Below are 71,782 nucleotides of genomic sequence, written 5' to 3'. Positions count from 1 at the left end.
TAAATATTTCAGTATGTTTCATCATGAATTATTTTTCTTACATCCAGTATTTTGTGAAATTTATTCCTTAAAAATGTATTGTGCTATTTATTTGGGATTTTTTTCGGGGGGGGGGGACATCACACTGAAGATGTAGAGGTTTTAAAAACTCACAAAAACTCATCAATCAAACGTCATAAATTCCTTCCCCTAATCTACTAATAATGCAAGCACATTTTGTTACTCATAATCTGAAAAAAATAAGAGTATGAGCACATTTTGGACATGTGTCTCTCTCTGGAAACCGCAGTTTAAACCAGGGTTAGTCAGAGAGACCCACAAACAAGTGACAACATAAGAAACATATAGTGGCAGTCATTGACTACAAAAGATTTTCATCCATCTGTTAAAGATGGTCCTTAGGTTTAAAATTATGTTAGTTTTTCAAATTATTTTTGAGCCTGATATATATGTATTAAAAATGTCTCTGTAAATCTATTTCAAGAAAAGAACAATGAAATAATCTTCCAGATAAATGCGGTATAGTAAATGCTGTGCTCTACTTTAGACTGTCCCTTCATGCTACCGAGAGACAGAACGGGTGCTGTCAGCCTGCAGTACACTTAAGCAGTATTTCAAATTTGAAGATTGAACTAAACAAGCAGCTCTTCTGCGTACAGACAGCTCTTACTGGGAGTTTTTTTATTCAGTTGCTCTGTTGCTGCGGTGATGGGCAGAAGCAGGGTAGGTGGATAGAAACTAAGAGACTTTTATTGACATTGACACGTTTTTTTATTAAAGAATTTTGTTGTAATTTTAATGTGAAAATATTGGCTGGGTCTTACAGACAGAAAGTTTGAAGAGCAGATGGGTGTTGCTCCTGTGCACACAGTCAGTGCTGTGTGTCTGAGACGACCAGGTCAAGATAAAAAAGACTCTTCTGAAGCTGAGCTAACGTCGTTATTTGAAATAGTTCAAATACTTCAGGGTCTGTTAACTATGAGAGCAAATGTGGATTTAGTTTTGGTCATTGTCTTTTGACTAAAACGTCAATTAAATTTTAGTCACGATTTAGGAAAAGTTCTTTTAGTTTTACTTGACTAAATGTAAGATTATCGATGACTAAATCTGAAGTTGGTTTGACTAAAATATAAAGTGTAAAAGTCTGTCGTGTTTTTACGGTCAAAGTTGCTCCACGTGGTTTACAGTGTCTTGTTTTCCTTCACTTAAAATGTCAAGTGTGTCCATCTGTTTGCTCTCGTCTTCCTCCTAAGCATTGACATTTTGCAACAGGAAGTGTGGGAGCCATTTAAGGAAGTAACATAATGACGAAGAGAAGCAATGTATGACTTTGTTGTTGCAGAGCCATTCACACGCTAATAAAAGCAGACATAAACAACACATAAACTACAGTACTTGTAAAATCTATCCTTCAAGTTTATATTTTGGTGATTCTAAAAGCATCAAATTCAGCATCCACTCTCTAATAATTATGGTCATTAACTCTGTAGCCTGTTTTATGACTCTAATGTAGCATCAATGCAAGGGTAAAAAACTGTAGATCATAAACAGGGTTGTTATACTTTCTGGAATAGGTCTGGAATTCATCTAAGGAAAGCTAAGGAATGTAATGCTAGACACGTTTCCCATTCCCTTTCATGCAGAGCTTAAATCATGATTTTACAAATAGATAGTAAACATGTTATTCAAGTCCTGAGAAAATAACAAATATAGGTGCGATGGCACAAAGGTTTAAAACCAAACTTTACCCATAGTCCTTCAAATTGTATACGGCTTATCCAATTACTTTAAACAAAATCCAAATTAGTGCTTCTCATGAGCAACTAAAAACAAACACCACCCCCCCCCAAAAAAAACTAAACCAAACACAAAGCCATCAGAGAGCAGTATATTGCAGTAAAAATGAAAGAGATTTAGGCAATAAGAATTGGGAAGACCAACTGACTGGTGACTGATTCTCTTGGTCAGATTGGTTTCACTGGCCAAGATAAAAATGTATTTTCCTCTACTGGATTCCCAGGCCAGTAGATCAGACTGGACCCTTACATAACTGTACTGGCCACAAAGAAATGACTTGTTTCAAATATTTTAGTTGTTTAACGTTTACGTTTTGCTTTTATTACTTGTGGCTTGACGCTTGACGATCAAAATCAGGTTCGGATAACAAAGACAGCATTTTGCCTCACAAGAGCTGGAATATTTGCTTGCAATTTTGAAAAATAATCCCTCATCCAGCTAATCTGAGGTTTAGAAAACAGAATCTCTAGTATTTTATTGGCATTTTGAGAATGATCATGATTTCTCATCATGGTCTTGAATTTCTCCATCAGAAGGTTCATGTCCTGCTGATAAATCCCTGCCGCATGCATGGCTCTGGATCCATCAGGTTCTCCTGCCCTTTTTAGACGAGCCTGATGGATCAGCATCTGTGTGTGGAAGGCAGCTCCATTCACCCACTGCCTCAGAAACAGTGTCCGTATGTTCATCTATCAGCATGGAGTTCTTAGAAATGAAATTGGAGTACACAGCATCATAGGGTTAATTACGAATATTTCTATACATTAATACTTCTGTAAAATCCCCTATTATGGGATGATTTGTTACAAAGGAAAGCTGGCAGCTTTGTACCTTTAGCTGGGCACTAAGAGCAATCTCAATTTGACGGGTGTCAGAGAGTTGAAGCTGTGGGTTTCTGAGGTTGATCTGCATACGCTTCAAATACTCCTGCATCAGATCTCGCACCTCCACAGTTAAGGAGAGGAATGTTAACGTTCATTAAGGCAAATTTTGTATGTTGATCAGCAGGACTTTTCTTACAGGAAAAAAAGTGAATTAGTTAGTAAGCTACATTAAAAAAAAAAAAAAAAAAAAAGCTGAGTTGAGCCCAGAGAATCTCTGCAGGGAACTGAGAGGACGTTTCTTTCCGTTAGTTTAGCACCCTACAAGAAACTCTTACTGAGTGGGACATAAAAAAATGTTTACTTTAAAGCTAACTTAGCTCATATTTTTATTACATTTTAATTAACTATTAATTAGCTGTTTCTGCCAATTTTATTTCAGTTTTCAAAAGTTTTAGTTTGCTCCTGTGATCACTAACTTTGCAAATGTTTAATATTGAACACAAACTGCTCGGTATTAAAACCAAGCAGTTTGTATTCACATTGACATCATTTATTTCTCTGCTTTTTTGGGGGGGTTGATTTAGAAATCTTATAGAAATGTCATCATGCAGAAGGGAACGTCATCGTATACAATGGAACTTTAGAATGTAACCTCATACACTGGTATGGAATGGCATAATACAGAACTGAATACCAGCATGCTGAATGGAATGTAATATTATAGAATGTCATCATGTAGCATGTCGGGTAGGATGGGATGTCACTGTGTAGAACGGAACGTCCTATTTAAGAATGGAACCCCGTCTTGAATGGAATGTTATCATGTAGAATGGAACTTCATCGTGCTGAACAGAATGCAGTCGTTTAAAATGAAACGTAATCGTGTCGAATGGAACGCTAAAAGACACTAGCTGTCTTTTGGTTGTAATATTGCTCACCTGTCAATTTTAAATTCATCCAGCTGTAATGCTTTGATTAACATCTCAGCCAAACCTTTTAAGGCCATCTCCTCCTTCTCTGGAGATAGTGTTTGACCCATTTCCTGTTTAGTTGCTATCATGAGAGTAATAAAGAAAAAAAGCTTTATCTTTTTTTTTTAACATTATCCAAGACAGTGTCTTTAACAATTTTTGAAATTATAAATATGTGTTTTAAACTTTTTTAAATGGTCTTTCTGCCATGTTTTTTCAATGGTTTAACCAGAAGATTTCTGTCTTTCTTTCTTGTGGCACAACAACCTGCAAATGGATTACCAAGTTTAGCGCTGACTTTCATCGTGCCCAGCAACTGAATATGACGAATCCACTCACTTTTCCCACAGCTACTTACATCTACATATCTATATCTCTAGATGGTTGTGACCACATCTTGTTCAGATATTGATTTACACAGAAGATAAATCCTAACTTCAGTGAGATCTGACTTTAGTCAGGCTCCACTGACTATTACCTAATCTGAATTTCCATGTGTTGATTATGATTGTGTAGGATTTGAGAAGCAATTTCCCCAAGTATAAAATCTTGTAATGTATTCTAGAAAAAATGTATTTTCATGTTCACTGGTCAGTTATCATCTGAACATTTCGGGGAATTCTTCGACTGTCTCGACGACTCTTTCTGGTTGAGAAACAGAGCCCATGCAAAACCCCCAATAAAAGTGTTTTAAGTGTTTTTGCTACTGATCTGCGGTTCTGATCTGACACATCCCTCCTGCACCCTTCCTAAAATTGGAAACGGGGTACTATTAAAAAATATTTTCGTAAAATGTGCCAGCCTAAGACACCAGGATTACAAACTGGAACTGTTAGGTATTAACTCACCTAAAGGTTAGAAGTTAGAATCAGCAGCAGTGTCAGTTATTTACTTCAATTTTTGAAGGTTCAGGTTTAAATGGTTGAACGGAGAAGGTAAAAGGTCACAAAACACCAATGAAACATATGTCAACATACTGAATAGATAAGAGACAGGACGTTAACCGGGAAAAATAACTAAATAACTTCTCTGATTTTAGCAAGCTTCACATCATTCTTCTTCTTGTGTCCATTTTTATTCATATGTCAGTATCTCCCCTCTCATTTAGTATTTGTGAATGATGGATGGAAGTAGTTTGAATACCTTAAGGCTTAAGGTATCCAAACCATGTAAGGTATTCAAACTATATACCTAAAGTTTAAATACCTTAAGGTTTTGTGTTTTTTCCATTTATATAATAACTTATAATAACCCAACTTTTTTGAGAAGTGCTGATTCCATTGAATTTAAAATGAGCTCACACTTATTACTGTTATCCGAATGTCATGAAGAATACCAACTTTTTGCGGAATTGGGTTTGTACACATTTACTAAGATCAGTCTGTGTGATGGTACTCTGAGAGATGAGACTGCACGATCCTGAGGTAGACACCAGATCCTCCATCAGGTCTCCACACTCCATAACTCACCAGATGAGCGTAAAGCAAAATTTGCGTGTCGGTCCGGAAATATTGTTCTGACTATAATCGTTAAGGAGAAGAATGTGACCGCACTGGGAACTCCAGTGCAAACAGCCTTTGTAAAAGTTCATTTGACACTGGGCACACCTTGGACAGGTAAAGTGTAAGAACTACAATTCCACAACAATAATCCACCTTTATTCTTTAGCTGAAGAACCAGTCTTAAGAACAAGAACAATGCACACTCACACAGAAGCCATTTTAAAAAGAGGACAAAGGGGCTCAAGGTCCTGCAAATAAAAGCTTAAGCTAAAATAAAAAAGAGACAAAACACAGGTCCTAAAATAATTTAACCTTCACTATCTACAGAACAGTGACTGGGGCTGCTTTGTGTTGCAAGAAGTTGATGAGACTTGTGGGCATTTCCAGCTGGTCGATGCAGTTGATCTTGTTGATCTTTCTGAGGTGTCTTCGCACAACAAGTCGGCACTGTGAGGTCAAAGCTTTTGGATTTCCTGTAGACAAAACAGAACAAAGTTATACCCACAATATATCATGGATGATAATATTATTATTTATATTTCAAGTTTACAGCAACTATTATTATTAAACAAGACATCCAACATATATTTAACAATCCCCCAATTGGTTGTGGCAGATGGCTGCCACTCCCTGAGCCTGGTTCTGGCAGAGGACTCTTCCTGTTAAATGGGAGTTTTTCCTTCCCACTGTCACCAAGTGCTCACTCAAAAGTGGTTGTTTGATTGTAGGGTCTCTAACTTACAATGTAAAGTAAATGTGTGTAAAGACTTTATTCAACACTTTGAGAGTTCGATTGAGTAGAAAGGTGCTAAATAAGTACAACTGCTGCTAATCCCATTACAGATTATGCTTAAACATTTGATTCTTTATCGATTTCTTTATTGAGTCCTGATCAGCTTTTACTGCACACCTACAAAGGGTGTTAATGTTAAATACAAATGCTAGTCAAACATATAGTATGTAAAGCAATAGTGAGGAGAGATGCCTGGAGGATAAATGCTAGAAGGCATCTGTAAAGTCAAATTCTAAATGTATTTATTTCAAAGGTAAAACTTTAGCACTCTTTTATTTGCATCGTCATCAATAGTGTTAAAGATCTGAGGTGAAAAAGCGCTGAAGAATCTGTCCGACACCTCTTTCTCGCAGCAGCAGCTCCACAGCCTCGTTCTGCTTCGTCGACTTCTCGATGATCAGCGTGGGGAGGTAGACGTTTGCGCCGAAGTCGATCAGAAGCTGGATGTACTCCACGCCACAGCCGTGCCTGAGGCACATCTCCAGCACAGTTTTGGGCTGCTTGTCAGAGCTCAGCAGCTTGGCATCAGTGCAGTTGTGGTCTGGGTCTGCCCCGTAGAGGAGCAGCAGTTTGAAGCACTCCATGTGTCCGTAAACAGCAGCCAAATAAAGCGGCCCGCTGGACACTCTGGCACTCGAGGTCCACAGTAAGACTTTGGAGCGGGAGTTCACCTCAGCGCCGTGTTTTAGTAGCTGCTTTAGAATCTCCGCGTCGCCCTCCCGTGCAGCAGTGAGGACCGGCGAGCAATTGTTAGACGAGCTTCCGTTGGGGTTGGCGCCAGCTTTGAGGAGAGTTAAGACACAGTCTAGGTATTTCCCTCGAACAGCTGCGAACAGAGGCGTCTGGGCCTTGACGTCCACACAGTCTATGATGGCACCGTGAGCTAGAAGGACCTGCAGACAGCTGAGGTGGCCTTTAGACACTGCAGCATGCAGGGGTGTGCCTGCAATGCCCCAGCCACCTCTGCAGTTGATGACTTTCTTGTAGATTTCTTGGCAGAGCATCTCATCAAGGAGTCTGTCATTGTTTTGTAACACAGCCTGCCTCAGCTGGGAAATTTCACAACTCCTTTTCTCTTCTTCAGCGGTCCTTAGCTGGAGCATAGAACCTGCTGCAAATGCAAAGATAAATAACACACCAAATATATAAGGTCCTCATACAAACACTGCAGTGCCCTTCTATTTGTCATTGTCATCTGTTCTCAAATCAAGCCCTAAGGACACCAAATCAGCAACCACTGTTTTGTATCAACAAACATAGAATCCAAAGTTCATGTGAAATAAAAATAAGGGTTCAGCTTTCTGACTGGGATAAAACTGAGTGGCAAGATAAAGTTATTATTCTATTCCCGAAAAAAGTAGTATATATAGGCGTTAAAGTTTAAGCTCGCCATAAAGGTTTTACACCAAACTTCATTCAAAATAGTTACAATTTTATGTCGCAAAACTAATCGTCCGAAGTATGCATCCAACTAATCAATCTCTCCTTGCTTATGAATAAATAAAACCTTCTGGAAAATTCGGCATAAAGGCTCTTATAATTAAACACACCATTTATTAGAAGTACTGCAATCTTCCCCCGTGATGCTGTAATGTAGGAAGAAATAGGACATATTTAGTTTAACTTTGGTACACTGTGTACATGCCGACTCATGCCTCTTATATTAAGGAAGGTACCCATCGCATCTTTAAACGACATACAACATATGCACATGTATAACGTTTCTTATCAGGACTAATAAGCGGATGATAAATAGCTTCGCTAATATTCACCCTAAAACCCCCGTGTAAAAACCCCCAACTAGATATTAAATTCCAAATATCCCGTTAGTAGGCAAACGTCTCCATCATTTAACAGTGCCTGTTTCAAAGAAACGAAGCTAAACCCTTATGTTTTCTTCGTTTAACATTACCTAAGATATGTCACCATCAACAGCCTCCTTCTTTGCTTCCTGTTTCCTGTTCTTCTTCGGTGAGTTTGTGTGAAGTACCGCTGCTGCCCCCTAGTGACTTTTATTTGCAATGGCAAACTGAAGCATAGACTGCGCTTTTGGACTGTTTACAAAAACTAAATTAACAAATACTAGATAGTATAGTAGATAACAGATGTAATGGCAAAATATATAAATAGTCTATTAAGTTGTAAAAAAAAAACCCCAAAAAACCCCAAACAGTATTATTAACGGACTTAATAATTTTCTGAAAATCTGCTTTTTAATGTGGATAGTTATTTTGGGGAACACTTATGAGCTGCAGTCCCCAGTTTGAGAAACTTTAATTTTATTTTGAGTTATATTTTTATTTAGTGCTGTAACTGTTTAACTGTTTTAGTTTAGTGTCAGGATTCATTTCACTGTATGTTATACTTGTATAACTATGCATGTGACAAATAAAGAACCTTGAACCTTGAACCTAGTTCACAGTTACCTATAGGTCAGTTTGGTGTAACTGGTAAAGCATAGGCACTTTTTAATGGACCATTTTCAGTCACAAGGTAAAATTTAATTATTGTCATTGCTGAGTTAATAGAAGAAAAATAAACCCATGGTGAAAATGACATTGTGAAATGAAATGAAATAAAATTCCATATTTGCCATGCTTCCTGGCTCTTTCTGGGCTTTGTAACAGCTTGTTGTTTGACATTCAAGCTTCTGACTCCTGTGTCCTGCTTTTTAGTGTGAACTCTGTTTGAACAGTTATTTATAGAATGTGAACTTAAATGCTTACCAGGACATAAACCCCCCCACATGTGCAGCAATGTTCCCTCTAATTTTTCATGTGTCTGAGCGAACACACAAACTCCCTGAGCGATCCCTTGGACCACTGTGAGCGACATCAGACGTGTGCACTGTGGTCACGCCAGCATCTAATCCATCCAAGTTACATGGTTTATTAAAATCAAATCAAATTACAGCATTTACATTTATGTTAGACTACTTTTAATTAACTGTTTTAGCCCATTTACAATGAAAATGTAAAAAAAATCTAGTCATTGACCTGTGTAGTATGTTAACACTATTGGAAGTAAAAATAACTTGAACTCCAATTTCGAAAACACAACTTTCTTTCTTTTTCTTTTTTTTTCTTTTTTTTAATAAAGCTCTGACTTGTATTATGAGTATGAGTCTGTGGTTTGGGAGAGAGTCTGTAACTCTCTGTCTGCAAAATACAGTATATAATGACCGATGCTGGGCAATTAATTATATAGTTGCTTCTTCAAAAAAGTAACTCAGTTTGGCAAACAACAAAGTTTTTTGCAGCTTTTTTTTTAAATGCAGCCAATACATTTTTAAAGAAAAATTTCAAACTACTTACAGAACAATCAGCTGTTCTGCATCAAATCTGATGCCACACAAATTATTTTTGCCACTCCAAAAAATAATTTCTGTCCACTATGAGATAAAGGAGAACAACAGCCTGATACCTGCAGGCCTGACAACAGGAGATGTATCACTGCTGTAACACCTGTAACATTCATTGTTCTGACACACACAACAAAACTATTGACTACACTACACACTAACTACACAAGATTTGCGCTAAACGTCGCAAATCTCTCACATCTCGAAACACCGTCACTCCTAACAATTCCCCCCGTTTCTTAACAATAGATGCCACGTTGCCATACCATTTTCTGATTGGTCGACATGGTACTTTTTTGGACGAATAGGAAAGGGGGAGCAGGGGTGGCGGTGGGGGTTTGTCTTTGCTCACAGGCGGAGAGCGCTTTCGAGGGTTTCCTTATAAAACGCCGTGTTTACCGTTTCTTCCCGCAGTAAATATAAACAACGATAGTATTCAGGAAGAAAACCAAACATTGCAGATATTTTTATCATAACTTTGGTTTTACGTGGCCTATCAACACAATTTAAAAACTGGTATAAAGTCCACACTTTTTCCTTCAATTGTTCTGTCTGTCCTGCTCACATCTCCAATGGTTGTACACGTTGTCATTAATGTGGCTTCACTCCACATCAGCCACGCTGCTTTGCTAGCTAAAACTCCGGTGTCGGCACAGAAGGACGCTGTCATAGCCTGTCAACGACGTTGATGGGCTGCGTATATACGAATGTGAATCGCATTATTGGCTGGACTATAGGATAAGGTGGCATCGTTCTAATCCCATACGGAAGCAGCCAGTCACTTACTGACTAACACTGCAAAACAGAATTGTTAAAGTTTTAATTCTAATTTCAATTCAGGTTAGTTTTTTTTTGTGCGCAACGCAGATTTTCTGTGCGCAGAGACCATGCCAGCAGTGCGCAATTGCGCACGTGCGCAGCTTAGAGGGAACATTGATGTACAGTAACTTTATGTGTTTGACCTGCCCCCTGACACAACACCAATGAGGTTTGGATTTAACCAGCAACCTACTTGTTAGGCAAATGTGCACAACCTCCACACTGGAGAAAATGATGTTGATTTTCATTTAGTCTCCGCACTGGTTTATGCTAGCTGCACACCTACTGACATAAAGTTTAACTCTGTGTTAATGAGCTAGTTTTAGACCAATAACATAAAACAAAAGTCACAGACGGACTCCAACTGGGCCTGCAAACCTGTCTGAGGATCCATTAAAAATGATTCAGTGATGTTTTTCTCTCCAAAAAAAAAAAAGTTTTGTTACTAGTTTCACTCTTCATGACAGGTTACATCACCCAGGGGTCACCACAGCAGATGGATCCACATTTGATTTGGCACAACATTCCTTTCCCTTTTATTTAGGCTGGGCATGCGTCCTACTGCTCGTGAACCTGGAGTATTTTACATATAAGATGAATAGGTTACCGCTGCACCACACAGCCCTAGTTTAGCTTGGATGCAACATTATTAATATCTAGCGCAAATGAATTCAAATCATATATTCTTAACATAACTTAACTAAACATAACATAATAAAATAAAATAAAATATAACAACCAAAAAGGGAGGGCCCATTGGAAGTTAATACAAATAGAAGTGGGAACATATGTAGAAGGAAATGTGCCTGAACTGAAAAGAACACAAACATCATGCCATGTTGGTCAGCCTGCAGAGCTGTTAGCACGTTGGCAAAATTTTAATCTTAAAATTTTGTATGTATAAGTTTGTTTTTTTTAAATTGACTTAAAAGTTCATTTTTCCTCTGCTGTGTGGTGGAAGACCATTTGAATCCATAAATATTGAACTATTATATACTTCACAAAAAGCAGTGACTTTGGGTCCCCGTGCAGAATTTTAAGTTCTTGGGAGAAAAAAGAAAGAAAGAAAAAGACAAATACAGAAAATTCTAAGTTAACGCGACGTTATTTCCACCCTCTACATCAAGGTTGGGGGAACTCCAGGCTTGAATGGCCGGTGCCCTGCAGGTTTTAGATCTCACCCTGGGTCAACACACCTGAATCAAATGATTAGTTCATTACCAGGCCTCTGGAGAACTTCAAGACATGTTGAGGAGCTAATTTAGCCATTTAAATCAGCTGTGTTGGATCAAGGACACATCTAAAACCTGCAGGACACCGGCCCTTGAGGCCTGGAGTTCCCCACCCCTGCTCTACATGATTTGTTCACTCTCCAGGCAACCTGGATGGCATCCTCTCTTTAAATCTAGTCTTTGCGTGTGCGTCACAGAGCCTTTGTTGGGTAGGTGGTGAGGTCTTGCTGAGACAACAGTGTGTGGACACAATGCAGGAGAGTGACCTTTCTAGCTCTAACAGAAAAGAAAAAAACTTTTGGCCACACTGTGCTGTGAAGCTAAAACAACTACTGCAGTGACTCTTTGGGCTGTGAGGCTCATTTCTGTCAGGACCCTTAGTTGCATCCAGCCTGAGGGAGTCTGCTTCTTTCCTTTGAGTGCCAGGAGGTTTTACAACATGGTAATGAGCAGCTCCGGCCTCCTCTGTCCACTCTGCTTCTATGGCTGTTGCTGAGAGACAAAGTAAAAGTCACCCAGGCGCTCATGGAGAACAGAGAAGAGGCCTTTAAAAGAACAGTACCACCATAACTCATAGTGTCTCTGCAGGAGGAGGGAAGGAGGGCTCAGTGGAGATGTGTGTGTGAGTGTGCAGAAGGCACAGAAGCTGATGGAAAGGAAGATTAGACACTAAATTTAAGATGTGGAGAATCCTCAAATCTAGTGTAATACAAGAAGAGAAGTAATTTCTACAATGCTCTGTTTCCATGCGTGATTTGCTTGGCAAGATGAGAGCCACGCTTGTGCCGCAGAAACACTCTCTACCATGGATTATTTGTATGGTTTTGATCACAACTGCTGGAGGTGAGAATCCTAAGTTTGTACCAGGTTACTAAATAGAAAAGAAATGATGTGTTCTGGAAAAACTGCAGTATCAGCTTCAACATTTCAAAATAATTTCAAAATTCAGCAAGCGCATGGTTACATTTGAAGATGAAATCACAGAATACGACAGCATTGTTGTAGCACTGTTCATCCACGTTACATGTGTCATCAGTATACAGAAAGGACTGTGCATTAGGGCTTTTATTGTATATGTTGCTTTTTGTTTACTGTTAAAGAGAATGTGACTACTATTTTCACCTTGTGTGTGCAGCAGAAACATAGTCTTGTAAATGCATACTTTAGTGAGGACTTTGCCTGTTTGTGGACAGATTTTATCAGCACATTAACAAAAGTGCAGAAAGCTGCAATACACTTAAATGTAATAGAAAATAAATTAAACATATATATTTTTGAAGAAGACAGATGATATTGTGTTTAGTTTTTTCCCAGCCAATCAAAAAGCATTATTTAAACTAACCTTTTTTTCAAAATATAGAATATTATTGAACATGCTTATAAACCATGCTTTTTTTTTTTTCAAAATAAAACTCCCTAGTTCATCTAATGAAGGTGCTCCATTTTTTAGGAGTTTATGAGCATGTGTTAAAATGCCAGACTTTCCAATTAAATCCTGCTATTATCATGTAAGTATTGACTGTTGTCACCTGTCAGTTAAAAAAATTATAATTATTATTATTTTAATTTATTTTAAGTTTTTAAACCAACTTTATAGCAGCATCAAGTCTGGTAATAGCAACAGTTTCACTGATGTATCTCAAGAAAGTCTCATTGATAATGATACATTTTTTAATCACTGAAGGTTTGAATCACAATATATCGTATTTACCAACTTTTACCATAAACTGTTGATTTTATATATTTCAGCTGCATTTTATTTCAAATTAACACTTCATGGTAAAAAGGCCTAAGAAATTTTTTTTGAGTGTAAAGAAGAGCTGAGTACAATTATGAGGTAAAAATGGCTTTTTATTTGATTTTTTAAGTCAATTCCAACAGTCCAGAGAAACGTCTTACATTTTTATGGTTTGTATGCTAATTTGACAGTTGCACTTAACTTTCACATTAAGAATTATTATGTGTGTCAGCACAGTAAAAAGGAGTTAGAATTATAATGACCAAGAGACTAATGGATACTTCAATTTTTCATAATATAAAGAAATGTTTCTGAAAATCTTTTTACAGTTTGAATGTGTGCATTTTACTTGTAGCAGAGAACTTTTAAAGAGGAACATTTTTCCCACTAAAATGACTGTATTTCATACAGAACATTACACATGGAGCATGTAGTGCCTCTCTCCTAAAACCGGTGCTGTAGCTCAAATTTCCTGATAAAAGCAGCAGGTGGTTTGAAGTCTCACAAACACAATGTCAAGGTTAAACATAACAGCTGAAATGTGATTATGTCAAATGTGTCTTTGTTCACCTGGATTTAACGCTAATCACTGATATGATTCACGAGTTATTTAAGAAAGTACTCCTTGCATGTGGTTTGCTAAGTTTTGCTGTTGCCTTGCAGAGAACATCCCCTGCCCTCAAGGCAGTCAGGTTCACCTGACCAGCCTACGATGCTATTGGCTGTCAGAGATGGCAGTGTCATGGTTTGAAGCACAGGCTTCATGCAGAACGACCCTGGGAGGGGACTTAGCATCTGCTGACAGCCTAGAACTTCAAAGTTTCTTTCTCCATGCCTTTCCAGTGTGAGTCTGACGAACAATATACACAATCATTCATATCATATCCTCCTGAGAAGTTCCAGTTTTTTGTGATTTGTGTGTCTACTGCAGAGGACAAACGATTACCCTGGTTATCTCAGGAGGATATGCTTCTTCAGACTGTTTTTAATCTTTAACACAGAACGTGTAACATTTTTTATTTTAGGAAAACCACTGTGTGGGTATGGCTGCAGGACTCTGACCAGAAAGGGGTTGTACAGCCACAAAGTCCAATATGGTGGGACAAAGATGATGATAGTCCAGGGGAGTGCACTCAGATGGCACTGGGAACACTGGGAAGGTGGAGGAAGGCCCAGTGTGCAGGAGAATACCTTTTCATCTGTGAAATGGAAGTAAATGGTGAGATTTTTGTTTCACTAAAGAACACCAGAAACTCGTATGAATGTGAAAGCAGGAAGGAGAACTGAAATGCAGGCAGTATGGCAGGTTTTCAGGTGGCAGGCAAGCTGGCAAACAAACAAAAGCAGAGTGCAAGCAAAGCTCAAGCTCTGGAAACAAAATAAGACAGCTCGACTGAACATGCTGATAATTTGACAAAGCCAAATATATACACTGACCAAGCATGACATTATGACACTGATTATTCTCTTCATCTTGACATTGTTAGTGGGTGGGATATATTAGGGATCAATGTGTTCATCGCTTACCTGGGGAACTCCTGGCACCAGGATGCACTATGGGTAGAAGGCAAGCTGACAAAGGCAGCGTGAATCTTTGGGTAATGTTTTGTTGGAAATCCTTGTGGATCCATGTGGATGTTATTTTGACATGTACCACCTACCTAAGCATTATTGCCAGCCATGCACACCATTTCATGGACATAGTATTTCTTGACTGCTTCGGCCTCTTGTAGCAGGATAATACACCCTGCCACAAAGCAAAAATGGTTCAGGAATGGTTTGAGTACGACAGCAAAATTGAGGTGTTGACTTGGCCTCCAAGTTCTCCAAATCTCAGTGTAATTGTGCATCTGTGGGATATGCTGCACAAGTCCATACCGTGGAGGTCCCCTGCTCTCAATTTACAGGACTTGAAGGATCTGTTGCCAGTGCAGTCCATGCCTCAATGGGTCAGGTCTAATATGCAAAAAATGTCATTTGAAATGGCCTGAAGGGATTTTGCTTTATTCATCTTTCTGTAGCGCCTTTACCATCTGTAGACTGTTACCTCATTGGATTGGCTCTCATGACCGGCATATATGCAGAAACCAACGTACAGCTTCTTCCCAGTGTTCCAGACATCGGACGGCACACAGTAGAGGTTAGTAAAGTACTGTGCTTAATCACTGACTCCTGACTCAAGGAATCATAGGATATTATAAAATAAACGGTTGCTATGTGATTCCAAACTAGGGAAAGGAGAGGATGAAACACTCACAACTCCTTTTTTTTGTATATAAGTATCCTCCCATGTCTCCCACAGATGCAGCTTTTCCCGGGCTTGTGGTTCAGTCATGCAGGCCAGTTGTTATCAGTGGAACTGGTGGTCCAGCCCAGTCCTGTGTCCTCTCTGGCTCGTGTCCAGATACTTCGGCCCTACTGCAACCCTAACTACCACTTGGTACCTCCAGGTACTTAAAAAGCAGTGACTAAAGCCTAATTTTTCATAGCACCTACTTGGCTCAACTCTACTCAACTCAACTCAGTTTGGGATATTTTTCAATACAATTGAGTACCAACTCAATGTGGGTGGGATAGTTATAGGAAGGCCCAGTGTGCAGTTTGTGTCATTTGTATGCGACACAAACACAACACAAACTGGAGGACATTGAGGTGATGTATACCTGTTGGTCACTCCATGGCCTTTCGTAAGACTTGGTGTAAAAGAAGAGAGCCAGAAAAGGATGCAGGCTCTTGGGTTATCCAGTGACATCACTCTCAGGCCTGTAAATGGCATGCAGTCTATTGACATCACATTTTCAGCTTGCCTCAGCTTGCTGGGAACCCAGGCCAACTAGGTACTACTAGGAACTACTAACCAAGTTACTACCTAATAGAAAACGCTAAAAACTGAGTCAAGTCAAGTCGAGCTGAGTAGGTGCCAATGGGAAAGATTTGTAGGATGTATTTGTCAGATACTGTAAGTAATAATCTATTTTTTAATTTGTCAGGCTGCAGCTCTCTCCTTAATCCATTCAGCTGCTGCTCAGCAGTACCGCTGTGTAACACTACAGGGGGCTGCAGCATTGGGCAGTACTGGTGCCATCTACTGGAAGCCTGCGTGCTCACCACCAGTCCATGCAGTACCTATGACTCTGCCATCGGAAATCGGGGCTTTGCTTTACTGCCAAGATACTCCGACCAACCACCGTTCTACCACGTGGTGGCAGACGTGCCTCTGAAAATTAACCCTACCTTCGAGCTGAACACCATAAGGGTTTGTTGATCCTGTTGCAACCTTTTTGGACAATGCACCTTTTAAAACGTAAGCCACAATAATTCTTTACACATTATCATGTTTGTTTTTTCAATAGCTGCCCCTCTTAGAGCGAGCCATCGTGGTTTACCCTGATGATATTGTGGCCATACAGCACACTCTTGACTCTGGAACATTTCTACATTGCCTAAACAGCGAAGCCTCCCGAAACTCTCCCTGGCGCCAAAGTTACCTGTCCTTTAGGGGGATGGAGTGGGGAGGCTGGTTGGAAGGAGTTACTTTACTGCCCCAAGGAAGCAAGTGGGTGGATGGGGTTGTGTGTAATCTAAGGATGCTTTATGTGGACACGCTTCACAGAGCTACGGAGCATGAGGACATCTTTGACTATACTCAGACAGAGACAGCCACCGTCAGTGGTAATAGGCCCTTTACTACAGGTCCCAATCCCAGTCTTAGGTCTAAATTCCAACTTGAGGTCATTCACCCACTCCCAGATGATAAAAACCAGATTCATGTCCAAATCAATATCCCAACTGTCATTATTCTCAAGGCCCTGTTTGGAGAAAAAGCCAGCAGCTCATGGTCAGCCCCGGTGCTCCAGACTGGAGTTCTGTTTCTTCCATCCTGTCCTGAAAATATGTTTCAGTCTTCACTTGGCTGTAGGAAGCAATCCCAGGATTCCTGGTTTTCATCTGTGACTCTGGTCTTATCATCACCTGGAATTCAGATCCTGAACATCAGTGTGATGGATGTACAAAGCTTTCAGAGTTTGAGTGTGAAGGTTTGTGGCTACGAGCCTGTGATGGGGCTTGGTGTTGAGCCACATGGATGCCTGAGGATGCTTGTAGATACATCGCAGGTGAGACCACCAAAAAGGAAACTGTGACAAAGATGCTAAGTATTTTTTAACAATATATTTTAAGGAAATAGCTTCTGTGAGTCTCAAAATAGCAGTTTATGTTAATTGTTATGCCAGTTTGAATGTAACCAAAAGAAATAAATAATAACTAGATGAATTGTTGTCCAAGTTCTGGAGGAGCCACATGGTCGATAATTGATAATGATTCAATAGGTGCCCGCCCATCCATCCATCCATCCATCCATCCATCCATCCATCCATCCATCCATCCATCCAGTATTTTAACCGTCTATCCAAATCAGGGTTGCATATGTGTGTGTGTGTGTGATGACTGCCATTCCAACACAGGAAACAGCTATTATACTACATAATTTTACATTAGATTACATTTACATTTTAGGTTTAGATTTCTGTTTTTTTCTTACCACAGAGAAGTCAAATTGCCAACTTAAAAACTTTTCCAGAGTCTTTTTTGTTTGATTTTGTATTTTGTATTTTGTATTTTTAGCAAAAATTGTTAAATTTGCAAGAATAACTGGAAGAATACATTGCAGGAATACCTAAAGGATGTTTCCAATCTATTAACATAAAGTTGATAAATATAGAACTTCTCTTATCTACATTCATTTACAATTTAAGTGGATCATTGGTGTAATATTTCATCAAATGTGTCAAAGATTCAGATTTGAATCCATACTTCATCAGCTGCTGAAAGCTCTCTGCAACAGATGAAAGACTGGTTTTGCACTGGTCACATTGCTTTGTTCATCACCACAGTGTTTCAGGCTGACACATCACTGACTGACTTGATTCCCTTGCTTAATCTTAGCCTAGTTAATGGGGTTTCTTGGTGTGTCTGTGAGTGTGCTTCTGTACCTGGAGTACAGTGTGTCAGTGCATCTTCTTTATACCTTGCATACCAGTTGTACTGCAGTGGCTGGGCAATTGCAAGGTCTGTCTTACAGCTGAAATTTGATATCAGCCATAAACTAAGGAGACCTCCATCAAATATTTGTGGTTGACTGGGCCATTTGTGGTTGAGCCGTCTTAAGTGCTTAAATTGAAGGCCACTGACTATTTTGTATTAGATTTAGTTAGTGTTTCAGTAAGAGTTGCTATCACAGTGAAACATGGATATGAAAGTAATGTTAGTTACCTTAGTTTAATGTAGTGACATTTTTTTATGTTTTATTTTGTAGTCATTTACAGCCACAGTGGAGAGCGGCTCTTCAGTAAAATTCTCATGGGTGATTGACGACCTGAAAGAGTTTGCCTATGAAGGGGAATCTTACAGCGTAATGTTCAAGAAACCTGCTGAGTATAAGCTGCTGGTAAAAAATAAAAAAGAAGAAGCTTTGTTCCTCTTTGTGATGTACACTATGCTCGGATATTAGTTGTTTTATATTATTTGGCAAATATATTATACCAAATAGAAATGTCATGATTACAGTTAATTGAAAAAGTGAACTATCTATAGGTGACAGCATCCAACCCGGTGAGCTCGCAGAGCCAGCAAATCCTCCTGACTGCAGATGAAATCATGCTGCTAGCTGACCCAGAGTTCCTGTCAGTCAGTGAGGTTGTGGCTATGGATGTTACTCACCTCTACACTGTGAGGGTCAGAGTTGATATCTCCCTTCCAGTTACCTTTAGGTGAGGACTTCTGTAGCCATCTCTCATGTATTAATTAATATGTATTAATTTTTCATTGACAAACCTCAGAAATTCTCAAAGAAGATGTGAATGACATATATTCTTGACTTTACAACAAATTCTTACACTGAAAGTGCACTCATAAAGCTGTTTTTGTATGCTTTTCATGCAACTTGTCACCTAGATGGGATTTTGGAGATGGCAGTAGCAGTGTTATCCACACGCAGTCTGCTCCATGTCAGTCCATGGAAGCACATGTGGCAAGAAGAGAGAAGCAAGTGTACATCCAGGACTCGGTAAACTACACCTATCAGATCCCAGGTAAACACACACAGAAGACTTAAATTATTAACACTGCTGATTATTGTAATATTTTAACTTTACATCCCATGTCTTTAATGTTTTGGCTCACCACCACTTTTAATCAGGCAGCGGATTTTGGCAACTAATTCCACTAAACCCACTGGATTCTACCTAACAAGCATCAACACTGTTAGAAAGTTTGGTGGACAAATTGGAGCATTTGGGAGGTTAAGTGCTGCACATTTTGGTGAAAACCAAACCAGATGCTAAATACTAATGTTCCTATATGTCTGCTTGATGTTTAATGAGGCAAATGATTGCAAACTCCTTCAGCATATTGACTTTATGTGTTCGCAGTAGAGCAGTGTTGTGTTTACAATTAGCTTCTCCAACACACACTGACCAAAAAGGTAATTAATATGAGTTTAATGATGCTTTAAACAGCCAGTTAAGCAAACATTAAATGAACCTTTAGTTAATTTAATTTAACTTTTAAATTTTCTCTTTGTTGCCTGTTTGGCAGGGACCCCAGAATCATATGTGGATATTTTAAACCATTCGTTTCTCTTTTAATGGAGATTCATAGTTTTTTAACCACTTTAGAAAGGATAATATTTTTGAAATTTTCTTAAATCTTTGGTAACATCTGGTGGAAGTACCACAAATGACACTGTGGTTGACTGTTGTGCACTTATAGTATTCAATACATTGAAGCAAAATTCCTTTTTCTGTGTTCAATCCAGAGGACTACACACTTCATGTTCAAATCTCCAATCAATATGACAACACTGAAACATCCATGAAGATAAATGTCTGCCCTCAGTTAATCAGCCTCCTCATTTCCCCTTCCACTTTGGTGCCCATTGTCAACCAGACTTTCCATCTGGAAGCTTCCACCAAACCCTCCGCTTTTGTTGTCTTCTACACGTGGGACTTTGGAGATGGTTCTAAAGCTGCCCAAAGCATCTACTCTAGAATTGGCCATAGGTTTGGATCTGCAGGAGTATACAACATCACAGTACTGGCTAATAACACAGTTTCATCCATTAGTGCCTGGCATTTGGTGGTAGTTATGGAAAAAATCTCTGGATTAACTGTCTCCAGCAGCAGATCAAGTGAAGTTGGCTCTGCTACAGATTTCAAAGCTGAGGTTTCCACTGGTACTGACCTCCTCTGGGATTTTGACTTTGGTGATGGGTCCCGGCAGGAGAATCTTACAGATGGTTCCATCTCACACATCTATAAGTTTCCAGGGAACTATACAGTAGAAGTGACTGTCTGTAATTCTGTCAGCAAAGCTGTTCAGTCTATCATTGTTGAGGTCTATGCTTTGACTATTAGAGGGGTTCTCCCGACAGAATGCATCATGAGTGGAAAAGACACACAGTTTACAGCTCTGGTGAATGGAAACATATCCAGTCTGACTTTCCATTGGCTGTTTAAAGACTCAAATGTAGATGTAGTGACAGGACAGGCCACAGCCATGCATATATTTCCAAGCCATGGTATTTTTCATGTTAACCTGACTGTGTTTAGTTCTTTCACACGTACCTCATTTAATACGAGTATCTGTGTTCAAAGTCCAATAACGAATGTTGTGATGCAATCCTCACAGAATGTGGTGGCAGTTGGCGAACAAATATGCATTAGTGTGTTAGTGTCCCCTGAACAGATGATGGGTTATCAGTTCAAATGGTTTAGTAACTCCTATGATTTTGCTGCTGTAACAGAAAACTCTGAGAGGTGTTTTGTCTTTAAAGATGAAGGTGTTGAAGAGGTGACAGTAACAGCAAGTAACAAAGTCAGCAACAAAACAGCCAAAGTTAACATTACCATTCAAAAACCAGTGAGCAGACTCTCTATTAGGCATAATGGCCAAAGTGATGCACTGATTGTCAATACAGTAGCATCATTTTGGATTGCCAGTTGTGCTGGCACCAATGTGTCAGTGCTGTGGAACTTTGGAGATGGGTCACCAGCGGAGCAGAAACATAATGTCTCACATGTCTTTACCTTGTTGGGTCAGTTCACAGTCACTGCAATAGCATTTAACGCTGTTAGCCAGGACTCTACAACCCTCACAGTGAATGTATTACTCCCTGTTTCAGACCTTTCACTTCACACCAGCCAGCCTTATTCTGTGGTAGGAGAGGAAACTGTCATCACAGCAGTTAGCAGTGCTGGAATTAGCAGTGCCAGCTACTTTTGGACAGTAGAAGGCATATTTTTAACCAGTCAGGGAACTCATGAGTTTAGATTTGCTTTCCCGAGACCAGGAGTGTATCGAGTAAGCGTTATAGCAGAGAATCTATTGAATAAAAGAGTGGCAGATATTTTAATTGAGGCATTTGAAAGAATAGAGGGACTTCAGATTGAATGTCAAAGCCTGATAAATGAGAAATATATACCAACTCATGAGGAAGTGTTGTTTACTACTTCAGTCACCAAAGGCTCCAGCATTACTTTCCATTGGCTTTCCAGACAGAGTGAAACAACCCAACAAATTGCAGGTGAAGGAGAACTTTTTCATTTGTTACCTGGAACCCCTGGTAATCTTTCAGTTCAGCTTAGAGCCTCCAATGTGTTGGGTGAGGTTACCAAGAGTGTTTCTTTAGTAGTAGTTGAACGTGTAAAAAATGCAGTCATAACAGTACAGTCAAATTTTGTGGCATGGAAGAAAGTAGTGAATATCTCTGTTTTTGTGGATACCGGATCAGACTTACAATACCTTTGGCATATGAATACTAACCTTTTATCCCTTCAGACACAAGAACCTTTTCTGCTTTACACTTTTCCAAGTCTGGGTTCTTTTCTTGTCACAGTTGTAGTTTGGAACGCTGTTAGCCAAAGTAACAACACCAAACAGTTTTTGGTTCAGGAAGAAGTCCAAGATGTAGGCTTTCAAATTGACAACAACACACATCCATTTTATGTTAATGCAAGTGCTACTCTTTCCTTTTATGGGTTTATTCACAAGGGTAATGATCTGCATTGGGACTGGAAAGCTAGAACTGCAAAACAGAACATTTTTACCTCAACCAGTCAAACATTTAGCTACAGATTTCCACATGCAGGCACCTACCAGGTGTATCTGAATGTTTCCAATGAGATAAGTTGGCAGATGGTTTCACACGATGTCACAGTCCAGGATGCAATCAAAGGTCTCGTGCTGGGCAATAGCAAGTCCTCCTTCTGTAGTAACGAACAAGTAACATTTATTCCAACAATCTCCAGAGGAAGTAATGTAAGCTTTCTTATAACTTTCCAAAACAAACATTGGACTCAAAGTCATGATATTTTTGAAGGCCAATACACCACATCAAGTCTTCCAGTCGGGAGACACATAGTTACAGTTCAAGCTTTCAACCAGGTCAGTAGTGCAGAGGCGTCCTCTGGCATTCTAATCACTGAGCAAGTTCAAGGTTTGCAACTTGTAAACTGTTGTTCTAGTACTCTAGAAGCTCAGAAAGGAACCCAATTCAAAGCAGAGGTTCAAAGTGGATTTCCAGTCAACTACACCTGGATGTTTCACTTGGAAAGGTCAAGGCCCACTTGGCTCATGGGAAAAGATGTCATCTTTACTCCCTTGGATAATGGTTCATTATTTGTTAGTGTGTCAGCCAGCAATGGACAATGCTCTCAGACAGTAAACCTGACTGCTACAGTTGAGTGGCCTGTTAGGAAAGTAAAGCTTGTCTGTCGTTCAAAGAAAATATTTGTTGAACATGCTGTCCGATTTTCTGCAACAGTGGGCAAAGGAAGCAATATTAAATATGTGTGGGACTTTGGAGAGTCCAGGGAATTATTAGTGACAGAGTCAAGTGCTGTTAACCACACTTATTATAACACCGGCAAATACAAAGTTATGGTCACAGTTTTCAACAGTGTCAGCAATGTGTCCTCACAGCTACACATAGAGGTGGAGGATCTTCAATGTTCCAGCCCTCAGGCCTCCCTGGTTCAAAGCCAGTCTACTATATTCAGGTCTAGAACAAGTTTCTTTGAAGCAAGTGTGAATATTAATTGCTCTTCTTACAAGACTCTCTATTTGTGGGAGGTATTCACCGAGTCAGACTGTACCTATGGCAACACTGATATTTCCGGAAACAAAGTCATTCTCCAAAATCTGGAGGATGCAACGCTTTTTCTCTCAATCCCAAAGCATGCGCTTAATGTAGGGAGCTACTGCCTGGTATTCACACTTTCATTCCAGGAAACTCCCATCCTCCTCAAACTGAAGACTAACATCACAGTGGTCCACTCACCATTAGTAGCTTTCATCAAGGGAGGCTCCCACAGATTGTGGTCCAGCCTAAACAACCTTGTCCTTGATGGGTCCAACTCTTATGACCCTGATATTGAGCCAGGAGTAGAAGATGCCCTTCAGTATCACTGGACCTGCATGACAGAGGTAGGCAGCTTTGGATGTTTAAGATTTCTATTGTGTTGCATTCATTCTGTGTCTAACTAAAATAACAATTTGCAGAACTCCAAAGAGTCCTCTTTTGTAAAGCAGCCCATCGGGGGGACCAGCAGTAGGATGACTATACCAAGCAATCATTTACACCCTGGCACAATCTACATTTTCACCCTTACTGTGCACAAGGAAGGGAGGAGACCTTCCTCTGTCAACCAAACGGTATGGAGTTATGTTGAATATTGCTTGCAATCAGATGATTTCTGTAGATTTAAGCAGGTATGGATGAACATGTCACTGAGGGAAGAAGCTACTGGGCTGAAACCATCAAACCTTAGATTTGCTTGCATTACAATATAGTCTTCCACCAGCAGCACCTACAGATGTCTTATTTCTTTCAGGTAACTGTCAGTGAAGCTCACTTACTTCCTGTGACTATAGAATGTGTATCCTGTTCTGTTCACTCATCTGCTAACCACATCAGTTACAACACCCCTGTTGTCCTTTCTGGACATTGTGGACAATGTGATGACCAGGCACAGGTAACTATTGTGAAATTAAATGCAAAAGAAATATTGCATGAGGTTGTATTTAGTAGATAAATTAAGGCAATGACAGGCTGATTATTGTTACATTGGGAGATATGTAAATATCCACATATAGTGAGATTTTTGTTATTACTGTGATTCTACAGTACAAATGGAGAGCTCACGACCAAAGTGGTCTGTCCCTTGTCCTTGATGAGGTCACCACTAAAGGGAAATATTCTCGCAGCTTGGTGGTGCGATCAGGTATCCTTCAGCCGGGACAGAGTTATTACTTTGCCCTAGATGTAGCCCAGCCTCACAGTGGGGAGCGGGGCAGTGCCATCTTGATGATACAAACAAACAATCCACCACATGGCGGCCTGTGTGATCTGAGTCCAGAGTCAGACATACAACTACTGGAGACAAAGGTCACCTACAACTGTTCAGGTATCACTAAGTTATAAAACCACAGGGCTACACAATCTAATTTGCATTGACGTTTTCATCTGACGGGTCAAAAGTGTAAATGTCTGGTTTTTTTCCTACTTTTTAACCCAACTGACAAATTTAATAAAACAAGTTCAAATCACACAGCTGGACTTTAATGTACGTTGTTGTTTATGGCTGTGTCTAACATCTGCTCTCTCTGGGACAGGATGGCAAGATGATGAAAGCAGAGTCTCTCAGTTGATCTATACCTTCCAGGTGGCATTATGTCAACTCATTAGCACTGTGTGCCCTGTGCTCACACTCTATAGGTAAATGGCCTCAGCTTGCAGTTATTAATAGACAAGGTACATCCAAGTGCATGCAGGCTTAGTTATTCCTTTAAAATTAAGCCTTTCATAACACAAAGTTGTAGTTTGAATTGTCTGAATTTTTCTCCCAAGGGGCACACAGTCAACATTCAGCACACTGGTCCCTGTGGGAAGTCCTGGACAACGAGAAACCGTGTCAGTTATCAGAGTTATTCTGCTTGTAGAGAACCATCAAGGGGCAAAAGCTGTGGCTTTAAACAGGTAGAGTGTTAGTTAAAATTTAAGAGAATTCTTTATGAATAATACACCTCAGGCCCAGTATCTGTAAAGTCTAATGCACTGAACTGCATTTCTGCATTCCCAAGAACACTGACAGTGGAAAATCCTGCAGTCAATGAAGCTGCCAGTCAGTGGCTGAAAAACAAGAGCCAGACTGAACTGTGGGCTTTGGTCCAACATGGTAACCCTCAAGAAATCATCCCATATTCCATTGCCCTCACCAGCAAGCTCAATCAGGTAGCGTGTCAATGTCATATTTTCATATTCCAGTGCATGTGTCATGGTCTGTGGATTTTCTCATGTATTTTTTATTTTTGCCATTTCTATTGGTTTTCTCTGTTTCTATTATCATTCACAGCCTGTGTTTTCATTTCTTGTGAATGATGCTATATTTAAGATCTATTTAGTTCTGTGGACTTTGGTATTAGAGATTTTTTCTTCAGCTTTACATCCTGTTTTTTTTGTTTTGTTTTAGTTTAGATTATAAGATTAACATTCTATTAGTGTCCTATGTGTTTCCCTATGGGTTTTCCCTCTGTCAAGTTAATGTTTCAATGATCATTCATTTCCTTTTTTTCTTTGGCAATCATGTGACTCTGGGGCTTTCAGCTCTCCTGGGTGAATGGTCTTATACCGTGTCTTGATAACTTCTTGTACCCAACATCCTGATTGCCCTGCCACTCATTATGTATTTTGATGTTCTTTAAAATTAAGTCTCTTTATCGCTGTGTCATATTGGTTCCCTTTTGGAAAACGATTTTACTTGGATTACCTCTTATTGATTTCCTTTTCTGGCTTGTAGCTACTAGTTTTGTAATAAAGCTTGACTATTATTTGTTACTTTGAGTCCTGACTCTGCACTTGGCTCCTTTAACTAATCCACGAGAGCCCGAAAAGAATCTTCAACCTGTTAAAATGTAGCACTTCAGGTGTCAAGGTATGCATTTATGACACTTCATCAGGACGCAAACACTAGTTTATTTAATTTCTGAAAGCTTAGCATACGGCTAAAACACAACCTAATCCTGTCCTAAAAGTATGGCAAGTGACCTGGTGAAAGAGGTTAAACTAAAGATTATTATCTCCATGATCTCCGCCACAAGATGACTGAAGACTACAAGCATCATGGGTGTGACTTTTGCACTTGTTAAAGATATTACATTACTGGTATCACTCCTTTCACCAGATGGACTTTGAATGGACCACCGAGGAACTCATGGATAGGAGGGAAATCCGCGAAAATGTAACAGAAGCTCTCGCCTCTCTCCCAGTGTCCACCTTACTAGATGTTGATCAGATCAGCGCGACACTGTCACAGTCTGTGGTAAGGAACCCACAGACAATGTCCAGACAATAAAACTGTGAGCTTGAGGGGAAGAAGCAACAGTTTGACATTTTGGAAAAATGTACTTGGCTTTCTGGTAGAGAATTGAAGGAAAAGGTCAGTACCACTCGCCCACTGCGAGCTTAATTTAGCTCACAGACGTGAAATGGAACAACTTTGGGCTTCGGTATCTTGCTGTGTGGGGTTCATGAGAAAAGTAGCAATACTACAATGTAAAAAAACTTACGTATCTACTTACTTATTATGCAGAAATTCAGCCTTTTACATTATATTACTGGATCATAATTATAGATTTAGTAACAAGAGCGTGACTTTTATGTTGCGGCTCAAGCTAATTATAATTACATTATGTTCTGTGTGAAGCGTAGTCTTCTTCTTTTTCTTTTTGCTTGTGTTGACATTGCATGTTTTCTTTATTCCAGTCTGTTCCCAGTGAGCTGGTACGTGAAACCTCTCAGAAGAAAGTTTTGGAAACTGTAGGGAAGATGATCCATGTAATAGAGAAAGAGACGGATCCTGCCGTTTTGTCAGCTGCAGATACAGGAAGAAACATCCTTAATGTTATAGGTGCTGGCCAACCACCATCTCCTGCATGAAATAGTCATGTACTGACATGAAATTTACCTTTTTTTATGTGTTTCCAGGTGGTACTCTGGCAGCTGCGTCTGAATCAGCCAGTGGTTTTTACCCAGCCTACTCGGGAACACTGCAGGGAGCATCAGTAATCTCCCTGTCAGCACTGAGCTATGCTGGAGCTCTAATGCGCACACTGATGCGTTCATATGTTTCTGGCGAGGTGCCTTTTTTGCTCTCCACCAACTATATCACCTCAGTGGGTTTCCAAGGAGACCCTTCTGATCTCCTCTGCCAGTCAAACCAGATAACAAGACAGTCGTCATTTCCTGACAAATCTAAGGCTTCTCATCATTGTCAGTTTACTATGCCCTCGTCCCTGATAGCTCGTCTGGAGAATACAGAGTCTGAGGTGGTGCAGGTGTTGTTCGGTTTGGAAAAAATACTGGATGCCAACGCTTTACTGGAAGGAGCCAATCCTCCAATTTCCACCACTCTTGTGGCCATGGAGCTCAACACTCCTCAGGGTCAGCCCATACCCATTGTGGGTTTGGACCCTGAACAAGCCATTCAGGTCTCCCTGCCAAATAAGTACTCCTTGGATCATGGAAATGAGAGAGTACGTGAAGATGGGAATGGGACATGTCTTACTGTAACACTACCGACTAAAGGACAGCTGAACTTCACAGTAAAAGTTCCAGATAGCCTGGATGAAAATGCAGGTTTATATATCTCCTTCAAGTTCACCTTGGCTCCAGGTACAGTTGCTTTTTTTTTTCTTACTCTGGGTCTATCCTGCTCCAGATTTGTTTCCTGTTTCTGTTTTCATGAGTGTAGAATTTGGCTCTTATTTTTAGCTAAATGCCCATTACAAATATGAACACAAAAGCTACTATTTATTAGTTTAAAGCCTCTTATTAAGTCAATACACAGTTCCTAAACTCTATGGGGTCCTTTAGCATGTCACAGCTCATTGCTTTTATAGCCTGATACTTAATGGAGCTCTGTGGGGTTTTCTTGCAAACACAGTTACAAAAGTTCATATTGAGTTTAGAACATTGTTTGTGTTTTTTAGGTCTGACATAGATTTTAAAGACATTAACCTCTTCTCTTCATAAAATATTCACAAGGCTGGTATAACTGTTTAACATCCTGGACTGTTGTTTATAAATAAATACATTTTCTAGGTAAAGAAGAGTGAGCTGGGGAGCTATCAGCTAATGCTTGCGCTAACTAGCTATCTTGATTACCAGGATGCATTTATGTTTTCTGTGATGTTTATGCTCTAGTCTGAAGCCTTGAGATGAGCACTGTCATCATCACTATTCTTGTGTTTTGAAACCAGATGTGGATCTCAGTGCAAAAATCATACACTTATTAAATATTATTAAAATTATTAAATAGATCCTTAGGGTTAGGGGTTAGGGTTAGGGTGGGCCAGCACAGCACCACCAGTGTGTCTGCAACTGGCCTTGTGCTGGCCCATGTGTGGACCACCTCTGGCAAACCAGATCTGAGCCACCAAATGGCCGTCATTCTTTGCGTTATGTGGGCCATGTGTAAGCACATTGTGTGGGCCAGATCGGGGCCATACCAATTTTGCTATGTGGGAATTAGCCTAGCCAGGATAGTCATTCTTTCTGGCACTATGACTTAAATTTATAAAATGGATTAAATGTTTTATTCATATAACCCAAAATGAATGCAACGGCCAAGGGAATTTTCTTATATACTTCAAAAAGACCAAACATTTTTTGCAGCCTCCTGGTGGCTGCTAAATAATATACAGGTTTAGAGCTTTTCAGACCCAAAGCTACTGTTCTATAAAAATATATATTTGCCCCCTCTCTTACATAATATTTTTTACACATTACACATTTTATCAAACCTGTACATTTCATATAAGAAACCAAATTTTAATACTAGACAAAGATTTAAATTATGTCTTTACTTTAGTAAATGACGATATCATTTATTAAGGGAAAGAAGTTATCCAAACCTACCTGGTTCTGGTTATAATTGCACTCTAAAACTAATAATTTAATAACTGATTGCTCTATCCTTGGCAGCAAGTGCAATCAAGTATTTGAAATAACTGGCAGTGAGTCTTTTACATCCATGTGGAGCGATTTTGACCCACTCTTCCTTGAGGAATTGTTTTAATTCAGCAAGATTTGTGACTTTTTGCGTGGGTTTTTTTTAGACATTCAGAAGTCGACTTGCTGGTGTGTTTTTATCGTCCTACTGCATACACAAGTAAATTTAAGATTCAGGATATGAACTGGTGGCTGGACATCTCCTTCAGGATTTTATGGAAGAGAGGAGAATCCATCACTACCACCACCATGTTTGACTGTTGGTATGGTCTTCTTTTATGAAATGTTGTGTTCATTTGACAACAGATGCAACAGGAGTCAAACCTTCCAAAAAGTTCAACTTTTGTCTTATCAATCTTTTTTGAGGGGAAAAGTATTTTCCCCAAAAGTCTTGGGGATCATCAGGATGTTTTCCATGGTTTTTGCCATGGAGCTCTCCCATGGGTGCCATTTTTGCCCAGTCTCTTTCATATTATTAAATCTTGAACTCTGACCATAACTGAGACAGGTGAGGCCTGCAGCTGTTAGATGTTGGTCTGGGTTCTTTTGTGACTCCTGGATGAGTCAGTGATCTGCTCTAGAACTAATATTAGTAGATCGGCCACTCCCAGGAAAGTTCACCACTATTCCAAATTTTTTCCATTTGTGAATAATGGCTCACATCATATCACTTTTTCAAATAGGGCAAGGTAGATTTACAAAGCTTTAAAAAAAACAGCTATTTTGTATTTTTACAGGTTATCTTTGTCTAATGCTAAAATTTGTTAGAAACATTGAAGTGTGACAACTATGCAAAACAAAAAAAGAAAGAATAGCACTGTACGTCTGTTGTGCATGATTCTAGTTCTTAGTTAGTTTATCATAGTCCATAGTGACTACCTCAGGGGGCAAACATCACAGTCAGGGAATAGCTTTTTATCTTTTTAGATAAATAAAATAATACTGTTTAAAAATAATCAGTGTGTTGCTGTGACTTATGTCAGTCCTAAACAATGTAACGATTGCCATACTTACAAAGTATGAATGCATTTTCATTAATAAATGTACTCATAACATGAGTGTACACATTTTAGGATAGGAGGTACCTTTCAGGACCAACCATGTAGTGCTTCTTGTACATAATTATTTATTAAACCTGCAATATCTGTTTGTGTTATTATTAATAAAATAACTGCTTTTAAACTACATTATACATCACTAGGAGCAACTCCACTGCCTGTAGGACATGTCAAGATTGAAGCGAGCTCTGCAGTGCCGAGGACTAATGCATCCCAGGATTCCCTGGTGAGAGAGTGGGCTCTTACACTCTCTCATCTGGCCAGCTCCTCGGAAGAAACCATTTTTCTGTCTCCCCTGTGAGTCATGGCTCTCTTCTGCAACTCACTGCTCTAATTGCTCATTTTGATGAATAAAGATGACCTTCACATGAATTAATTTTCCTCTACAACAGTCTAAATGGGACAGATACGCCTCTTTCTGTCAACCTGAGTTCATCTCTTGTCGACGGCGGTCCAGTCAATGTGTCGGTGTGCGTGTTCAGCTCTCTGTGCCAGTACTACAATGTGAAGGAGAGGCGTTGGAGCAGGGAAGGTCTTCGACCACTAGAGGGCAGCACACTCCACACAGCGCTCTGTCTCACCCAGCACCTCACCATGTTTGGGGCCAGTTTGTTTGTTCATCCAGGGGCTGTTGTTTTGCTATCACCTGTACGTGAGAACACAGAGGATTACAGCAGCTGTAGATATTTTAAAATAAAATAAATGCATCGATTTTGTTCTTTTCCTTCTCCCCCTATTCAAATCTGCAGTCAGGAGAACCTGTGAGGAACATGGTGGTAGGGATTATCTGTGCTGCCCTGGTTTTGATTCACCTGCTGGTGGGGCTCATTGCCCACAAGCTGGACCACTTAGACAGCCTGAGACTGAGTCAGGTTCCTCTGTGTGGGCGACCCGGGCTGTACCACTACAGAGTGCTGGTAAAGACTGGCTGGAGGCCCGGGGCAGGTCAGCCAAAGACAAGACATTAAAGAGACAGAAAATGAAAAGCCAAACATTATATGTAACGGCTGAATTATCATGTTTGAATGCTTTAAAATTAAATGGAAAGTATGGAAAGTGATCGTTTCTGTGGTGCTACCCATCAGGAACTACGGCGCACGTTGGCATTAGTTTGTATGGTGTGAAAAAGAGCGGCTCGCACCATCTGCAGAGGGATGGAGCTTTCCAGCGTGGCAGCCTGGACCAGTTTCATGTGGAGACAGATGACAACCTGGGAGAAGTCTGGAAAATTCGCATCTGGCATGATAACACAGGTACATTATGTGGTCTCAATTATTGGACCAGACCTCTTCAGTTATTTCCAGTTCTGTTCCCTCAGGTGTACAAAATCAAGCACCAGGCCGTCTAGTCTACCTTCAATGATTTGCAAAATAGCAAACAAATCAAATGCTGAAAGTAGGAATTACATTTCTTTTGTTTTGTGTTTTGTTTTGTTGTGTGTTACACATGGACACTTTGGATATGTGATCACATTTTCCTTTAACACCCCTCTGTTAGCATTTGGGAACTCAGGAGAGCATTTGCTTAACAGTTTAGAGCCTCTTTTCTCCTGTTTTTAGTCATAATGCCCAAGTGTTTTTACTGGGTGACAGGTGTGAGTTACAGGTGTGAAAGTTTAGCACCCAACTCTTACTCCAGAACTATACATTCTCAGCATGGTTTGGCATTGCCTTTAATGTCCGGATGACAACATATGGTGCCCCTAAACAATATATATATTATTCATGAATAATGGTGCCTTCAAAGATGTTCGAGTTACTCATTAATGCCATGTACACCAATGCGCCCTCATGCCATCACAGATGCTGAGTTTTTAATTGCGTGCTGATAAATAAATAAATAATAATTGGTCCCTTTCTTTATTAGTCAGTGTACACGATTTGCAAAAGGAAAATAAATATTTTATTGGACAGTTTTCCATCTGAGCTTGGGCCCCGGGGACTCGGAAGCAAAAAGAATTTCCCTTTTTAATTGGTAGAACAATTAAGCCTATAAATTTAAATTCTATTGTAATTTTCATCAAATTGAGCCTTAAATTTGAGCTAAAACTCTGCAGTTGTGGGCTGGTTAGTTCACTTTATAATATTGCTCACACAGCTTAAATTATTGTGTAATTATGATTTAGGATGCAGCACTTAGTCCACTCAGCATTACAACCCGCGTCCTTAAAATTATTGTGTGGCTTAAATGTAAGACAAGAGAAAATAGGAACTACTAATGTATTTATTTACTATATGATTTGTGTCTCCTTTATTGTAAAATATTCAAAGGTTTCTTTCAAAATGCTTACAGTACTTTATTTCTTCTTTACCAGTAAGACCTCAAATTGTTACTCCCTCATTCTTGTAAACTTCCTGGTAAATATTTTAAGCTAATTAAAATGACACCTTAATTTTGGATAAATTGTATCAGAAATACACAGTAAACTTTGGGGAAATTACACCCTATGTCATGGGCTGTTTTATTAAGTGCTACCTATACTTGCCTCTGTGGACAGCCACAAAACACCATGTTCAATAAAGTGTTCCTGTATTTAAAGTGTAAGTATAGGGTTTAACTTATTAAATGATTAACAAGTTTGCTTTCTGCATTTATGTTTTACACAGAAAACACAGTTTTTCTAGTGAATGAAATGTGTGATTAAATTAGTAACAGTAAGTTTTTAAGACATGTCTGCATGTGTGTGTGTGTGTGTGTGTGTGTGTGTGTGTGTGTGTGTGTGTGTGTGTTCACATGCATGTAAATACAGGTTTGGACCCATCATGGTATGTGCAACATGTGGTGGTGTGGGACCCTCAGACAGACCACATGTTCTTCTTCCTGCTAGACGATTGGCTCTCTGTTGACAATGAGACGAATAGCACAGTGGAGAAGGAAGTACTTGCCTGTTGTAAGGTTACAGATGTTACTCTGAACTCAACTGTTTAAATGGAAAAGCACTAAGGCCATTTCTTAAGCAGACCTATCAAAGTTCCACTTTGTGTGCTTTCTCTCTCTGTAAACTTAAATAATTTCTTTCATTGTCTTTGAACCGTTCCATTTGTCCGCAAAGGTCCAGAGGAGCTCACTCTATTTAAAAGGGTGTTCACCTCCCAGCTGATATTTGGCATGGTCGACCGCCACCTGTGGCTATCCCTGTTGGAACGCCCCCCTCACAGCTGTTTCACGAGGGGACAGAGAGTTACCTGCAGTGCCCTTATGCTGCATCTCTACCTGGCACTGGGGGCTCTGTGGTATGGAGCTGTTGGCACTGTGGGGCACAGGTGATGTCACTGACAGTACTCTTCTAGGTCAATACTCGAAGATCTAATAATTCCAGATATAAGCGAGTGGATTATTGATCAAACCGATGTGTGTTCCTTATACTCAAGTGGACCCATTTCAGCCCATCTGGTGGCCAACGTGGAGACGGTTGCTGTGGGGATGACTGTTGCTGTGCTGGTGTTTCCTCTCCAGTGTTTCCTCTGCTTCTTGTTTAGAAAAGCTCACAGTCGGGTAATTTAAAACAGTATCAACTTTTTATTTATTTATTTTTTTACTAGTGAACCTGTTTAAAGTAACTTGAAGATCAATGCTTTAATTTCAAAACATTAGACGGAATACTCGTGCCATCGGAGAGTTGCTGATTAGAGGCGTGTCAGCTGTGCGTCCATGCTTTGTTTGTTGTCTCACTTGTGTGAGAGTACACTCAGAAATGGTAACGCTGCAGGTGTATGTTTACATGTGACTCAGGTAACCGTGGACATGTCAGTCCCTCCCTCTCCTGTTTGTCACTCTGTGGAGATGGACGTATTCCTTGGCCAATCGGAGTTCTCCTGCCCTACTTTTCTGTCTTTGCCAGATTCCTCTGGCCGAGTCACTGACAGTCCTTCATCCGTAAGGATATGCATATACACAGTATCCTTGTTATTCTACTCCTGTCTCTTTCTTAAAATAACCCCAGTTGTTATTCTATCTCTCTCCAGTTGCCGGAGAGTAAGGCCTTAGACTCCAGCATCTTAGACTTCTGGGCTGCCTCTGGTTTGGCGCCCAAGAAGGACGAAGCACATCAAGAAGATGGCATTGTAGCGTGGCCATCATGTGACAGCCTACTCAGTCTACCAGTGGGTTCAAGCCCCTCCAAGCCAACCTTAGCCCCTGACGCCTGCAAGGCTTCATCTGCTCGTCAGCTAAAGCGGAAAAAGGCCTTGATGCAGCTTCACTTGACGCCGCACAAATCCCCAGATAGGAACTCCAATCGAGTCCAAGTTCACAGCCACAATCTGACAACACTTCTTACTCTTTCCGGTAAGAAACTGTTAAAGCGTGATTAATTTAATCTATTCACGTGAAAGGTCTCCAGCACTTTGCTTCTTGCTGTTTCTTGCCGACTTTCTTTAAAGCAAAATGATTCCAAATCTGTTCTGGGAACACCAAGTTTTCTGAATAATGTCTGATTCTGTATTCTTGCGTTTGGTACCAGAGGAGGATTTACTAATGTCTATCGAAGCAGCAGAGGACACAGCAGATGCTAAAAACAGCAACTCAGACAGTGGGCGGGATTCTCCGAGAACCACATCCTCAGTCTCAACCATGTAAGGATAATAAATGTTCTTTATTGAAAGGGAACATTCTATATCACTTCAACTTTTTTTGTTTTTTAGGCGGAGCACCTCCTGCAGCAGCTGGTCAGAGCACAGTGAGGATAACTCCCAGTATGGCACAGGACTCTATAAGTGTCCATCTGTAGACTCGATGGCAAGCACCTTCCTGCCGAGCACTTCTCCTGACTCCACATGTTCCTCCTACACGACACGCATAGGTACCATAAAAGGTTCTTCTTGTTAATTGTACCCACAAATGTATTGTCAGATGTACTCCAGTGCTCCTTCAATGAGTGGATACTGTTTCAATAAAGTGTTTTGATGGTTTAAGAATGGGAAACAGAGCTGTGTGGGCATCTAATTCCTAATGCAACAGCCCAGTAACGGAGCAGGTCGCCCATACTACATATGCAAATACAATTCACAATTATTATTTTAGCTAACTATATATAAGTTTAAGGCCTTCTCTATCACAAAGCACTGTACTGGGGAGAAGCTGAATATAAGAAACTGAGGTAGTCATCACTATTTCCATGAGTCCCTTTACAGTTAACCCTGGTTTGGAATCTTTTTGTTAGACTATGAGACAAAAAACATCCTATCTAGAATTTTTTATTCACATTTGGAGATTTTATTTGAACAGGTGTTGCTCGGAGTCAGCCAGGCAGGCTACTTCCTTGCTGGGCGCTGCGTGTCATTTACCCTCTGGTTGCTGTGCTGCTTGGAGTGTGTCTGGCTGTGGTGGGACTCTATGGAAGCTTCTTCTCCAGGACAGTAGTACTCATGTGGCTTGTATCAGCTCTTTCTGCCTTTCTCACCTCTGCTCTGCTGCTGGAACCTCTCAAGGTGAGTCCAAGCATGTGGTCCAGTTTGTTCACCTCTCAGGGTTTTGGCGGATTCCAACTCCTTTGTCTTGCATGACTTGCATTTGTATAATGATGGGTTGACAAGACAGTTTTTATCTTTCACGGATTCCTGCAGGCACACAGTAATCTGCCGAGGCTGAAGCTGGACCATGTGTACTCACACAAAGTTCAGACGTTACAACATTCATTTCAGTCTAATCAGACTTATCCTTTGATTATCTCTTTGATTACGAATAAAGGTGATGTACTGTTAGCAAACGGGAAAAAGCTCTGTTTTAGCTCTTATTGTTAACACATAAGGGTGGATGTTCAGACTTTCCACCCTCTCTCATATGTACTGAGAGGAAGTTGGGGCAGGGACTTCAATCTCTCTCCATCCAACCTCTCTTGACACCTGTTTTTCAGGTGTGCGTGCTGGCCTTGATCTACACAGTCCTGTGGAGACCTGTGGATCCAGAGGTGGAGGAGCAGCTGGCTCAGGAGGCCACTGTTGTGAGGCCGTTTGCAGAGCAGAGCGGGAAGGTCCGACCGCCATGCGGCTACGGCCTGCTGCAGGCGAAAGAGGAGGCTCGCAAAGTCCGAGCACTGCAGTCACTTATGAGGGTGAGGAGAAAATATTTAAGATTTATCGGCAATTTTTCTTCCCAGACGTCACACTTTTTTTCTTTTTCTTTTTTTGCAGCACTGTGTGTGGCAGCTGTTATTTCTGTTGCTGGTGCTGATGGTGAACTACCAGGACGCAACGGAGCAGAGACAGGCCAGGCTTCTGCACTCCACCATCAAACGACGTCTTCACGCGTCACCCTTGGGGTTTCCCAACATCACCTCACTCAAAGAGTAAGGGTGACACCAGATGCCACACACACACACACACACACACACACACTGTAGCCACACAGCATAAAATGTGTGGACAAGTCTTGAGTTCTTTAAATTCAAAAGGTCAGAAAATATTTAGATGTTTAATGATTGGTGAGCTAATCAACAGAGGGGCAGATTTACTTAAGAGGGCAAAATAGCATGTGAGGCCAATCCCCAAATAACGGTAATAAATTGGGTCAGTTTTACAGGTGAAATACAAAATTGGTGCTGTTTTTCTAAACATTTCATTTGAATAACAAGCAAAAGATGATGTTTCTTTTTCAGTGTCAATTATTGCTACAATCAGCAGTAAATTGCGCATTTCACACATTAGAAAACCTGTTTGCAAACTTGATTTAAATTCCCTGTTATTTGTGCCTTAAGAAAAGAAATCTCTGTGTTTCTACCATTTATATGCACTTTTGTAACTGCATTTTTTTTATGCAAGTTTGCACTAGAGTAACGTGTTTGCAATTCTGGTCCCAACTCGCTGAAAGAACTGTGTCAGATTTATGCTGTTTATATCATATACATGATAAAAGGTGATTGTTGTGAACTTTGACCTTCTGGGTCCCCCCAAATAAGTATTTAATTTTTTTCTTGGTATTCATACATGACATAGCAAATAACAAGTTTGTGCATTTGTGTTTTCTTTAGCTATCCTAACCGTGGAGCAGGTTTTGATTTTTCAGTGGAAACAGAACAACGTCATTTCAACAATGTTTGCTGGGGACATCACTCATAATGACATTAAATGATTTTGGGTTGTTTTATGTGCGTAAAATATTGGCAAATTTGAAATTTTTTTATGCAATTAGTTTTTTAAATAATGACATAGTGACATATTTTAAAAAGACAAGATTTCAAATGGCGTATGATTACTGTCGTATAAAACAACCAAAATTAAGCACTTAACTCCAAGTCCTTGTTACAACCATTTAAAAAAATAACAATTGGAATACAATAAACTATTTTCCTGAATATGTTTTTTTTTTGGAAAACAAAATACATTTATGATCAAAAACTTTTTAAAATAGTTTTAATTGTTTGTTTATTGTTTTAAATAAACAATAAACAAATGAAAAGTATTAGGTATTAAAATGGGTTTTAAAAAGGCCAATCATAAAAGTCTGCATTGTGCAGTTGTTTTTACTTTAAGTACATTTTAAAAGAACAAAGAAAACAAAAGGATTATATACAAAATAATATTTCCATTACTTTACTATTGTTTCAGTTCATTTAATTTTTTTAAATTCCACTTTTTTTCCAGTTATATAAAATAATTTTTCAAATCTTGCTTTAGTTTTAATTTAGTTTTAGTCACAATTTCGATGTACATGTACAATGACAATAAAGGGCTTTTCTATTCTATTCTATTCTATTCTATTCTATTAGTGTCATGGCTGCACTGGCAGCCTGTGGGGATGAGGGAAAGGAGGACCCAAATGCAGAACTCTGGTCATGATGACAGCGCATTTTATTTACAGTGCAGAAAATAAAGACAACCAATAAATCCCTTTGTGTTCCCAACTCCCGTTCCATGTCTCCCTTTCATGCCTGTGCTCCGTGTCTCTGCTCCCTGTGTACCATCCACCAGCTGCTTCCTCATTCCTGCAAATCCTCCTGGTAAACACACACAAAGGCAGACTTCAGAAAATTCCAGACTAGCACTTACTGGCTTGCTGGGAAACTAACAGGTAGTCACGCATAACAATCCCGCGTCGTGGAGCTCTCAGCCACACTGCTATGTAGCTCCCCGATGACGTTAGGTCAGCTCCAGGTGTGTGTGATGATCCAGGGCCACACCCACCAGGCTTGAAGGTGCCTGACACAGCCGCACCCCCACACATGCACACATACCTATACACAGAAACAAAGGACAGCAGCACAATACAAGGAGGCTGTAGCCAATATATTATATAAGTCCATAACTGTTCGCTTTAAATTTACTGCCTGGTAATTTTGCTGGGGACTACTTTCAGTTATGTGTCAATACACGTTTGGTGGACTGCATGAAACAGTGTTTGTGTTGCCTCCCCAGTGCAACTGTTCAGCTTATTCTACTCTTTCTTCTTGCAGTTGGTTTGACACAGAGCTGTGGATCAATCACACCTTGGTGCCACATCTCCACCAAAACCCCTCACTGCGACTTGTGGGCTTAACACAGCTGCAGTACACACATGCGCTCGGTAGCCAGGCGGTTCACCTTCAGTCAAACAACAGTGGAACAATACCCCAGCTCGTCACTGCCCCTCACATGGCAGGGAAAAGCAGGAAACAGTAAGAGGAATTGAGCAACAGGAGTGCATCTCTCAGACATGCTGAGTGTGTTCATTAATACTGTTGAATTGACTCTTTTGTAAATAATGAGGCGTGTGAGCCCATTAGAACTTGCCAAAGCAAAACAATGGAACTTTGTTTTTCTTCTGAAATCAAATGAAGCATTAACACATAAATTACCAAAAAACTGTGTTGCACATTTTGTCTGTCGTGTCCAATCGTCTTTTAATGTTGTTATTTATCTGTTCGTTTATGGCCCACAGATTCTTGCATAACATTTACCCTCCATCGTAATGATAAAATCAAAGCTTTTTTTTACGCATGGGTCATGCTTTTTATCGAATTGCATTCATTTACATATTTAGTCGACAAAAAAAGAACAAAAATGAAAAGCTGAGTTTTCATTTGATGATTTCTTTTCTTTCATTTCAGGTTTGAAGCTCTTTCTATAGAGTTCACTCAGTACCACAGAGAGTCTGCTTTATTTCTGTGTGTGTGCATAAAACTCGAGTGGACTCGGACACAAGCCATCACATCCTGTCTCTCTATCCATCCACTCCTCATCCCTTTATCCGTGTCAGGACTGGACCTTCAGACGGCACTCCCGGTAACAAATCCTACAGTCCTTCAAATAAAATTATTTCACAATAATCTGAGATTTAGCGCTAAATAATTAATAAAAAGTACTTATTCACCCAATCCAATGACTTTATACCGCAGATTCTTCTACTCATCTCTGCTCTCCTGATTGTGCTTGGGGAGCTGTGGTCTGTGGCCACTGAGCGTGCCCAGTATCTGCATCAATGCCATCACTGGTTCCAGCTGCTCCTTGCCTTCTTGTTGCTGACAACAGCTATCCTGCAGCTCCGCTTCCTGTCTTGTGCGTCGTCATGTGTTTCCCAGGTAAAGAATAACATTTTAAACATACTCAGTATTCACTGAAGCTACACCAAGCAAAACAAAATTAGTATTCAATAACCTTTATGTGCTATTTAGCTGCGGTCCCAACCAGACAACTTCATCAACTTCCATAGTGCTGCCCTTCTGTCACAAAGGTCCTCTCAGTGTGCAGCCATCCTGCTCACTCTGCTTGTTCTAAAGGTGAAGTAGAGCTGGTCTGTCATTGTATAACACTGGTCCACAGATATTTCACTTTCATTAAAAAACAAACCCGACTCATTCCCATTTCCAGCTGCTGGGAACCTTACAGTTTGTGCAGAGGTGGGCTGTGATAGGCAGAGTGTTGCACAGAGCCTGGAGGGAGCTGCTGCCTCTGGCTGTCCTACTACTGCTGCTGCTGCTGTTCTGCACTCACCTTGGGAATGTGGTATGAGCAGAAACACATCAGCTTAAGCAAAGATATTTAAAAAGGTGTGATGAAAGATATTTGATATGGTTCTTGATATGGTTTGTTTTAGATTTTTTCACAATCAGTAGAAGGTTTCCTGTCAGCACAAGAAACCAGTGTCTCAGTCTTGTCCTTTCTTCATGGTCGGATGGTCCTGCAAAGAATCTGCCAGCTCCACCCCATCCTGGGCCCTCTCTATGGGCTGCTTCTCATGGGAGGAGGTGTTTGGCTTTTGGCTAGACTGTGCGGAGCTGTTCTTATCCATATTTACAGGTATACAACATTATCTTTCTTTTGATGCTATAGCTATGTTTGCTATAACCAAAGGTAGGTTTTGCTCTTTTTTCACAGGCAACTCAGTTTTGGGGACTGTTGAAGTTGTTAGCCCCTTGAGAAACTGTGTTTAAAAAAAAAATATATATATATATATATATACAGCTGTGTAAAATATATACAGACAAAAATAGCCCTTCAGTGGCATAGGCTTTAAACGTCTAAGTTTATAATCTTGCCATGCCTACATTTGATGTTTTGCAATTTGTAGCTGTGAAAGTCTTCTAGGTGTCTGGTTGCCTAGAAATTCCATCTTAAGATACAAGGATGATGTCATGGTTCTAGGTCCTTTTGATACAGCATTTTGAGTTTCCTGTGTTCTAGTAATATTTTATATTATGGGTTATGTTCAGTTCATTTAATAGTTTTTGGTATTCTGTTTCGAGTTTCTTATATTTCTTGTTTAGTTCCTTGATTATTTAGTATTTTCCCCTCGTGTCTTTGCCCTCTGTGTCTCTCTCTGTGTGTCTGTGTTTATATAGGTTGTGTGAGTTCTTGTGTCTTGTTTCCTTCTTGTGATCCTTCTGTTTTCCCCAGCCTGCCATGTTTATCCATGTTTCCCCAGTCAGTCATGTCTCTGTGTGTGTGTCGGCGTTACTTCCTGTTTTACTTTGGTAGTCTCCTGTCTGTGTGCACCATGTTTTGTTTTACTTCTCTTACTCTGAAGGTCCCTCGTCTCATGTGTTATGTTTAGCTTTGCGCCCTCTGTCTCATTGTGTGTAATTGGCCCCAGCTGTGTTCCCCGTGTGTTTCCTCCTCCCTTGTCATTCCCTGTGTATTTAAGCCCTTTGTTTTCCTCTGTCCAGCGCTGCGATCTCCCTTATAGTTGAGTGCCTCTCCGTGTCCTTAGTCATACCAATTCCCAGTTTAGTTTGTATTTCCTTTGGTCCAGCAAATAAAGCTGCATTTTGAGTTCACATTCCGCCTATGAGTCTGCATTTGGGTCCTCTCCTTCCTGCGTACACACAGACAGTTTATAACAGATGAAAATTCACAAATCAGTTTTTATCACTGAAGATGTGTGTATTTAAGATAAGATAAGATAAGATAAGATGACCTTTATTAGTCCCACAGGTGGGAAATTTGTTTTGTTACAGCAAAAGTATTTATGGTCAGATATTAAATATTGAACAATGAAGCGCCACAAGGAACATAAATATAACACAAAAGCAAAATTCCAAAGAAGTTGTAACAGTATATGAAATGTAAATAAAAAAGAATGTAAAATAATCTGTAAATCTTTTAAACATCCCATAGTCACCAATTCCCATGACATCAGAGATGCAGGCTTTTGAGCTGAGTGCTGATGGCAAGCCAAATAGTCTACTGACCCACTTTCTTTTTCGAGTAACTTATAGATGTCCTGATGTTTTTGTTTGAAAATTCTTGGTAGACCTCATAGTTCATTGCTTCATTAATGATGGTATGTTATCTTGGCCCAAACTCAGCAAAAGCACTATCGAACCATGCTGGTACCACCCCCGTGTTTCACAAATGGATAAAGTTCTTATGCTGGACTAAAATGTTTTCCTTTCTTCAAACAGAAAACTTTCCTTGTGGCCTTATCTTCTCCCATAACATAGTTCAAACAACCTAAAAGCTTTAGCAAACTGCACATAAGCACCTTTTTTTCTTTTTGAAGATGAGCTCTGATTGAAAATTGTTCTTTTGATGGCAAATAGAAAAGGGCTTTCATGGCAAAGAAGTTGTGCTTTGTAAGCCTGCATACCTTACTGTTGAAGTGATCTTTGAATTTTTATTACTTAGAATTTCTATATTTCCACATAAATATTATTGAAAACATCACTATATTTTCAATAATATTTCTGTGGAAATATAGAAATTCTAAGTGGTTCACAAAATTTTGAGTGCCACATTTTATCATAGAAAGTTTTGTTAAATGGCATGTTGTTTTAAATGTTTTGCTGAATTTTACTGAAGATGGGGCCATAGAGGGATTTTAAGGTTTAGTAAACCATCTGATGTCATTCATCTTCTTTTGTCTTCTAAAGAGCAGAGCAGGCTGAGTTGTTTCATCCAACCATTAAACCTCAGGACTATGAAATGGTGGAGTTCTTCATCAAAAGGCTCAAGCTATGGATGGGACTCACTAAGGCTAAACAGGTGAATAGTCTATTAGATGTGAAGCATTCCATCATTACTCAGCTGAGTAACTGAAAATTGTAGCTGTTGTTGCTGATTCTGCACATTTATTCCCCTTTCTAGTTCAGACACAGGGTGAAGTTCAAAGGCATGGACATCCCTCCTTCCAGGTTTTCACAGGAATCTTGTCTGTCCACCCTGTCTTCTACCGTTTCTTATTCTCGCTCCCGTTCTTTGTCCTCCACATTCTCGTCCCCACGTTCTCTATCCTCGGCTCTCTCCAATAGGTCTGAGGACTCGTCAGTGTCTGAGCTTGGTTTTGAAGTCCAGCAGTACCTAGACAGTCTACTGCCCTGTGTTACTGCTCTGTTATCTTGTTTTGATCGGGTCAACCAGATAAGTGAGGACATTTACAACCTAGAAATTAAACTGGAGGAGGTTCAGATGAGGAGAAGGAATACATCGATAAATTATGAGAAGAAAAGTGAAAGAATCTTTGTAGAGTTAGGAATATCAACAGGCGCAGATGAAGGAAGGATAACAGGAGAAGTTACTCACAGGAAGACCAGTCTCCATCATCCCAAGCTACAAGTCTCCCTTCCATCTACACTCGAGTCCTCTGTCCCTTCGGTGTACATGTTTCCCAATACATATATGTCCTATTCCGAGTTTAAGTCAGTAGCAGTTCAACCTCAGCCAGCTAGTAATGTGTACTCTTCCGAAGTTGCCGACCCTACACCTGCAATCAGTGTATTGTATTCAAAAGCTCCTCAGTTTGAAAAGTTCCCCAGAAGAAGAGCATGGCATTCTGGGAGTTCTCATTCTGCTGATGCTGCTCAGAGGACATTCCAGCTCTTGGAAGTTTGTCCATGTAGAAATGGAGAAGACAATTCTGCTTTTAATCCCAGACCCAAAAGTGAAGAAGGCTTAAAAAGATCTATCAGGGATGGAATTCCAGTAAAGAGGAAAGCTTGGATCTCTGAAGGACCAGAGACTGAGTGAGAAACATCACAATGGAAGAAAAATGTCTGTGCTGGAAAACAGAATGACCGAAATGAGGACAAGTTTTCACTGTTGTCCATTTTTTTTTTAACATCTTACTATACTTTACAACATTCCATAACTCTAAGTGGTAAAAAAAGACACTGTGCTATAGATATGTTGCTCTGCAGATGAATAAAGGCATGACCATTTGATTTAGACTTTGCAATATGTTTGAAATCCACCCCAGAAACAAGCAAAAGTCCCTCAGATTAACACCAGGAGATAGCAATATTAAACTATAAACTAAGAAAAGGCGAAATTTGATTGGCAAGAAGCAGGAGCAGCAGAAGGTCAGCTACATAAAAAATTCCAAATAACAGGAAACTAGAAAACATCCCTAATTAACAGAATTAGTGATGCACGAATCATGAACGAATCATTCAATACTCGAGAATCACTTTACTGACTCATGAATCATGATTCACAAGCGCAACTGAATCACTGACTCATCCCTGTTGCTGTTAGCAAACTAATTTCATTAGTACAAATATATCTAGCTTATAATTCAAATTGTGAAGAAAAACACAACATCCAGTATCTTAACAAAAACATTTCTGCTCAGAACTGGAAGAAAAAACCCTAAGTAGAAGCTCACATCAAGAAAATAGCTCCTCGGTTCACAGTAGCATCACTCTGCTAACATGCTAACAGCACATTTGAGCTACTCACCCCCTCCCTTCCTGCGCTGAATCGTAGGGGAAGCAAATCACTCATGACTCACTAACCCCCTCCCTCCTGTGCTGAATCATAGCGTAAGCAAATCACTCAGGACTCACTAACCCCCTCCCTCCTGTGCTGAATCATAGAGCGAGTGAATCACTCATGACTCGCTAACCCCCTCCCTCCTGTGCTGAATCATAGAGCGAGCGAATCACTCATGACTCGCTAACCGCCTCCCTCCTGTGCTGAATCATAGAGCGAGCGAATCACTCATGACTCGCTCACCCCCTCCCTCCTGTCCTGAATCATAGAGCGAACGAATCACTCACTCACTCACCCCCTCCCTCCTGGCTCGCAGCTACTTCTTCTTCTTGGTTGGCAACCAATGTTAAGGCGCACTACCGCCCCCTGGCTCACAGCGCCAGTGGACATTTAGATGAGAAAATATATATTTGACACATGTAAGGAAAATACTAATAAAATAAAAATAAACAAAAGAAATGTTCCCTTTAGAAATTCTTTTGCTCTTTTTTGCTATATAAAATAGTTGTTTTCTTTAAGAATCACTCATCTTAGCAGTAGGATTTACATTAAAAGAGAAACAAATTAAGTTTGAGTGAAAATGTACATTTTTTGCACTCTCTGGTCAACTGACTCAGTGACTCAAATGACTCAAAAAACCCGATTCACTTTGGTGAGTGACTCATTAAAACTTGATTCAGTAAAAAGAATCAAATTTACCATCACTAAACAGAATATTACAGTTTAGTTTGACTTTATTCTCCACATCTTTGAACAGAGAAAGTGTTCCCTCATAACATTATGTGTGTACTTCTGTGTGTTTACTTTAAGTGTTAACATAGCCTAGGACTATTTTACAGACACATGTTATATTGTTACTTAACCAAAGGAATAGAGATTAATTTAAGGAACAACACATTACAACACATTCTGACACTTAAGTGCTGGAGTGACAAACCCGGTCAGTGGGGGCAACAAGTCAATGTTCTTCCAGCACTGGTTCCAAGGCTGGATAAATGGGGATAGTTCCATTAGGAAGGGCATCTGGCATAAAATCTTAGTCAAAACAAACGTATAAACTCTGATTCATAAAGAATAAGATTTCCATACCAGATTGGTTGGGGCCAGGTTAACAATGACCACCTCTGATACCGTTGGCCATGAGTGCGCTGGTTAAAGACAAAGTGTTAAGAGATTTTTACTTGTTTTACTATACTTTTATAAAGCCTATGTTTTACATCTTTAGCACGCATATTGCTGCAGTGGAAAATAACCACTCTTGTATAACTGCTTGTGAAACCAGTGTTTCAACTACTTTTTAGAGAAAAACAGGAAAACGCCTAAGGAACTTGAAGCTAGAAGATTATGCCATATTCACGAGGACGAAGACGTGCAGAAGAGTTGTCGAAAGGGGAAGCACGCCTTTGCCCTTGTCAGAGTTATGAAACTATATATTGTGTAAACGAGTGTATAAATAAAGAAGGCGGACTACAGCTGGGTGTGAGTCTCACTCAGAGCTCTCACCCATGTACATGTCTTAACAAGCTTGTCGTCTCTCTCCTTACTTACTGAAACGAAATGCTCTTGACATATTTTTTTTTTGGTCCTTCGAGCCGGATAGGAAATAACAACTGTTTTGTTGTGACTCCAAACAGAGATCTACACTGATTCCTGACGTCGTGGGGAGCCCGCACTGAAGTCTGTCGACAGCCCTCTCCAGGTAGAGGAGAAAGTCCAGAAACGTTAAATTTGGGTTCTGGCCAGTGTTTTTATCAGTGGTCCACGGCGGTGGGATTCAGTGGAACGATCTAACGAAACCGGCTGCAGCGACGTTTCAGTAAGGTAAAGAAACCCACATGTATACACTCGCGTAAAACGTTGTTCGCCTATAGCACGGGCTGGTAGAAAAGTGCAGGGATCCAAAAATAGGTTCGCCACCACACAGGCTGGTATAAAAGTGCAGGTTCGCCACCGCACGGGCTGGTATAAAAGTGCAGGGATTTGCCCGCCTGAAGGGCCGGTAGACTGATCCACTAAAAGGATCTGCGCGATTGTATATTAAATGTTTGTGTTTTCTGTGTGTGAAGAGTAAATCATTTTTATCAGCACGGTACGCTGCTGGATTGCTCTTTTGTTACTGTCATTTTATTTCCTGTCAGTAGCTAAAGTACTGGTGAGAAGGGAGAAAGGTCGTGTTTCATCACGTAAAGCTGACACCGCTCCATGAATAGCTTGGAGTTGAAGGGCGTGTCAACTACCACTCCTAACTCTAATACCAGAGACGGCTCTGCAGTATTGTTGTAATGGGTAACAAAGCTACAAAACTCACTGCTGACGAGCAGTGGCTAGAGAAAAAATGTCCAGGCGCCGGACAAATTAGTGCATGCAGATGGAGGAACCCAAAGAAAACTAAATGTCCCACATGGGAGGGAAAATGTAGCCCCTCCGCATTGACAAAATTAAAAGAAACCCTCCAAGCAGAAATAAATACTGAGAAAAATCCAAAAAAGAAAATAAAACGCTCACAAGAACTGCAATATTTTAAAGCATGGAAAGAGGAGGAAGAAAGGAGAAGTGAAAATAGAGAGAAAAAACAAAAGAAAAAAGAAACAATGTTACAGAAACCACAGCCACCTCCTTATGTGCCAACGCCGTCGGCACCTGAACCACAATCAAAAAATCCATTCACCACCCAAACTAACCCCTATGCTCAAGCTCAAAGCATGTTAAAAAGTATAACTGTAGGTAGAAGCCCACAGGAGGACACAGGAAAAGACCCATACGGGAGAGACACGGGGGGCAGTGTAGATCCAACTGGCCTCTCAGGTCTGTTTCCAATGATAGCCACACCTAATCCTAGCTATGGACAGCCGACCGGTGGTGAAAATAATGAGCGAGATGAGAATCCAAATATATTTGTTTTTAGACCATGGTCACAAACAGATAGACAGAATGTACTCAAAGATGTCCCACCTTTAAATGAAGGTTTCATACAGTGGAGAGATGCTGTCGAGTTAATTAGAAGACAGTGGTATTTGAATGGCCATGAAATGCTTCAGGTAATACAAGACCTGTTAGGATTAAAAATGGGAACAGTTAGAGGAGACTTCACAGGATCAGAAGAAAATGGTAGGGCCCTAGGTCCTGGATCTGCTGACTTACAAACTGCCATGACACAGTTGTATGAGCGGATTAGAGTTCGACTGGCTCCCAGAGCAGACTATGCTAAAATAGGAGAAGTAAAGCAGAAGGAAGCTGAAACAGCATCCGACTTCCTCGATCATTTACGCCCAGTTTTTAGACAACATTCAGGATTAAACTATGAGGAAGGCCCAGACACCCCGTATCAACAACATTTAAAAAATGCATTCCTGAATGGCCTTCTGCCACCTGTAAAAGCACACGTAGAGAAACATTGGTAACCATGAACATTGGATTATTGCCTGATGCATTACAATATGCAGAGCACGCTACTCGTGTGTTAAAGAAAAAAAATAAAGGGAACATTTTTTCTGTGGATCCTGAAACAGGATTCATAGCCTTTGCAGGAGGATATAGAGGCTCAAGACAGGGACAGCAGAGAAACAGAGGAAGGAGAAGAGGAGGTTTTAGAGGTGAAAACAGAGGAGGCGGATATCGAGGAAAGGGAGAGAATGACAGAGAAAGATATGAAAGTGACAGAGAGAGAGATAATACTTGTTGGAACTGTGGTAAAGAAGGACACATTGCAAGGAACTGCAGGAATAGAGGAGAGAAACAGCAGGATTGACTAGGAAAGGGACAAGAAGAAGAACAGGCAAAGGATAACATTTTTAATATAGAACAATTAGTTCTAGATTCAGAGCACAAACCTATTATAATTATCTATGTAAATGGTCAGCCTATGACCATGCTATGTGATACTGGTGCATGTAGAACAGTCCTACATGAAAAACCAAAGGGATTGAAATTTTCAGTGGACACTGTAATTGTAAAATCAGCCTCAGGACATACAAATGTACAGCCGCTTACCGTTCCGCTGATACTGGAGGAAAGGAAAAGTGGTAGAAAATGCAAAAACCAGTGTATCTATGACCCATCCTGCCCAGTTAATTTGTTAGGCAGAGAGAGTTTAGAAAAACTAAAAATAGGAGTATGTGGAATTAAAGAAATTGTTTTACTGCTACAATATATCTCATAGCATTAGCATCAGATGAATAATATCACATATAGCTTTAAGATGGCAGGGAGACATTTAACACACTGACACCATATTAACCTTTATTACAGGTGCAGTCATAATCATTTTTACATTGTTATATCTTTATACACACATTGCAGTTTTGTGCCCATAAAAAGAGTTGAAGCTTTCCCAGGTAGTTAAAGGTCTCAAGCTTCATTCAGCGTGATGTCTGGGTGACCCATTGGTTAAGAAGCCGGGAGCTTAAGAAAGGTTGCACACATGCTTACAAAACACATATATATATGTATACCACATATAACCTAGCAACAGATCTGAGCATAGGCCTGAATGTATTCAGCTAACATGCTGCACTAGAGTTTTCTTGACAACAGGTGACGCGTGGAAAGGACCAGCCCCTGGAGACCTCAAAGGCCTGAGACCATTGCCTTGTTTGGAAGAAGATGCCAAAAAGAGGAACCTCTGTGTTTGCATTTAATTCTTAAAATACATGAATGTTCTTAAGATGCAAATTATGTGCTTGTAAACGCATGAGGCGGCGTCATAATACCCTGATATTATAAAAGCAATTTGAAATGTATTTTGGGCGAAGATCCTTGCTGATGTGTGCAGTAACTATCTTCCCGCGCGTGTGCTTAAATAAAATTATTGTTTTGACCCAACCCTTCTGGACTGTTCTGGTTTTGTATCTCCCCTCAATTTCGAACCCTTAACAAGTAGTACCTGGTGAGAATGGCATGCACGCAGAGTTAATGCTGTGTGAGGAGGAATCAACAAGCCAGTCTTTTTTTTACTGCAAAGGGAATGGTGAGCCCCATTACTACTGGACTTTAGATCTGCCACCATTAGAACCCTTGCAGCGATTAGCAGAAAAATATTTGCCACCGGACTCTCAACAACTAGCGTGCACAGACTATCATAACACTTTGAGATTTAAACAAAGTCCAGGTCCTGATCCTCCATATGACAAAGAAGTGCACAGACTAGGCCCACAAAGATTAACTTTACAACACCTGTATGTAACTAAAAGCGGCAATGCCGTATGCTCTGTAATACAGAACGATAAAACACAAGAGTTAAACCGAATGGCAAAACCACACGTCTCAGTAGCACGAAACAACGTCACTGACTGGAAACATTTGGGCCATGTACTAACTCAAGTAGAGAGAGATAGATATGAAAAAACTGAGGACACACATGAAGGTTGGTTGCAAGGTCGTAGAACAGGATGTATGAGATAACACATTAGGTTGGGTAGTGACAACTAAACCTGCAACACACCTTATCGACTGTACAGACTCTCATTTATTAAGCTCCAGCATTGCATGATATGCAGTGACAGTGGAGACATACCCTGAGCTGAAACAGCTGCCTGAAACATTATGGTCCACAAGTCAAACAGATGTAGGCCTAATAAAAACAGCAGATCAAGTACGAGTAAAAACAACAACCATGTACAGGCCTTTGAAACCTCAGTACCCTCTTACTTCAGAAGCTAAGGAAGGCATCACACCAGTAATAACAGACATGCTACAAGCAGGGATTTTAATAAAAACAACGAGTTCAACATGCAACACTCCAATATTTCCTGTCAAGAAAGCAAACACAGGGAAGTATAGACTAGTGCATGATCTCAGAGCTATTAATGAGATAACGGAACAGATACCACCTGTTGTAGCTAATCCCCACACAATTTTGAATCAGATTACTCCCAAAGAACAATGGTTCTCAATGATAGATCTATCGAATGCATTCTTTTCTGTGCCTCTGCACCCAGATTCACAACACTTATTTGGATTTACATTTAATGGACAAAAATACACGTACACACGTCTACCTCAAGGGTTTCAGAACAGCCCCACTTTGTATGCTGAAGCTCTACGAAAATCAATGTCATCATGTAAACTGCCAGCTCCAGGCCAATATTTGTTGTATGTAGACGACATTCTAATCACCGGAGACACAGAACAAAGCTGCAAAACAAATACATTGACAGTATTACATCATTTAGCCGAGCAAGGTCACAAGGTTTCTCAACATAAGCTGCAACTATGGAAAGCAGAAGTAACATACTTAGGGCACACGCTGTCAGGACAGAGAAAGAAACTACTAGACTCAAGAAAGCTAGCAGTACAAAATGCCCCAAAACCCCAGACAAAACAGCAAATGATGAGTTTTCTAGGACTCTGCAACTTTTGCAGATCATGGATACCTGAGTATGCATTAAAGGTACAGCCTTTACAGAATGTTATTTATGGAAAAGATTTAGGGTTAAAAGATAAAGTAACCTGGTCAACAGAAGCATCTACAGCTTTTGAACACTTGAAAACCGTGCTGCAAACTAATATTGTTTTAGCTTTGCCAGATTATGACAAACCTTTCTATCTACATGTAGATGGAGGAGGAGGTTATATGAAAGCAGTTTTAACACAAACATTCGGTGAAAAACAGCGTCCACTGGCATTCTACTCATCAAAACTGGACTCTGTTGCAGCTGGCCTCCCAACATGTGTACAGGCCTGCGCAGCTGCAGCAGAGGCAGTGCAGAAATCAGCTGACATAGTTTTAGGACACACTCTGATAGTTAAGGTACCACATGCAGTAACCTCAATACTGCTACAAGCAAATCTGTCGTACCTTACGCATGCCAGGCAACTATCATATGTGGGTATTCTGTTGTCACAATCCCACATAACAATAGAAAAGTCTGGACAGCTGAATCCAAGCACACTTTTAGCTACACCGAATGATGGTCAACCGCACTGTTGTATGCAGAAGTTAGATGAGGAAACGAAACCATAAGCTGACATTTATAGCACACCACAGCCTGGCTTCCTTGACATTTTTGTAGACGGCTCAGCATCTAAAGATAGTTTTGGTCGGAACTGTGTAGGCTATGCCGTGACAACTCGTGACACCATAATAGAAGCAAAACCATTAACTACCTCACACTCAGCACAAAGTGCAGAACTAACAGCCGTGATAAGAGCATGTGAACTACATAAGGAACAGAATATCAACATTCATACTGATAGCCAATATGTCTACTCTGCTGTACATCATTTTGCCAAGATATGGCAGAATAGAGGTATGGTGACGTCAACAGGACGCCCAGTTCAGCACGGAAGTCTACTTAAAAGACTGCTAGAAGTAATAACCTTACCGAGTAAACTAGCTTTATGCAAATGTGCTGCACATCAGACGGATGTGTCAGACATAACAAAAGGAAACAACTTTGCAGACAGAGCAGCAAAATCAGCTGCGAACAAAACAGAAAGTGCACTAATAATGGAAACAAACGCACAGATACCAATAGACATACTGAAAAATGAACAAAAAGCAGCTCCATTAAATGAACAAAAGAAATGGTTAAAATGCGGAGCAATTTTACGAGATGACCTAATGATGTGCGACAGAAAACCAATACTACCGAAGTCGTTACATAAAACAGCGGCCCTGGTGACACATGGAGTTACTCATGTGTCAACTATAGTCACTAAACACTTCTACACTATAAATTTTGAAACTTCAGCAAAAGAATTTGTAAGAACATGCATGACCTGTCAAAGACATAACTCACAAGGGAATTTAAGACCCAGAAGAGGTCATTTCCCTACACCACCTCATCCTTTTCATACAATACACATGGATTTCATTGAACTAAATGAATGTCAAGGCTCAAAATATGCATTAGTGATCATAGATGTATTTTCAAAATGGCCTGAAATCTATCCAGTAAAGAAAGCAGATGCCATTTCAGTTGCTAAATGTCTGTGTAATCACTTCATTCCAACCTATGGCATCCCAACTCTGATAAGATCAGACAATGGGACCCATTTTGTAAATGATGTAATTAACAAAGTCTCAGAAGCACTAGGATTTAATATCAAAAACCACTGTGCCTATCATCCACAAAGTGCAGGATTAGTAGAAAGAACAAATGGCACAATCAAGCAGAGACTTAGGAAGTGTATGGAAGAAACAGGAAGACCGTGGCCTGAATGTGTAGGCCTGGTAAAAATGTGGATGAGATTAACACAAGGATCTCAGAAGCTCACACCGTTTGAGATCATCCATGGTAGACCATTTCCACTACCTATAACGAGTGAACCTTTAACTAAATCTTCTAGAGAAACCACATTAGCAGAATGGATGGCTAAACTGCTAGAAAACAAAGAAATTGTTCTGAATAATAAACTGCCAGAGGACTTTTCTCCAGTGTCTTGCAGGTTGAAACCAGGTGATTGGATCCTAATCAAGGTGCTCCAGAGGAAAAATTGGAGTTCACCCCGTTGGGAAGGACCATACCAAGTGCTTCTAACCACTCCCACAGCATGTAAGATCGCGGAGCGACCATCCTGGATACATCAAAGTCACTGCAAGAAAGTGAGTGAGAGCATAGACTAACAGACGCCGATTCCCCTACCTTCTGGTGATCCATAAAGTGGAGGAAGGGCCGATTGGGTACACCCCGCCCTTTACTTCTTGCTTGTGGTCTACTTACCAGAGGAGCTAGGTGTATCAGGTCATCATGAAGCTGCTTTTGATCTCATTGACATTGGCAGCCCTGGTCGCAGGATGTCTAATACTGCTCAAGAAGAAAAATGGACCTCGCAAGAAAAGAGCCTGGACACATGATAATTCACATCATTATGCTATGACACAGGATAACATCCACCCCTGGATGAATAACGCATGGTATCGATATATACATAACAGCACACCCAGGAAAGATTGCTATGTTTGCTCCTACATGCCCACAACGACACAATATGCCACCTTGTACGCGAAGGCAATGAACATAACTCAGGCAAAGTGTGCCGCAAGTTATGCCAGCCTTGGGTATCAATACCAGGGAATTGTGATCAACCATGGTGAACCTTTCCAGATAGGACTACGAAATGGCACATGTGACGAATGGTTCTGGGTTGACCTGAAAGTGAAGCACAGGAGTAAGGCTGGATCATTCCCAGTCTTTCTCGAAAACAATGGGAATTTGAACCACACCCTATGCTACCGTCAAGAGAACGGATCCACGCCAATGGGAAACACCACCAACTGCAAAGCAGTACAGACACACGCTCCTGGAGGACCAGTGAAGAGCAGCAACATCTCGAATGGCACCTGTTGGGTGCAAGGAATGGCCTGGTTCTGTGGCCAACGAGCCTATTTTATCCTTCCTAAGAATTGGACAGGTCAGTGCGCTCCCATTTTCATATCTGACCACACTTTTAAAATAACCGTAGATGCCACGTCGATAACAAGGAAAAGACGAAGCACCTTAGACCCCAAGCTGCATGATTCCATATGGGGTTCCGATGTCCCAGAGGAATTTAAACTTTGGACTGAAAGACAAAAGGTTGCTCACGCACTTTTCCCATGGGTGGGAGTAGGAAAACACGCTTTAAGAATAGAGACTCTAAATTACCGTTTCGGACTGTTTCTGAATGCTTCCTGCAAAGTCAACAGCGAACAGAACGAAGAAATAGACGCTCTCAGGATAATGGTTATGCAACATCAGGTGGCGCTTGATATTGTGTTAGCAGAAAAGGGAGGTTTATGTGTACTTTTTAACACCACCTGTTGTACTTACATACCTGATAACATACATTCTAGTAACATGACAGATGCTTTAAAAGTTTTAAAACAGCTCCAGAATGTGCAGTCAAAGGAATATGTGGATGGAGGCACTGACTGGCTGAGATGGTTATTAAGTGGCTCATGGACTGTTTTGTTATACAAGGGTCTAATAGTCGTAGGAATTTTACTCCTGTTATTTTGTGTATTTTCAACATGCATTCTTCCATGTTTAAGGAAAATGATTATCAAGATGATTTTTACATCATTAACGGCTTACGTTTCAGTATCGATGAATGAACACAATGATGAGGGTGATCCCGATGGAGATGATGATTCTGTGTAAAGTGTTGTAGTTATTCATAAACTATGGTTCTAATGACGAAGTGATCGAAAATGTGAAAACAAGAGGTCATATTCTGATCTGTGTAAAACCATGATTATGCACACTGCTAAATTCGTAAAAACAGGAGGGAATATGTTAAGAGATTTTTACTTGTTTTACTATACTTTTATAAAGCCTATGTTTTACATCTTTAGCATGCATATTGCTGCAGTGGAAAATAACCACTCTTGTATAACTGCTTGTGAAACCAGTGTTTCAACTACTTTTTAGAGAAAAACAGGAAAACGCCTAAGGAACTTGAAGCTAGAAGATTATGCCATATTCACGAGGACGAAGACGTGCAGAAGAGTTGTCGAAAGGGGAAGCACGCCTTTGCCCTTGTCAGAGTTATGAAACTATACATTGTGTAAATGAGTGTATAAATAAAGAAGGCGGACTACAGCTGGGTGTGAGTCTCACTCAGAGCTCTTACCCATGTACATGTCTTAACAAGCTTGTCGTCTCTCTCCTTACTTACTGAAACGAAATGCTCTTGACACAAAGGAAGAAGAAAGGGGGAAGGTGTGTTAGGAGGCAGTGAGAGAGAAGAAAAGGCAGGAGTTTTGATGTGAGAGTAGGGACTTTAAGTCTAGAGAGTATGATTGTTAAAGAGAGAGAGAGCTGGCTTCTACCATGGTGTAGATACGAACAGAAATGAGTATTAGGCATTTAACATCATTTATATTCTGCTAAAATTTCATTTTTAATATAAATGCAATGTATTATGCATTTAATATAAATGCATAATGTATTGAAGAAAATAAGAACAACCCCACAAATTTAGCTGAGTCATAAGTCAACAAACATTGTTCACCGTAGGCTAGAAAACTCGTCAAACCAGATGGCTTGAGAGAACATCCTGTACACAAATAAATAAGGCTGTGATTTAATGACTTCATTTGTAAAAGAATGAGACATCCCAGACTGGAGATGTAAGTGCCAAAAGACACATTTTTTGGAAATGATTTCTCAGTGTATAGTAACACTTGGTTGGTTGATACTCATATGTTTAGGCTAATTTTGGAGCTATTAAGGACATCTGTGTTCCTTGTTGTTTTCATAATTAAGCTAAGTTAGCAGGTTGCTGCAGTTAGCTTAAAACTTTGGACGTAGACATTAAATATATTTATCTTCCTATGAAGATGTCATATTTCTGCAGAATTTTGCAATTCACTTGTAAAAAAAACAGTACACACAAGCAAAGAGACATACACAGGTCATAGTTTGTTATATGCAGGGAGGGCTTTCTTATTTGAAGATTCAAGAATGGCCACCTCGTCACTGGATTTAACCCTTTTCACAGTGAAGCCTGCTATGTAGTTTACATACTTCACATTTGTTCAACCAGTCTTCCTCTTCAGTTTAATCTGTCATAGTGGTGAACCAATTTTTAAATGGTCTGAGGTAATCTCTTGAGACTTCAGCACTTTAGCAAGATGTTCTGACATTTGAACACCCATGTCTCCCTGGGATTGCTACAGTGACTGAGTTAGTAGAGTCCATCCTTGTTTTAAGTTGGAGCAAGCTTCATCACTGAGCATTGCGACACTTAGTGACCTGTTTCACTAAGTGTCGTAATGAAAAAGTTTCAAATGCTACAAACATGACCTGCAAGTAGCACAAGTTCAGGTGAGTCATGAGGTCAGGAAACTTTGTCCACCGTAGGCTAGACTACTGGTCAATCCAGGTGAATCAGCACAGTAGCAGTAAACAATCTGTGTTTTTCCGACATGAGTCAGGATGTGAAATATTACCTTCGAGGTCACTTTGTCATTTTCAAAAGAATGCTGAGTTTTACAATTTACTTGTTACTTTCCAAATGACGCCATGCGCAGGATCATTCTTGAAGTTTTTGAAGTTTGTTACTTGTTGAAATCCACACTCAGGCTGTTGGGCTGGGGTTACAATGCACTGAGCTGTATCGTCACTCTGGATTCTTGGCTAGCTTTATGTTAGCATGCTCTCTGTGCGAAGAACTGAAATTCTGTTGTTTTGTGGAGACATTGAAAATCAACTGACTGTAGCATAAGTCACAACACGGTGGCACGATGTTTGCGTGGGTTCTTTCCAGGTACTCCTGCTTCCTCCCACAGTCCAAAGATATGCAGTTAGTGGGGTTAGGTTAACTGGAGACACTAAATTGCCCATAGGTGCGAACGCGTGAGTGAATGTGAGTGCAAATGGTTGTCTCTGTCTATGTGTTAGCCCTGCGACAGACAGGCGACCTGTCTAGGGTGTGCACTGCGAGAGGGTTAAATATTGATCATATTTAAGATTGAAGCATTAATCAATGGCAGGACTTCTTTGAGCAGTTTTGTAGGAATGGGGTCTAAAAGACACGTTGATGGTTTGGAGGAAGTAATTACTGAAGTTAACTCAGAAAGATCAATTGGAGAAAAAGACTCTAAATGAATATCAATGGTACTCAAAGTAGCTGTAGATAATGTTACATCTGTGAGATGATTATGGGTAATTTTTTCTCTAATAGTTAAAATTTTATTTGTGAAGAAGTTCATGAAGTCATTACTAGTTAACGTTAAAGGGATTGTTGGCTCAGTAGAGCTCTGACTTTTTGTCAGCCTGGCTACAGTGCTGAAGAGAAACCTGGGGTTGTTCTTATTTTCTTCAATCAGTGACGAATAGTAAGATGTTCTGGCTTTGCGGAGGGCTTTCTTATAAAACAGCAAACTATTTCTCCAGGCTAAATGATGATCCTCTAAATTTGTGACACGCCATTTCCTCTGCAGCTTACGAGTTATCTGCTTTAGGCTATGTGTTTGAGAATTATACCACGGAGTCAGGTACTTCTGATTTGAAGCTGTTTTTCACAGGAGCTACAGTATCCAGAGTCGTACGTAGTGAGGAGGCAAAATTATTAACAAGATAATCGACCTCTGTTGGAGTAGCATTCAGGTAGCTGCTCTGCTCTATGTTGGTACAGGGCATTGAAGATGATAACAGTGGCTGAATTATATTCTTAAACTTAGTTACAGCGCTTTCAGAAAGACATCTACTTTGATAAAGTCTACTCTCCACTGCTGTGTAATCAATTATTGTAAATGTAAATGTTATCAGGAAATGATCAGACAGCAGAGGGTTTTCAGGAAACACTGTTAAATGTTCAGTTTCTATGCCATATGTTAAAACAAGATCTAGAGTGTGATTAAAGTGGTGGGTGGGTTCTTTTACATTTTGAGAGAAGCCAATTGAGTCTAATAACAGATTAAATGCCATGTTGAGGCTGTCATTTTTAGCATCTACATGGATGTTAAAATCACCCACAATAATTATTTTATCTGAGCTGAGCACTAAATCAGATAAAAAGTCTGAGTGTAAGGCCCAGGTGGACGATAGATGATAACAAGTAAGACTGGTTTCTGAGTTTTACAGCTGGGGTGGACAAGGTTAAGCATCAGGCTTTCAAATGAATTAAAAGCCTGTCTGGGTCTTTGGTTGATTAATAGGCTGGTGTGAAAAATTGCTGCCACACCGCTCCCTTGGCCTGTGCTTCGAGATTTCTGATAGTTATTATGACTCAGGGGTGTTGATTCATTTTAAACTAACATACTCATCCTACTGCAACCAGGTTTCTGTAAGGCAGAGTAAATCGATTTGTTGATCAATTATTAAGTCATGTACTAACAGAGACTTGGAGGAGAGAGACCTAATATTTAATAATCCACATTTCACTGTTTTACTCTTTGGTTCAGATGTGGTTGCTGTATTGTTCTTTCTTTGTGATTTTTTATGTTTAAGTTATTTATTGCTGGTTTTTAGTTTGTTTTTTGTCTGTTTGGGAGCTGAAACAGTCTCTACGGGGTTTTGGGGGGATAACAGGAGGAGAGAAGCTGCAGAGAGGCATGTAAGACTGTAACTCTGCTTTAGAGTAAATTCAGAATAATATTCAGCTTGGATCATGTTTATGGCTCGTTCAGATTTTTCAGGCTTCTGCAGGGCAACATTCCAGAAATGTTTGACAGCTACTGATTTACTTTGGTTTTGGTCCACACCGGTCAGAGAGGTAAAAGTGTGTTGAAAACTGCTGTGACCTTTCATTGTATTGTCTATTGAATAGTGATGACATAAGGAGGTTTCACCAGATTCCTCTTTCAGATTGCTTCATGACAAAACTTGAAAGACAGCTGACGTTATCCCTCTCAAAGCGTATAAATAACAAATTGTCAGCTGTTTGACTGTGTCGGTTCATGTACACTCTCCAATCTGAAGAGATAAAGAACTAAACTACAGCTGGAGGATTACTTTGGCAGGGTAAGTGCTATTTCTCAAAAACTTTGACATCTATGTCTGTGTTTATCTATTCATTGTTGCCTAGTGCCACTGAATTTATAAGAGACTGCTGAGTTTAAAACTGTTTAGTGCAAATGTTGCTGTTTAAACTAGAAATGCAGAGCAAGGACCAAATCAGCTGTGCCCAACTGATACTGCCATTGCTGTGTGAAAAACATGTCTCCAAAACAAAATTTTAAAAAAGACACAGAATTATCTTAATTCATGCTTCACCACTTTCTTTAATGAACATGAAAAGAATAATATTTAATATTAACACGCTTAGATGTTGATTTCAACCTTTGATTAAGGTTTAAATTCAGCAAGCTCCTGTAAACATAGCTCCAAATTTCTCAGCTGCACAGTGATGATGCAAATCTCATGCTACACCACATCCCAAAGGTCTGAATGCCAGTTCGACATTCACATGATTAAACATTAACAGTGTGAGATTTTTTAAGTGTTCATGGTTTTTCTGCAATTTGGTTCTGATAGGGAGCTTTTTCACTGTGTGACATCATCGGTGATGCTACGCACTAAAGAAACAGGTTTTATTTTTCAACCTTTTTTACTGCAAGCATTTGAAAACTGACCCAGCAGTAGCTGCAGTGGCACAAACTTTCTTGTCTTTCCTTATAATTTTTATTTGAACTTGTATGTGTGCATTTAGCTTAGACTACATCAATGAAATTTCACTGTATTATATTTATAAAAGGGACTGCAGAGTGCATCTCTGTGCAATCATGCTTAAGAGTCTACATATACGTCCATTAACAGGGTTGTACACCTAATATTTGATTACAGGAGTAAAGTGTTCTATTGTTCTTATATACATGATCTTGTATTGCAGTAGACGGCAGAGTTGAGACAATGAAGTGGGCCTTTGCTGTGTTTGCCATGGTGGCACTGTCTGATTGCCTCGTTCAGTAAGTCAGCCAGACTATATTTCATTCGTTTCATTCTTCTTTTTATTTTTTTTTATTTTTTACTTTTACTATTTGAAATTAAAATAGTAATAGATCTACATGGTCATCTATCATATATGCAAATATAATATATGTATAATATAAAATATATATATATATATATATGCAGTTTTAAGAGGGTGTTGGTATGAAAAAAGACCTGTTCACAGCTCAATAAATTTTTTAAATGTATCCTAATGAGCAAAATGTAATTTGCTCCCTTTGATGACTCCTAGGATCCCTCTGGAAAAGGGTAAGAGTGCCAGGGAGGTCTTGGAGGAACAGGGTCTATGGGAGGAGTATAGGCAAAAATACCCATACAATCCCATGGCCAAGTTTGATGGGAGCTTTGCTGTGGGCCCTGAATCCATGACCAATGATGCTGGTGTGAGTAACAACATCTAAACCTTGAATATGCATATCAACATACAGAGAACATGACAAATGTCTTGAGAGTATATCTTCATGTTTCCTCTTCATCTATAGCTGTCTTACTATGGAGTCATCTCAATTGGAAATCCACCTCAGTCCTTTAAAGTCATCTTTGACACTGGCTCATCTAACCTGTGGGTTCCCTCCATCTACTGCAACAGTGCAGCCTGCAGTATGTAAATCTATGATTACATAATGTATTTCCACACAAAGTCAGAGAGTGATACTGAAAACCTTTATAAGGACAAAAAATATATATAACGGTCATGGGTACAATTTACAGTTCCCAAGACTGAGTTACCAAGGTCCCACCCTGGAGTCAGGCCCAGGTTAGGTGCTTGAGGATGAACATCTGTTGGATTTACCTTAGCCTGAAGAAGCTACATGGGTTCACCCAGAAAAAGGGCCGTAGGGGTGCGGTGACGATCAACGATGAAGTTCCTAGCACTTCCAAAGAACTAACTAGTGATACATGTTATTTCTCTGGTGGGGAAGGAGCCTGATCTGGTGTGCAAGACTGAGAGATTTCTAATAGACACACAATGTAGGTGTACTGTTTCAAGTTTCTTCTACCACAAGGAGACACTGGTGAAGACCCAGGAGCTGCTGGAGAGATTATAATTCTTTGCTGGCTTGGAGTTGAAGAAGTAGCCAGGGTGGGGAAAGTCTGTGCTTCTCTGCTTAGACTGCTGCCCCCATTATCAGAACTCAGATGATGGATGGATGTTTTTTATATTTACGATTTGGTAGTTAGGTAATGGAACTGAGGTACAGCATTTAACCATAAACCATGTTTTGTTTTTAGACAACCATGTCAAATTTGACCCTGGTAGGAGCAGCACATACAGACAAAATGGCAGTCCTCTCATTATCACATATGGCACTGGCAGCATGACTGGCTTCTTGGGATATGACATTGTTACGGTGAGAATTTTAAAACAAGCAAAAACAACCCCAAAATATTCATCTGCTTAACAACAATTGTAAAGATGAAAAAACGCCATGATAATCCCTACAAAATTATAACCATGTTAGCCTGAAAATGTATTGCTCCAAAATATTTTTAAAAACCAGGGAAAAGAACTTTCACCTGTTTAATAGTAATTGTAAAGGTATTACAGTGCTTTCACAGTAAAAACTGCAATAGCCTCAAAAAGTATGTATGAATGTAAAATCTGAAAATATAAAATACAAATGAAGGGGTTTGTCAGATGTGATTTTTAAATAACAATTGGAGTGGTTTTGGTTTTAATGGAGCTCAATAGATAAAGAACCAAGCATGTACCTTCAAATAACCATCACCATTGGTTTTCAAACCAGAGTTTGAAAACTGGCTTCATCTTTGGTTGGCAGGTTGGTGGTCTAACTGTGACAAACCAGATGTTTGGTTTGAGCCAAACTGAGGCCCCCTTCATGCAGTACATGCAGGCTGATGGTATCCTTGGTCTGGCTTACCCAAGTCTATCTGCCTCTGGTGCGACACCTGTGTTTGACAACATGATGAATGCGGGCTTAATCAACCAGAACCTTTTCTATGTGTATTTGAGCTCGCAAGTATTATGCAGCATTTAACTTGACACTAGAAATATTTTTTAGATGCCTCATATATCAATTTGTACTCAATTCCTAGTTTCCCTGTTGTTTGAACTGTTGGTTTTCTTTGTAGTAATAATCAGCGAAGCAGTGTGGTGACCTTTGGTGGTGTTGATACCAACCACTACTCTGGTTCCATCACCTGGATTCCTCTCTCCAATGAACTGTACTGGCAGATCACAGTTGACAGGTAAAACCAAAAGTTACAGCTCTATATTGATTTCAGAATCATTATAGAGCTTTATTGGCAAAGAAGTTTCTTCCCTGATGCATACTGTGTTGTCCATTACAGTGTTTCTGGTAATGGCCAGGTTGTAGCTTGTAATGGTGGCTGTCAGGCTATTGTGGATACTGGAACCTCTCTGATTGTTGGACCTCAAGGCGACATTGATAACATCAATTACTGGCTGGGAGCAAGCAGCCAGAATGGAGAGGTCAGTGCTAAAAAATATGGACAAATATTTTGAGTGAAGTACTACTTGGTCTGTGAAACTGATACTCTTCAAACTTTACAAAACTTACAGGCAGATTATTTTATTTTATCTTTGCTTTTCCATCAGTACATGGTCAGCTGCAACAACATTGGCCAAATGCCTGATGTGATCTTCAACATCAATGGACAGCAGTTCACTCTCCCAGCCTCTGCCTACATCAGTCCGGTAAGCATTTCTTTCCTTATTTATATTTTATAACTTCTCTACATATTCCTTAAATTTTATTTATTTTTTTTTCTGCGATGTCTTCCTCAGACAGTACTATTCCATCTTCAACAGAGGCCAGAATATGGTGGGTCTGGCCAAGGCTAGATAAGCAACCTGAAGTCAAGTCCTTCAACATACATCTTTGTGTTATAGTCGGCTTTGTACCATCAAATGTCTAATAAATAAATCAACTTTAAAAAAAGTTAAAACAATTTTTGCCTTTTTTTTCCTTTATAGAAAACTTACATATCACAGTATAACTTTGTTTTAACCACACTGCCCCACAAACAGTGTTCATAAGCCTCCAGTGTATCTCTCCAAACAACACAGCTGGAGTTATGAGACAGCAAATACTTTGTGTCACATGTGTCAGTGGGATACATGTGAATGTATTAAAAAATGATATTCCAGTAGCACAGGTCAAGGAGAGTATTAAAGTTGGCAAACTTTGTCCACTGCAGCAAACAATCTGTGTGTACTGGGGCGATCGTGGCTCAAGAGTTGGGAGTTCGCCTTGTAATCGGAAGGTTACCGGTTCGAGCCCTGGCTCGGACAGTCTCGGTCGTTGTGTCCTTGGGCAAGACACTTCACCCATTGCCTACTGGTGGTGGTCAGAGGGCCCGGTGGCGCCAGTGTCCGGCAGCCTCGCCTCTGTCAGTGCACCCCAGGGTGGCTGTGGCTACAACGTAGCTTGCCATCACCAGTGTGTGAATGGGTGAATGACTGGCTATGTAAAGCGCTTTGGGGTCCTTAGGGACCAGAAAAGCGCTATATAAATACAGGCCATTTACCATTTACTGGATGTGATTTGTTACCTTTGATTATATTTTTTTTTCATTTGTAAAATAATTACATTAATTTTCCTTTTTTAAAATAAGAGAAAACATGCAATATAAGACCCTCTTGGCAGTTCTAGGGTTAAATGCCTTGAAGCTTATGGCGGTATTTTTGTGACTCTATTCTGAGTGCACGTAAAAAAAATAAAATTGCGAATGCAATTGTTGCACTTTGAGGAGATGTTGAAAGATTTTATTATGTTTATGTTTAGAAGTACATTTCATTTAAGGTTTTCTAGATGTGTTTGCTCTTTTTACTAGAGAAGTTACATTGTGCAAGCTCAACAGGAAGCCTGCACACTGTGCAAGCTCAGCAGGAAGTCTGCACAGTTGTATGTTATCTCTTCCTGCATGTTTCTGAGACGCAAACATGCTTGAGTATAAATAAAGGCTGACAACTGCTCCAGGGTGTGTGAGTCTCCTTCGAGCTCTCACCCGTGTGCACGTTAATTTGTAAAACCTGTCTGAGTGTCATTTATTCCAACCTGAGTTGCATTACAGGGAAACTCCTCACATTTCTTGGTCCTTCGAGCCGGATTAGACATAACTCTTTTGTGTGATCCTACGGGAAAACCTCATCGAGTCCTGACGTTGTGAGAAGCCTGCGCTGAAGTCTGTTGACAGCTCCTGTCTAGGTACAGGATAAAAGACCAGAGACGTGAATTCGGGTTCTGGCCAGCATTTTTAGAAGTGGTCCACGACGGTGGGGGTCGATGAGGAGGACCTGACAACCCGGCAATAACTCAACAAGCAGATGAATATTGACACTCTGAGACACGTTGCGTAAAACCGTGTAAGCTCGCCCAGAGGGGCTGGTAGCATGTAAAAGCTCGCCTGAAGAAGGCTGGTAGCATTTTAAAATAAAATAGAGCTCGTTTGAAGTAGGACTGGTAGCTCCCCTGTAGTGGGTAAAGTTAGCGCGCGCATAAAGGTATTTATTGTTTTATTTTTGTGTTGATGGAATAAGTTGATTTTACAGCACAATAAGGAGGCTGAACTATTCCACTAATTTGTTTACTGTTGGCCACCCAAGTACTGGTGAAAAGAGAAAAAGGTCGTGTTTTATCACGTAAAGCTGACACCGCTTTCAAGAATAGCTTGAAAGTAGAAGGCCGTGTCAACTACCTCTCTCGATTCTCGTGCCAGAGAAGGTGCCGCAGTTGTGTAGTTGTAAAGGATTAAAATGGGTAACGAAGCTTCAAAACTCACTGCTGACGAGCAGTGGTTAGAGAAAAAATGTCCAGGCGCCGGACAAATTAGTGCATGTAGATGGAGAAATCCAAAGAAAACTAAAAGTCCCACATGGGAGGGAAAATGTAGCCCCTCCGCATTGACTAAATTAAAAGAAACCCTCCAAGCAGAAATAAATACTGAAAAGAATCCTAAAAAGAAAACAAAACGTATTCAAGAGTTACAATATTTTAAAGCGTGGAAAGAGGAGGAAGAAAGACGTAGTGAAAATAGACAAAAAAGGCAAAAGAAAAAAGAAACAGCGTTACAAAGCCCACAGCCACCCCCTTATGTATCAATGCCGTCAGCACCAGAACCGCAATCAAAAAATCCGTTTATCAACCAACCTAATTCCTATGCTCAAGCCCGAAACGCATTAAACTGTATGACTGTAAATAAAAATCCACAGGAAGACATAGGGAAAGATCCATCAGGCAGGGACATGGGAGGAAGTGTTGACCCCCCAGGACCCTCTGAATTATTCCCAATGATAGCCACATCTAATCCTAGATTTGGACAGCTGACCGGTGGTGCAAATAATGAGCGAGATGAGAACCCAAACATATTTGTTTTTAGACCATGGTCACAAAAAGATAGACAGAATGTACTCAAAGATGTCCCACCTTTAAATGAAGGCTTCATACAGTGGAGAGAAGCTGTCGAGTTAATTAGAAGACAGTGGTATTTAAATGGCCATGAAATGCTCCAAGTGATACAAGACTTGTTAGGATTAAAAATGGGAACAGTGAGGGAAGATTTTACAGGATCAGACGAACATGGTAGGGCCCTAGCTCCTGTATCTGCTGACTTACAAACTGCTATAACACACTTGTATGAGCGGATTAGAGTCCGCCTGGCCCCCAGAGCAGATTACGCAAAAATAGGAGAAGTAAAACAAAAGGAAGCCGAAACAGCATCAGACTTCCTCGACCGGCTACGCCCGGTTTTTAGACAGCATTCAGGCCTAGATTATGAAGAAGGCCCAGAGAGACCATAGCAACAGCAATTAAAGAACGCATTCTTAAATGGTCTCCTTCCCCCAGTTAGAGCTGATGTTGAAAAACACTGGGTGACAATGAACACCGGTAACCTAACAGATGCTCTGCAGTATGCAGAACATGCAACCCGAGTGCTAAAAAAGAAAGAGAAAGGGAGTGTTTTCACTGTGGATCCTGAAACAGGATTTGTGGCATTTGCTGGTGGATACAGAGGACAGAGACAGGAACAGCAGAGGAACAAAGGAAGGAGAAGAGCAGGTTTCAGAGGAGATAGAAGGGACAAAAATGATAGAGACAATCGCTGTTATAACTGCGGAAAGGAAGGACACTTTGCAAGAGACTGTAGGAATAGAAGTGAGGATCAGAGTAAGTGACTAGAACAGGAAACAGAAGAGGAAACAGAAATTTTCAACATAGAACAGTTGCTCCTAGGTTCTGAACACAAACCCACAGTAACAATCCATGTCAGTGGCCAACCTATAACCATGTTATGTGACACTGGAGCATGTAAAACCGTGTTAAATCAAAAGCCCAAAAATTTTAAATACTCAAGTGACACCCTGATAGTTAAATCTGCGTCAGGCCACACCAGTGTTAAATCATTAACAGAAGGATTGTTGCTAGTACACAAAGAAAGCGGCAGAAGTTGTAAGAACCAATGTATATATGACCCATCCTGCCCAGTCAACCTTTTAGGGAGAGATGCTTTAGAAAAACTAAAGATCGGTGTAGTGCCAGGGCCAGAGGGCATGTATGCTAAACTAATGTTGCATGAAGAGCAAAGTCCTGAGGCCCGTCAGCTTACTGTGTGTGAAGGACAGGGTGAACCCCACTATTATTGGACACTAGACCTGCCTCCATTAGAATCCTTGCAGCATATAGCAAATCGCTATTTGCCAACTCATTCAAGAAAGCTAGACTTTACTGATTACCACAACATCTTAAGGTTCAAACAAAGCCCAGGTCATGACTCCATATATGACCAACAAGTGCACAGACTAGGACCGCAGAAACTCACACTGCAACACCTTTATGTTACCCAAAGCGGCAACGCAGTGTGTTCTGTAATACAGCCAGAAAAGGTACAAGAGCTAAACAGGATGCCAAAACCACATGTGTCAGTAGCACGCAATGACAATACAGACTGGAAAGACCTAGGCCGCATCCTCACTCAGGTTGAAAGGGACAGATATGAGACAATCGAAGAAACACATGAAGGGTGGTTTCAGGGCCGTAGAACAGGATGTATGAGGTACACATTAGGGTGGGTACTCACAACACAGCCAGCAACCCACATGACTGACTGCGCAGATGCACACATGCATGAAGTTAGTGAGAATTGATACACACTCTCTTTAGAGCAACATCCAGAACTAGAAGAACTACCTGCAAAGCTGTGGTCTATAGGACCAACAGACGTAGGACTAATTAAAGGAGCAGATCCTGTTGTAGTAAAAACTACCACAACTTACAGGCCAGTAAAACCACAGTATCCCCTCACAACAGAAGCCAAAGCAGGAATAAAACCAGTAATTGCAGACATGGAAAAGGCAGGCATCTTAATAAAAACAACTAAAGTAACCTGTAACACACCTATTTTCCCAGTGAAAAAAGCAAATACGGGAAAGTACCGTCTAGTACATGACCTCAGAGCAATAAATGAAGTAACAGAACAAATCCCGCCTGTGGTAGCAAATCCACACACACTCCTGAATCAAGTGACCCCCAAGGAACAGTGGTTTTCAGTTATAGATCTGTCAAATGCATTCTTTTCTGTACCACTGCACCCTGACTCGCAGCATCTGTTCGGGTTCACCTTTGAGAGTCAAAAGTACACATACATAAGGTTACCTCAGGGTTTTCAGAACAGCCCCACCCTGTACGCAGAGGCTCTAAAAAAGTCCATGTCGCTGTGCACACTCCCTGCTCCGGGGCAGTTTCTCTTGTATGTAGATGATATACTCATCACAGGGTACACACAAGCAGACTGCAAAGCAAACACAATGACAGTGTTACACCATTTAGTTGAGCAGGGCCATAAAGTCTCACAGCACAAACTACAACTGTGGAGCCCAAAGGTCACATACCTTGGACACACACTCACAGGGGAAGGGAAAATACTGTTAGACAGCAGAAAACTAGCAGTACAAAATGCTCCAAAACCACTCACGAAGCAACAAATGATGAGCTTTTTAGGTCTTTGCATTTATTGTAGAAGTTGGATACCTGAATATGCTTCCTTAGCTCAGCCTTTGCAGAATCTAATTTATGGTAAAAATCTAGCACTGAAAGATAAATTAGAATGGACACCAGAAGCAGAAAAAGCGTTCAGCAATCTTAAACTTGCACTCCAAACACGTACAGTTTTAGCATTGCCAGATTATGACAAACCTTTCTACTTGCATGTAGATGGAGGTGCAGGCTACATGAAGGCTGTTTTAACGCAGGCCTTCGGGGAAAAGCAACGTCCACTTGCGTTTTACTCGTGCAAATTAGACTCGGTTGCATCAGGTTTGCCTACGTGCGTGCAGGCCTGTGCAGCTGCAGCAGAGGCAGTTAAAAAGTCTGCTGATATCGTTCTGGGACACACATTGATTATCAAAGTCCCACATGCTGTAACCTCCATCTTGTTGCAAGCAAATTTGTCTTATCTCACACATGCAAGACAACTTTCCTATGTAGGCATTTTGCTTTCACAGTCACATATCAAAATTGAGAAGTGTGGCCAGTTAAACCCCAGCACACTTCTCCCCACTCTGCAAGATGGTGACGCACACTGCTGTATAAAGAAGCTAGATGAGGAAACAAAACCACGCGCTGACATTTACAGCACACCACAAGCTGGTTTCGTTAACATCTTTGTAGACGGTTCAGCGTTCAAAAATAGCTTCGGGTGAAACTGTGTAGGTTATGCAGTAACCACAGCAGACACAGTTTTAGAAGCAAAAGCATTAACTTCCTCACACTCTGCACAAAGTGCAGAACTTACAGCTGTTATACGTGCGTGTCAACTGCATGAGGGACAAGACATAAACATACACACTGACAGCCAGTATGTTTTTGCAGCAGTACATCATTTTGCAAAAATTTGGCAGAATAGAGGTATGATTACTTCTACTGGCAATCCAGTGCAACATGGAAATCTTTTAAAGGCACTATTGGAAGTGATAACATTGCCAAAACAGTTAGCATTATGTAAATGTGCTGCACACCAGAAGGACAACTCAGAGGTCACTAAAGGCAATAACTTCGCAGATCAAGCCGCAAAAGCAGCAGCACAACAAACAATAGACACATTAATGTCTGAATCCTCAATGCAAATACCACTTGATGTGCTTAAAAACGAACAAAAAGCCGCACCAACTGCAGAACAAAAGAAATGGTTAAAATGTGGTGCACAGCTAGAAAATGATTTGATGACTTGTAATGGTAAACCAATACTACCAAAATCCCTACACAAAACAGCAGCATTAGTGACACACGGTTTCACTCATGTGTCAACAGGAGGAATGGTAGATATACTTTCTAAACATTTCTTTACTCAAAATTTCGAAAATTCAGCAAAGGAATTTGTCAGAACATGCATGATTTGCCAAAAACATAATGCACAGGGAAACCTCCTCACACCACCTCATCCTTTTCATATAATCCACATGGATTTTATTGAACTAAATGAATGCCAAGGCTCAAAATACGCTCTAGTGATTATAGACGTATTCTCAAAATGGCCAGAAATTTATCCAGTAAAAAAAGCAGACGCCATCTCAGTAGCAAAATGTTTGTGCAACCATTTCATTCCAACATATGGCATCCCCACTCTGATAAGATCAGACAATGGGACACATTTTGTTAATGAAGTAATCAGCAAGGTCTCTGAAGCACTAGGATTCAGTATCAAACACCACTGTGCTTACCACCCTCAAAGTGCCGGACTAGTGGAAAGAACTAACGGCACAATAAAACAGAGACTGAGAAAATCCATGGAAGAAACAGGGAGACCATGGCCTGAGTGTATAGGCCTGGTAAAAATGTGGATGAGACTGACACAAAGTTCTCAGAAACTCACACCTTTTGAAATCATTCACGGTAGACCATTTCCACTACCAATCACAAGTGAGCCGATAGATAAGTCAATAAGAGAAACTACACTAGCTGAATGGATGACTAAATTGCTTGAAAATAAAGAGATTGTACTAAACAACCAACTGCCGAGTGATATCTCTCCAGTGTCTTGCAGGTTGAAACCAGGTGATTGGATCCTGATCAAAGTACTCCAAAGGAAAAATTGGAGCACACCAAGGTGGGAAGGTCCTTATCAAGTGCTACTCACCACACCAACTGCCTGCAAAATAGCAGAAAGACCGTCCTGGATTCATCAGAGCCACTGCAAAAAAGTGAGTGACAACCTAAACGTTTAGACGCCGACACCCCTAACTCCTGGTGATCTATTGGTGAAGGGAGGGCTGATCGGGTACACCCCGCCCTCTACTTCTCGCCGGTAGTCTACTCATCAGAGGTCACAGGTGTGTCTGGTCATCATGAAGATGCTCGTCCTCCTAGTGGCTAGTGTTGCACTCCTGGTGAGTTTATTGACACTCACCCGAAAGAAAGCAGATGAACAACACCACCTGCAGACAAGATGGACACATGACAACTCACACCTTCGTGACATGACACAAGACCACATTCACCCATGGATGAATAATGCATGGTATCGCTACGTACATGACAGAACTAAGGGAGAGCCTAACAACACTGCATGTTACGTCTGCTCCCACATGCCAAGCACCTCGACACATCCCATCTTTTATGGAGACTTCATGAATAAAACACAAGCCAAGTGCGCTGCCAGTTTCGCGGGCATTGGCTATCAACATAAGAAAATCATCATTAATGAGACAAGCTCTACCATTCACTCGCTTAACCTGTTTAGTATGTTTACGGGACCACCACAATATGAGTTGATCACCACTGAAAACGCTGGATTAGATAATGGAACGTGTGATCAACTTTTCTGGATCAACTTCAACGTGACGAACCGGAACACATCCATTCACTTCCCAGTGTTCTTGGACCAAGGAAGAACCACTCCATGTGCTACCAGCAAGACAACGGTAACAGACCGCTTGGAAGCACCACTAATTGTAATCAGATCGCTGGAAATGGAGAAGGTGCCCCTGTGAACACAGCCAACCTCTCTAACGGCACTTACTGGGTGCAAGGAATGGCCTGGCTATGTGGACAACGTGCTTATTTCATACTACCCCCAGGCTGGACCGGAGTTTGCGCTCCCATCTTCATATGCCTCGACGACAACGACGAGACGTCTCTGCAGTCCAACCACACGACCCGATCTGGGGATCAGATGTCCCCCAGGATTTCAAGCTCTGGACCACTGGACAGAAAGTGGTACATGCCCTGTTCCCATGGGTCGGAGTTGGGAAACATGCCCTGCGTATCGAGACGTTGGACTACCGTTTTGGACTTTTTCTGAACGCTTCATGTAAAATCAACGACAACCAGAATCAAGAAATTGACGCTCTGCGCATTGCAGTAATGCAACACAGGGTAGCATTAGACATGATTCTCGCCGAGAAAGGAGGACTATGTGTCCTCTTTAACAACACATGCTGCACATACATTCCAGATAATGTACACTCATCCAACATGACTGATGCTCTGAAAACACTTAGACAACTCAGGGATGCACAACAACAAGACTATGTTACAAACACAGAAGACTGGCTCACGTGGTTGTTAAGCGGCTCTTGGAAGTCCCTGCTGATTAAAGGACTTGTTTTCGTTGGTGTTCTACTATTGTTATTGTGTCTTTCCACTTCATGCGTCATACCTTGTTTGAAGAACATGGTGTCAAAAATGGTAACTGCTTCAATTAATGCTTACATCACCCTACCACAGAATGAAGAAGATGATAATGAGATAGACATTTGGATATAACATATTCACAAAACCCACTAATTAATGATGTCCTGGCTAAAAATGTTTTACAAGTGGCCATAGACTGATACAGTGTTAGTGAGTTGCTATGTATATATATAGGAGAAAAGATCAAACAACAGGAGGGAATGTTGAAAGATTTTATTATGTTTATGTTTAGAAGTACATTTCATTTAAGGTTTTCTAGATGTGTTTGCTCTTTTTACTAGAGAAGTTACATTGTGCAAGCTCAACAGGAAGCCTGCACACTGTGCAAGCTCAGCAGGAAGTCTGCACAGTTGTATGTTATCTCTTCCTGCATGTTTCTGAGACGCAAACATGCTTGAGTATAAATAAAGGCTGACAACTGCTCCAGGGTGTGTGAGTCTCCTTCGAGCTCT

General features: G+C 40.4%; 3 protein-coding genes across 5 annotated transcripts; 2 read left to right on the top strand and 1 right to left on the bottom strand.

The window, feature by feature from the left end:
- Positions 1-5,228: 5,228 nt before the first annotated feature.
- On the bottom strand, positions 5,229-7,887 carry LOC100696320 (ankyrin repeat and SOCS box protein 12). 3 transcript variants are annotated; one of them, XM_003438684.2, is made up of 4 exons: positions 7,800-7,873; positions 7,438-7,473; positions 6,228-6,998; positions 5,229-5,567 (listed from the first exon to the last, which is right to left on the bottom strand). In XM_003438684.2, exons 3-4 carry the CDS (start codon positions 6,988-6,990, stop codon positions 5,416-5,418), a joined length of 915 nt encoding a protein of 304 aa, XP_003438732.1. In that variant the 5' UTR covers positions 6,991-6,998; positions 7,438-7,473; positions 7,800-7,873; the 3' UTR covers positions 5,229-5,415. The 3 variants fall into 3 exon arrangements, with proteins under 3 accessions (XP_003438732.1, XP_005448059.1, XP_005448060.1); XM_005448002.1 differs by lacking the exon at positions 7,438-7,473 and having other exon boundaries at positions 7,800-7,887; XM_005448003.3 differs by lacking the exon at positions 7,438-7,473 and having other exon boundaries at positions 6,228-6,995; positions 7,800-7,866.
- Positions 7,888-11,915: 4,028 nt separating this feature from the next.
- Positions 11,916-44,025, top strand: pkd1b (polycystic kidney disease 1b). Its single transcript, XM_019362072.2, has 42 exons — positions 11,916-12,142; positions 13,701-13,881; positions 14,063-14,256; positions 15,059-15,177; positions 15,340-15,487; positions 16,028-16,293; positions 16,391-17,152; positions 18,352-18,483; positions 18,630-18,805; positions 18,990-19,126; positions 19,852-23,519; positions 23,595-23,747; positions 23,927-24,067; positions 24,220-24,499; positions 24,708-24,810; positions 24,943-25,071; positions 25,176-25,326; positions 26,276-26,413; positions 26,857-27,001; positions 27,079-27,765; positions 30,305-30,458; positions 30,554-30,809; positions 30,911-31,106; positions 31,247-31,414; positions 32,911-33,051; positions 33,214-33,424; positions 33,533-33,656; positions 33,894-34,037; positions 34,127-34,448; positions 34,624-34,735; positions 34,805-34,962; positions 35,388-35,590; positions 36,016-36,213; positions 36,293-36,447; positions 38,551-38,751; positions 39,184-39,358; positions 39,472-39,654; positions 39,748-39,852; positions 39,944-40,078; positions 40,170-40,372; positions 42,445-42,556; positions 42,659-44,025. Exons 1-42 carry the CDS (start codon positions 12,046-12,048, stop codon positions 43,535-43,537), a joined length of 12,342 nt encoding a protein of 4,113 aa, XP_019217617.2. The 5' UTR covers positions 11,916-12,045; the 3' UTR covers positions 43,538-44,025.
- Positions 44,026-58,224: 14,199 nt separating this feature from the next.
- Positions 58,225-62,532, top strand: LOC100694994 (pepsin A-like). The gene is made up of 11 exons (XM_025909839.1): positions 58,225-58,423; positions 58,516-58,671; positions 59,540-59,615; positions 59,891-60,041; positions 60,141-60,258; positions 60,892-61,010; positions 61,440-61,636; positions 61,753-61,869; positions 61,972-62,113; positions 62,240-62,338; positions 62,429-62,532. The coding sequence occupies exons 3-11, from the start codon at positions 59,560-59,562 to the stop codon at positions 62,483-62,485; spliced, it is 1,056 nt and encodes a 351-aa protein (XP_025765624.1). The 5' UTR covers positions 58,225-58,423; positions 58,516-58,671; positions 59,540-59,559; the 3' UTR covers positions 62,486-62,532.
- Positions 62,533-71,782: the final 9,250 nt, after the last annotated feature.

The sequence above is a fragment of the Oreochromis niloticus genome, linkage group LG8, assembly GCF_001858045.2.
Source record: "Oreochromis niloticus isolate F11D_XX linkage group LG8, O_niloticus_UMD_NMBU, whole genome shotgun sequence".
Classification (NCBI taxonomy): domain Eukaryota; kingdom Metazoa; phylum Chordata; class Actinopteri; order Cichliformes; family Cichlidae; genus Oreochromis; species Oreochromis niloticus.
This window is presented reverse-complemented; position numbering and strand designations above follow the sequence as displayed.

Bases quoted from the DNA above. Each gene is read 5' to 3' on its own strand.
- LOC100696320 (XM_005448002.1), bottom strand. From the start codon at position 6,990: ATGCTCCAGCTAAGGACCGCTGAAGAAGAGAAAAGGAGTTGTGAAATT. The intron at 5,568-6,227 runs GTGTCGGACAGA...TTTTGTCTACAG, and splicing joins GCTGCTGCTGCGAGAAAGAG to GAAATCCAAAAGCTTTGACC.
- pkd1b (XM_019362072.2), top strand. From the start codon at position 12,046: ATGCGTGATTTGCTTGGCAAGATGAGAGCCACGCTTGTGCCGCAGAAA. The intron at 13,882-14,062 runs GTGAGTCTGACG...TTTTTATTTTAG, and splicing joins TTTCTCCATGCCTTTCCAGT to GAAAACCACTGTGTGGGTAT. The intron at 39,853-39,943 runs GTGAAGTAGAGC...TCCCATTTCCAG, and splicing joins TCACTCTGCTTGTTCTAAAG to CTGCTGGGAACCTTACAGTT.
- LOC100694994 (XM_025909839.1), top strand. From the start codon at position 59,560: ATGAAGTGGGCCTTTGCTGTGTTTGCCATGGTGGCACTGTCTGATTGC. The intron at 59,616-59,890 runs GTAAGTCAGCCA...GATGACTCCTAG, and splicing joins CTGTCTGATTGCCTCGTTCA to GATCCCTCTGGAAAAGGGTA. The intron at 62,114-62,239 runs GTCAGTGCTAAA...CTTTTCCATCAG, and splicing joins CAAGCAGCCAGAATGGAGAG to TACATGGTCAGCTGCAACAA.